The sequence below is a fragment of the Diospyros lotus genome, chromosome 2 (assembly GCF_014633365.1).
Source record: "Diospyros lotus cultivar Yz01 chromosome 2, ASM1463336v1, whole genome shotgun sequence".
NCBI lineage: Eukaryota > Viridiplantae > Streptophyta > Magnoliopsida > Ericales > Ebenaceae > Diospyros > Diospyros lotus.
This window is the reverse complement of record NC_068339.1, coordinates 38323701-38395789: the sequence shown is the minus strand read 5'-3', so window position 1 is coordinate 38395789 and position 72089 is coordinate 38323701. Positions and strand designations below refer to the sequence as shown.

At 36.3% G+C, this 72089-nt stretch overlaps 5 protein-coding genes across 8 annotated transcripts; 2 read left to right on the top strand and 3 right to left on the bottom strand.

Moving 5' to 3' along the window:
- Positions 1-26210: 26210 nt before the first annotated feature.
- On the bottom strand, positions 26211-26567 carry LOC127794805 (uncharacterized mitochondrial protein AtMg00860-like). Its single transcript, XM_052326059.1, has one exon. The coding sequence runs from the start codon at positions 26565-26567 to the stop codon at positions 26211-26213; it is 357 nt and encodes a 118-aa protein (XP_052182019.1).
- Positions 26568-30422: 3855 nt separating this feature from the next.
- LOC127795192 (uncharacterized) lies at positions 30423-55761 on the bottom strand. 3 transcript variants are annotated; one of them, XM_052326717.1, is made up of 12 exons: positions 55403-55761; positions 55076-55151; positions 54925-55010; positions 54504-54597; positions 54321-54397; positions 51718-51845; positions 49524-49595; positions 40129-40199; positions 38671-38746; positions 31418-31561; positions 31253-31343; positions 30423-30752 (listed from the first exon to the last, which is right to left on the bottom strand). In XM_052326717.1, exons 1-11 carry the CDS (start codon positions 55715-55717, stop codon positions 31304-31306), a joined length of 1179 nt encoding a protein of 392 aa, XP_052182677.1. In that variant the 5' UTR covers positions 55718-55761; the 3' UTR covers positions 30423-30752; positions 31253-31303. The 3 variants fall into 3 exon arrangements, with proteins under 3 accessions (XP_052182677.1, XP_052182678.1, XP_052182680.1); XM_052326718.1 differs by having other exon boundaries at positions 30423-30732; XM_052326720.1 differs by having other exon boundaries at positions 30423-30725.
- On the top strand, positions 33808-35344 carry LOC127795193 (uncharacterized). The gene is made up of 2 exons (XM_052326721.1): positions 33808-34899; positions 35223-35344. The coding sequence occupies exons 1-2, from the start codon at positions 34308-34310 to the stop codon at positions 35255-35257; spliced, it is 627 nt and encodes a 208-aa protein (XP_052182681.1). The 5' UTR covers positions 33808-34307; the 3' UTR covers positions 35258-35344.
- A 1654-nt stretch (positions 55762-57415) lies between the features above and the next one.
- On the bottom strand, positions 57416-65558 carry LOC127795864 (protein FAR1-RELATED SEQUENCE 6-like). 2 transcript variants are annotated; one of them, XM_052327816.1, is made up of 3 exons: positions 65209-65558; positions 61493-61586; positions 57416-59608 (listed from the first exon to the last, which is right to left on the bottom strand). In XM_052327816.1, exon 3 carries the CDS (start codon positions 59606-59608, stop codon positions 57590-57592), a length of 2019 nt encoding a protein of 672 aa, XP_052183776.1. In that variant the 5' UTR covers positions 61493-61586; positions 65209-65558; the 3' UTR covers positions 57416-57589. The 2 variants fall into 2 exon arrangements, with proteins under 2 accessions (XP_052183776.1, XP_052183775.1); XM_052327815.1 differs by lacking the exon at positions 61493-61586.
- A 2726-nt stretch (positions 65559-68284) lies between these two features.
- LOC127795178 (checkpoint protein hus1) lies at positions 68285-69515 on the top strand. Its single transcript, XM_052326689.1, has one exon. It carries the CDS (start codon positions 68444-68446, stop codon positions 69416-69418), a length of 975 nt encoding a protein of 324 aa, XP_052182649.1. The 5' UTR covers positions 68285-68443; the 3' UTR covers positions 69419-69515.
- The last annotated feature ends 2574 nt before the right edge of the window (positions 69516-72089 follow it).

Genomic DNA, 72089 nt, shown 5'->3' with positions numbered 1-72089 from the left:
TTTACTTAAGATATATACATTTGTTAAGAAATTTGCATTTTGATTTATGAAAAAAATAATATTGAAAAATATATTTTCAGTAAATTTGGTTTATTGATGATTTTCAAAATATTTATAAAATATTGTTCATTGAAAAACTTCATGCTCATATATCCTTATACTCTTCAATAGTGTCAAAATATGGTTTTATATTGATCAAGCTTGATGTAAAACGCTTGAGAAAATATTTTTTGAAGTTTGGCTAAGTATAGAAGCCTTTTGTTCATGTATTTATAAAGCTTTTGAAGTTAAAGTATTGAAACAATCTTTTAAAACTTCCACACTTGCCTTCAATCTAAAAATAGTTTTCGATTTAATTGAGTATTGATCAGTCTATTTTTCAAAATAATCGAGTATTAAAGTTTTTCAATTGAATGTCATAAAAACCTACTCGAGTATGTTCTTATAAAGCTATGTTTCTTCAAGCTATAATCGAGTATAGTACTTTGAATAATCGAATATTGTTTCTTTCCCACTCAAGTAAACTCTTTGAAAAAATGAGTATCTTTTATCTATTGAAAACTGAGTATATTTAGTCGAGTATTGCCTTGTGTGTTTTTCAAATCAATCGATTATATGTTTTAGCAAAACTTTCTTTCAATCAAGTATTAAAGTTTCCTACTTGAGTATTTTATACAAACTCTCTGCTTTTTAAAAAATCAATCAAGTAAGGACTGTTTTTAATCGAGTATCTTCTTTATATTAAAACTCCAAATATCTCTTTAGTCAAGCATATCTTTCTCTCAATCGACTAATGTATTTTTCTTAATTGAGTATCTAAATATTTTAATCGAGTAAAGATTGGATTAAATCTTACTAAGTCTTTGTGCTTAAAATTAATTGAGTATTAGTTAGCTATACTTGAGTATATGCTTGTGTTAGTCGAGTGAGCTTAGCTTGGTAATCGAGTGCTTAATGCAAAGTCTATGTGGCTTATGAGTCAATCGAGTAATGACTTGGTCATACTCGAGTGAGACTTATATATAGTCGATTACATGATATGTCCAATAAAGTGTGCTCATATATTAGTTGAGTATTTCTAGGAGTTAGTCAAGTAATTGACATCTGATATTGACAAATATAGTCATTACTCATAAAGACAAAAGATGACAGTTTGACTGTTAGAGCTTTATTTCTTTATTCTGTAAAGTCCAACAATGTTCTCTTATAAAAGAATGATAAATATAGTTATGGATAGGGTGCTTAATACTTATTCTTATATTATATGCTATAGTTTCTAACAAATTTGTCCATTGTTGGTTAAATCAAAAGTTGTGAGTGTGTGCAAGTTTCTATGTCAATCCTCAAGTCTCAAGCGCTTATAAAAGGCCAAGTGCTACAAAGATGTCACTGCTATTGAGATAGTCGATCAATGAAAAAGCCTAAAGCTGTTGTGGGAGCATTGCAAACTAAATCTCATCCTTAGCACAACGAGCAAAATCTAGTTCAGCCGAAGCTCACTACTTGAGTGATAGTTCTTCATGCCCACTCGTGCTTCACTCTAAGCCAATTATCTAGTAACATTTTCATGTAAACATTCTTATACTATATACTAGTTTGAAAGAGTTGAGTGTTTTATTCATTCATATTTTCAAACTCTCTTTTGTTCAAGAGAATGTTTGGTATCATGTATCATCATATATTTTGTGAAACTTGTAAAGGTTACGCCTAATCCTTTAAAAGATAGTGGTTGTGGCTTAACCTAGAATGAAAAAACCTTATGTGATATATTATTGTTTAACCTGTAAAAGTAGGGGTTACTACTTAGCTTGTAAAAGCGAGGGTTCCTACTTAGCACATGAAAAGTGAAGGTGTAATACGCCAGATTTTTAAACTCAAATATGATGTAATACGTGGGATTATTAGGTTCTAATACTTGAGAAAATAGGTCCTTTCAAGGGATTGTGGAAGCCTTGAGTCAAAAATTCAGTTTCTAAGCTAGTGGCAAAATTATAAATATTGAAGTTCGGATAAAAATGTAATTTACCTAAAACCTTGGGGTATTAACGTAATTTATCCATTTTCTGAGAACCAAAAAGTGCAATTAAAAATGGCCCGGGGACCAAGTTGCAAGGGGTCTATGTGCAGTTACCTGAAAAGTTCGGGCCAAAGTGTCATTTCTTGAAACCTTAAAATATCTCATCAAAATATCTCAAACTAAGTAGTTAAGGTAACCAAACAAAGCTAACTAATTAAAGGTGTAATGATGGGAAATGTAGAAAATTCAATTAACCATGTGGGATGTAATGATGGGAATGTTGAAAATCTAATTAAACATATGGAGGCACAAATCTCAAGGACACATGGCAAGCTTTTATTGGTCATTTGGAAGATAAGATAAGATCACATGATGGCTCATAATGACCCCTTGAGGTGGCATCGTGTGATTGGTCAAGAAAAGATTACTTAGCTTCTAAGTTTGCAAAAGTCTCCAAATCTTATCCTTAAAGACATCTAGCAAGCATTCATTGGCCACTTGGAGGTAGGATTTGAAGTCCCATGATGACCTCGCTAGGTGGCGACATGTGGTTGGTTAGAAAAGTTTATAAATAGGGGCCTAAGTTAATCACAAACCATTCCAAACATTTTGAGGAGAATCTCTATCAAATTGAGGGCAACTAATGGGGAAGGTCATGTTCTTGAGAAAGAGGGGAGAATTCTACAAAAAGAAAGAAGAAAATCGGTACAAAATCGAGAGAGAATGGGCCTCACTAGAGTTTACGAGTCTTTCTTGAAGTTTGTGGCAATCAATCAGAAAACCACGAGAAAATCGTTCCCGCTTGTTGTAAATAGTGCTTTCTTGGGTAAATAGTCAAGGTGAGTGGTTCTTGTGCATGCTTCCTCTTAATCATTCTTGGTTTCATTTGTGAGTGGTTCTTGTGCATGCTTCCTCTTAATCATTCTTGGTTTCATTTGTGACTAGTTCTTGTGCATGCTTCCTTTTGAATAATCTTGGTTTCATTTGTGGATGGGTTCTGGCTTACGTCTTATGTTTCCTTTGTTTCAAGCATATCTTTCCTATCTTTGAACACATCATGGAGTTTGTGGTTGTGGTTTGTTGATGGGTCATCATGGGAAATCGTGTCCGTGCAATAGGATTGGGTCGTGGCATGCATATCATTTTTCCCTTGGTTTATGCATATTCCTTCTGCTTTGTCTTACATCATGTTGTTTTTAACTGTGGCTTGTTGGTGGTTTGTTATATGTGAACTACCACAGGGACTCGTGTAAGAGAGCTAACCACGTGGGCCCGTGTAATAGGGTTATCTCATGCTTTTGTAAGAGGGCCGAGAGGTTCAGACATGGCAATGCCCCAGCATCTGCTATCACATGAGACTATCTTGTGCTTGTGTAAAAGGGCCGAGTGGGTCGATCATGGCTAGGTTCTGGCATGTCTATCTCGTGCCCGTGTAAAGGGGCCAAGAGGTTCATGGCAGCACCCTAACATGGCTATCGTTGGGAAGATTTCGTGGCATATCTATATATTACACCTGCATGCACTGTTTCCTTTCTTGTATTACTCAATTAGATGTCATTATCTAACTCGAGTGTTTTATACCCCTGGAACATTTACCGTTCCAGGTATATGAGATGTACCAGGTGATATAGGTTCCAGTGCGAGTAAGAGCAAGAAGGTGGTGCTTGGCTAGTTCTGGGTTTTTATTTCATTATGTACCCATGTAATCCAAGTGATGTATTGTAATAGCAACTAGGATGCTCAATCTTGTAATAAGTGTGTGAGTGTCCTATAGTTGTTCTAAGGGTTGTGGTTTCGATGTGCGTGCGTGGGTAATATCTCAATTAATGCACTTTAAATGTCATATGGGGAAGGTGCCATGATAAGGGTTTGTTCGCTAGCTTGGGCATGTGTTGCAGTTGTAACTAGAAGTAGTGAGTTGCGTCTTTTGGGTTTATTGAAAGTTGTATCCATTTCCTGTACATATAAAGGAAATATAGTGGAAACCCTTTTTATTTAGTTTCGGTTAAGTTTTCATATTCGATCCAAGTGCTTCCATTGGCGAGGGTTTCCATAACACCTATAGGTGATATTAGCTTATATTTGATATTATTGTGTATTTGGAAAAACAGGGCGTTACAGAAGGTTAGTACTGCTTAGCTTGTAAAAGTCGGGGTTCCTACTTTGCTCGTGAAAAGTGGAGGTTTCAGTTGAACCTATAAAAACTGCATATAGGTTATAGTTGAGCCCTAAAAATTAAAATTCTCAATAAGGAGCTAAGGTAGTGGACTAAGCAGTTGATCAAACCACTCTAAATTTTGTTGTGTATATGTTGCTTATTTTTTATATTTTTATTTTAATTGAGTTTCTCTCATCTGCTATCAGAATGATTTTCATGCACAAATTCATCTCATAACATCTTTTTTGAACTGTCATTAAAATGTTTTCCGAGTTGGAATCTTTTTAAAAAATTATACCCTTTTGCATCTTCAAAATTACGCTTCTTTCGTTACTGCCCTTTGCTATTACATAAAAATTATACGTCCAAATCTATCTCACATTCAATTTTCATATGATACATCTTTTATCCTACTCTATGAACTTAGATATTATTTTTCATCATCAAACATTTATGTTTTAGCTTTCATGGCATACATAATATCTTTCAAACATTAGTTTTTATTAGGGGTGAGCAAAGAAACCAATAAACCGTGAAAATCGTCCGCACCAAATCGCACCGCACCACGCTATTTTTTGAAGGGAGCGGTTCGGTATGGTTTGAGAAATCTCCAAACCGTGCGGTTTGCGGTTTGCGGATTTTTCGGTACAGTTAAAACCGAATCGAACCGATCAAGTAGAGTGTTAATAAAAAATTAAAAAAAAATAAAAATATATAAAAACCTAAAAGGGTAGAACACTAAAATGTTAAACAATGCAACTTGTGATGAAAAATGAAAACAAGAACAACAAACTAGAAACAAAAAGCATTGTTAAACGTGATGCAGCCTGTGATGGGGACTAAATTGTAATCTTCCCAGACAAGATAATCACTGATTGGTGGTCTTTCCTTGTATGTCTAAAATTTGTTTTTATTTGTAGATATAGTTTTAGATTCTGCTATGTATTTTGTATTTGTTTCAATGTTAGAGCTAACTCAACATTCTAATCAAATATAAAAATTTATAAGGTAGTAGATGAAGCAATAGAGTAAACATCGAACCGCGAAAATCGTACCTTGCAGTGCAGTCTGGTGCGGTTTCCATGCACCAAACCAGACCATGCAGTCTGGTTTAACACCAAACCGTATGTACAGTTTGGTGAATTAAATGTTCCCTAAACCACTCAAATCGCACCGTGTCCACCCCTAATTTTTATTATGCAATGATAAGTTTTTAAAGTCTATGTAATTTTATACTCATTTTTCAGTGCATGCATTTCATATGTTTTAAACTACACCTTCTTGAAGCAAAAAGGTTTCTTTAATCTGTTTCTCAAAATTACATGCATCCACATATCAATATTTTCATATATATCAAACCTCTTTCGTTACGGTGCATAAAAACTTGTATTTATATTATCCGTTGCAAATGTTTTTAAGTTTAAGAAAAAATAATATCTTCAAATAATTTTACTGCATCATAATTAAAATTATATTAAAAGTAATAAAAACACTCAATTCATCCCCTCTTAAGTGATCTTTCAATATCAAGCACACACACATCCATATCTTTGACATTCACCTTGGTCTAATACACCACTACCCAAATTTAATTGAACTCCACTCTTAATCCAATTTGTTAACTTTGCGAGATCCACCAAGTCACCACTCGACCCCTAAAATAAAACCTAATGGATCACTTTTACCCTTTATAAACCTATTTTCACATGTTTTCTAGTCTAAATCTATTTCTCAAATTTATTCAATTATTTTCAAAATAAGAGGTAAAGTTACTAGTCATTACATGACAAGTTCCTCTCACAGGCAATAGAGAAAACCCTAAATATCGGTTTGTGATTTGGCCTTCTTTTTTACATTACTATTTTTTAAATTAAAATTTCATTCAACTTTCACAGAAAGAAAGAAAGAGAAAGAAAGAAGCGACAACTACTACTATGAAACCATTAAATTAATTCACCAAACGTTATTATTTTTTGAAATTCTTTTAGATTTGAAGCTAATTATTTATTGTACAATTGTTTCGGCATTAAGAATTAAGAATGATCATAACCAAATTCAACTTCGTGTTTTATGTGATTATTATACGACGTAACTATTTTTCTAACAAAAGAATAATATAAACTTGGCTCAAAATTAATTACCTTATCAAGAAAATAAAGGAATTCAAAAACACCATATTATTTGCCACTTCATTATATTATATACATGACTTTAAACTATCTAAATATTAAGGAAATTAAATGCCAAACTCATAACTTAGGCTTATAAAGTGAAACTTGCAAACTTTACTACCACTAAATTACCACTCTATTTCTTTTCTAAAATTCAAATATTGTATGAAAAATCTGAAAATGTCATTTTATGAGTTTTTTCAAATTTAATTCAATTTTTTTAAAAAATAATCTGCTCTCAAATATCTATTTTTTATTTATTTTTTTATATTTAAATAATTTCCTAACTTTTTAATTTTTATAAAAAATATCATTTCAGAAAATTAAAAGTATTTTTCACAATTAAAACAGTTGATAAGCTTCATTAATGGCCGCCAGCCAACATCATCTCTCTTTCTCTGGCTTTCCTTTCAATTGTCCCTTTTAAGTTGCTTTCACAGCTAGCTAAGAGACACGCCTCTAGCCCTACCTTCGTGCTAGGCATGTTAGATGGCTGGTTTACCTACCCAATTCAAAGTTAGATTTCTTGCAAGACTACGCTGCATGTACGTAGAGGGTTAGGGTCATTGAAACACCATAAAATGACAAAAAATGTGTTCACACTAATTGCAAAATTATTTCCCCTTCTCTTGGTCACCTCATTTCTCCCCTTCCCATGACTACCTCCAATGATTGCTTGTCATCGCATTCCTCTCGTCGCATCAACTGTCATTGCATCCTCCCTCGCCATGAGAGAGAATGCAACAGAGGTCGATGCACGAGAGGCGAGGCTACGCGAAGCAGCTAGCCAAAGGCAATGAGAAGAAGGTGACGATAGGGCGATCGCTGGAGGCGGCCATGAGAATGGGAGAAAGAGAAAAGAGGAGGTGGCCAATGGGAGAGAGAGTAAATTTATAATTATATGAGGGGTATTTTGGTTATTTGTGTATGTGTGTATAATAGCATTTTTCTTGTTAAATATATACCTTAGAATCAAAGGCATGTATCTCTTGATAGACTATAATGTCATGTGTACATTTAATTTTAATGTTTAAGGTGATATTTTAAATTTCAATGTACAATATATTAATACACGACTATCTTCATGACTGTTAAAATTCATTGCCCACGTAACATTCTAATTTCTTAGATAGATATGGCAATTGATTACTAGAAATATTACGTTTTATCCACTTATAATTTAACTAAAAAATAGATAATGCTTATGGTCTAAGCTCCAGCATACAACTTACAAAATACAGTCTCATCTATTAGACAATTACCATTTGATAACTAAGTGGCCTGAAATTAAAGAGTTGAGAGTAACAAGTAATTTCTCATCGTGAGAAGTTATTAATAAAATAAATCTTTTCCATTCATTAATAAAATAATTGATGCTTGATGGACGCATCAGATTAAAAGAAAAGTTACACATATATTAGTCTTTTTTTCTGCTCACAAAAACAACGTAACAAAATCCATTAGAAAATTGAGTGTGTTTTATCAAGAAAGTGAGAGAAACCAATATAGAAAAGCGACAACAGCACTGCAGTGGCTTCATCATCATTAAACCCAAGTACGTAAAAATTATAAATTTTCAAAGATCCTTTTAAGAATTAGAAGATAATAATCTTCTACTAACATGTCATGTTTAGAGATTTATGATTTTCCATGAGCATTACTTGAATGTTTGATCCATGAATATCTCCCACTTATGAACCCAATTATGCAATTGGGTATTTAGGTTCTTTTTCCTCTGCTTGTCATATATGTAAGACAATTGAATCGGTTTCTTGTGATATTTATCAATTGTTTTTGAAATAGCCAAATTGTCTGTAGATCGCATCAATTATTTTAACAATTGAGTGAATTAAAGAGCATAAAGGACAAAATCATGTGGACAAATTAATTTTAATTGACGTATAACAATTGTTATATATATGGATAACGTTCTTTGTGAATGAAAGAAAGCGTGGAAATGCAATCGCGTAAAGGACGAAACGTCCTCTGTGATTGAAAGAATTGGCTTAATTCAAGAAAGCTCTGAATTGAGAATTGACAAAACGATTGCAATGGTTTTATTACATATATAAAACATTGAAAAGGGACAAATTGCTTTAAACTATGTTAAAGCATGAAAAGTGAGGTGGGTCACCACCGAATTGAAAGCATTATGTGATTGTTTTATGCTTTTACTTGTTTTATTCATCATAGATATGTGTACGAAATAGAGATGACAAATGGGCAGGTCAGACCGAATTTGGTCTACAAAGGAGGTGGGTCGAGTTGGACAATAGAAAATGGGGCACGGCCATATGACTCTTAATAAACGAGCCAAGACAGGTCGAGTCGGGCTAGAGTGCATAATTAAATATAAAAATTTATTATTGGAAGGTTTTTGGTGGGCTAGGTTGGGCCATGGGCCACAAAGCACTAGCCCGTTTGTTACAGTATTGGGCCAGCCCAACTTGTTTGCTACATTACTAAGCCAAGCTAGGCTGGGTTGGGAGGTGGGCCAGCCCATTTGCCAACTCTAGTATGAAAGCTTAACAATTTAAGCCAATTTTATGACTAGAAATTGATGGCATTTAAATTATTAATTCAATTATTATTACATGTTGCCTTATATGCATGATTTTATGTTAATTAAGAAGGTTTGTGATCACCAAAGAGACTAAACTAGAATGGTTGAATGTCATGCATAAAATAGCCATTTATTCATGACACTTATGAAATGCCCATTAAAAAAAATGGTGAATAAATATGTTCATTGATCATTAGAACTTTTAGATTTTCTCAAAGGAAAATCATTTATTTTTATGATTAGTGAACAAACTCGAAGAAAGATAAAGTTCTTAAATCAAATATATTTTGTTTATCCAAAGATGACATATGTATTTGGTTAAAGATTTTAATTTCTTGATAATGAAATGACATTTATTGATAATAGTATGTTGTAGCAATATACTCTAATGTTTTTATCTGAATCTATATATATCTTATTTGCAACAATTTCTCTTCATTCGCAAGCTTCTTTTATTACCGTATTTAATGGTTTGAACTTCTCTGAATGGAGTGAGCATGTCAATTTCCATTTAGGTGTGTTGGATCTTGACTTGGCACTTTTAAAAGTAAAGCCCGCTGCTATTACTAATTTGAACAGTGAGAAAGAGAAATCCAAATATAAAGCATGGGAAAGATAAGTCCAAATATTGAGCCCTATGTTTATGCAGATGAGTATTGCAAACAACATTAAAACTACCATTCCACAAACAGAAAATACAAAGAAATATCTGAAGTTTGTGAAAGAACATTTTCGTTCTGCTGATAAATCACTCGCTGATACATTAAAGGCACAACTCATGACCATGAAGTTTGATGGGTCGCGGAGTATGCAAGAACATACCATTGAGATGACTAATATTGCAACAAGTTTGAAGGCCTTCGGAATGGTTGCGGATGACTCCCTAGTTCATTTTATTCTGAACTCACTGCCTCCTGAATATGATGCTTTTCAAATTAACTATAACACTATTAAGGACAAGTGAGATGTTAATGAATTGACCACTAAGCTTATTTAGGAGGAAAACAAACTTAAAAATTCAGTAAGTCATTCCATCAACCTCACCATTCAGGGAGCTAGTAAAGTGTTAGAAGCAAAACTTAAAAGTTTTAAGGGAAGAAAAAAAAAAAAAAAAAAAGCTTGCTAAAACTCCTCAGGCTAATAAGAAGGAACAAAATAATGATAAGTGTCGATTCTGTAAGAAAGAAGGACATTATCAGAAAGATTGTCCTAAATGCAAGGCTTGGTTTGAAAAGAAAGGTATGTTAAATACTTTTGTATGTTTTGAATCAAACTTAATTGATATTCCTCATAATACTTGGTGGCTTGATTCTAGTGCCACTACTCATATATCCAATATGATGTAGGGATTCGTTACAAGCCAAACCACAAGCCAAATTGAAAATTTCCCATATATGGGAAATTGTATAAAGGCTCCAATTCAAGGCATAGGGACTTATCATTTAGTCTTAGATATTGGTTATCATTTACACCTATTATAGACTCTTTATGTTCCTTCAATTTTTAGGTGATGTTTTAGTCTTGTGATTGGTTTTAATGATGAAAAACAACAATAAGTTTTGAATCCTAAGTCAAACAAAAATCAATTTAACATACAATGAAAAAACGATTTCACATACTTTGTTAACATGATCAACCAAACTATATTCTTATACATGGAGATTTACACAAACAAATATTATGATGAAATCCCCTAAATGATTAAAAAATAAAATTAGTTTTGAATTATTGGTCAAAATTAAGCTAAAATTTTTCAAAAGCAAAAGACCATCAATTGATGATGAAAATCAATTTTATTTTGATGATGAAATTATTGTGTAAATGGCTATTAACTTGGTACTCTAAATTACTTTTATAATCTATTAAACACTAAAATTAAAACTAATTTCATCATGTAATCCAATGTCAAAAATCTTCTAATAAATTTCTTGATGACATTTGGAATATTATGTTTTTATTTGATTAAAAATATTATATCAATGAAAATAATTTTGAAGTGTAGAAAAAGTTTCAAATTGATTTTTTTGTTGTTGTTACAGTAATTTTCGGTAGCTATAGTATTTTCTGGTTCTACAATGATTTTGCTATAATGCTGCAATACCAGTCGATCGTTTCTTACAAACAGTCAACCATTTGCTACAATAGCAGTTGATCATTTCTTATAACCAGTCGACCGTTTCTTACAAGTAGTCAATTGTTTGCTACAGTAGCAGTCGACCGCAGTTGACCGTTTTTATGTGAGCTCTCGATTCTTTAATGTCAACTGCCTCTGCATCATGAGTTAGCGATTGTTCTTCAAAATAATCGACCGCCTTGCTTCACCAGTTGACCGTTATTTGAATCTTTGAGCTAATCGGTCGACCAATTACTTGAATCAGTTAACCGTTTCTATTGTAGAAAGCTCCAACGGCTAGTTTGACATCTTGCTCGAGACGCTCCATCCACTACTAACAGTTATATTTTTTAATGGGCTCGAGATGCATTATAAATAGAGAATAGATGGATGATTCAATATACAGAAGGGAGTTCACTATAAGCTTACAAATGTTTATTCTTCAAGTGCTTCATTATTTTATTCATTTCTCTCTCGAAGGCGTTACATTCATTTTGCATCATATGTTTACAAGCCTTTGATTATTTTAAAGAGATCTTGTAATCTAAGAGTTTCATTTCTTAGAATCTATTTATAGTTTTATCTCTTGTAATTCCTAGTAAAATTAGCTAGAGGGCCTACATTGCTTGAAGGAGGATTATTTTTCCTAACTTTTTGCTGAAAGGTTTGTTTCTTTAAGTAAAAGATTGTATATTCCTAACTTGTTGGTAGAAAACTTGCTTTTTCAAGCAAAATGCTGTATATTCCTAACTTGTTGCTAGAGGGCTTATCCGAAATGATAAGAGGATTATGGTAAATTGCTTGAAAAATCTTTAATGAGGAGCTAAAATAGTGGAATAAGCTTGGTTTTTAAGTCAAACTACTATATTCGTTGCGTCCCTTCTTTGCTTGTACTTTTTGTTTCATTTATTGTTTCAAGCATTTCAATAATCCTCACTTGCACTAAAATCTCATTTTTCATAAAAAAATATTTTCAAGTTCAATCAATTTTTTAAACAACCCAATTCACCCACATCTAGGGTATTGGTGCCATTGTTATACAAACCTATCACTAGGAACCTTATTTCTCTTTCAAAATCGGATGTTTGTGATTTTGGTTTTAATTTTGGACATGGTTGTTTCAGTTTGTATAAGAATTCTAGACTTATTGGTTATGGTGTTCTTAGTAATGGTTTATATAAATTGAAACTTAATGATAAATTTGTTGAATATATGCTTATTGTGCATCAAAATATTGGAATTAAACATAATATGCTTAATGAAAGTTCAGCTTACTTGTGGCATAAGCGTTTGTGCCACATAGCCAAAGAAAAACTAGAAAGATTTATAAAGAATGAGATTCTACAGAATCTAGATTTTATTAATCTTGGTTTATGTGTGGATTGCATTAAGGGAAAATAAACTAAACATAATAAGAAAAGAGCCACAAGAAGCACTCAGCGTCTTGAAATTATGCACACTGATGTATGTGGACCTTTTGAAACTCCATCTTTTGGTGGAGAAAAGTATTTTATCCCCTTTATCGACGACTTTTCACTATATGGATACGTTTATTTGCTTAAAGAAAAATATCAAGCAGTGAATGCTTTTGAAGTATACATTAATGAGGTTGAAAGGGAATTAGCCAAGAAAGTAAAAATTGTAGGATCTGATAGAAGGGGTGAATACTATGAGAAATATGATGAAACAGAACAATGTCTAGGTTTATTTGCAAAACTTCTTGAAAGACATGGCATATGTGCACAATATACTATGACATACACATCTTGGCAAAATAGTGTGGCAAAAAGGCGTAATCGCACATTGATGGATATGGATAGGAGTATGATGAGTAATTCATCATTACCCAAGTCATCGTTGATGTATGCATTAAAAATAGCAATGTACTTACTAAATAGGGTTCCCAGAAAGGTAGTTACAAAAACTCATTTTGAGTTGTGGATAAATAGGAAACCCAATTTAAGGCACCTGCATGTTTGGGGTTATCCAGCAGAAGCAAGAGTTTATAATTCACATGAAAGAAAGTTAGATTCTCGAATGGTTAGTGGTTACTTTATTAGTTACCCAGAGAAATCTAAAGGGTACATCTTTTATTGTCCTAACTATAGTCCAAGAATAGTAGAAATTGGTAATGTGAAATTCCTTAAAAATTGTGAAGTTAATGGGAGTGAGGAACAACGAAATGTGGACATAAAGGAAGTTAAGATAAATGTTCCTTTATCTGTGAATGTTTCTTCCTCCATTGTTGTTCCAAAAGTTGTTCCAATTGTTGAAGAACGTCATAACAACATTTGAATGATGAAACACCCCTTGAAGAAACTAACTCACAAAGAGCTGATGCAAATGAGTTATAAGAAATACCTTTGAGAAGATCTCAAAGAATAAGGAAATCAACTATTCCAATCGATTATGAAACTTATTTGCAAAAATCAGATCTTGACGTTGGAATTAATAAAGATCCAGTTTCAATTTCACAAGCCATAGAGCATTTCTGAATGAAAATCTTGAAGAGAAAGGTTATATGGACCAACCTAAATGTTTCCTAATTGAAAGAAAAGGTCGTATGGTGTGTAAACTTATGAAATCAATATGGACTTAAACAAGCTTCCAAGCAATGGTACATCAAGTTTAATGATACCATCATCTCTTTCGGTTTTGAAAAAAATATTGTTAATCGTTGCATATACCGAAAGATGAGTGGGAGAAAAATTCTATTTTTAGTTCTATATATTGATGATATCTTGCTTGCTACTAATGATTTGGGCATGCTGCGTGAGACAAAAGAATATCTCTCAAAGAATTTTGAAATGAAAGATCTGGGTAAGGCATCTTATGTGATAGGAATTGAAATATTCCGTGATAGATCACAAGGTTTGTTGGGATTGTCTAAAAAAGCCTATATTGAAAGAATTCTAAAGAGATTTAATATGAAAAAGTGTTATGCTGTAATTGTTCCAATTTAGAAAGGAGGCAAATTTAGTCTTATGCAATGTCTAAAGAATGATATAGAACGAAAACAAATGGAATCAATTCCATATGCTTCTGTTGTGGGAAGTCTAATGTATGTGCAAACTTGTACAAGATCAGATATCAGTTTTGTGGTGGGCATGCTAGGCAAATATCAAAGTAATCCTAGAATTGATCATTGGAAAGCTATAAAGAAAGTTTTAAGATATCTTCAAGGCTCTAAGAATTACATGCTCATGTATAAAAAAACTAATCACTTGGAAGTGACTGATTACTTAGATTTAGATTTTGCTAAGTGCATTGATAGTAGGAAGTCCACTTTTGATTATTTGTTTCTTCTTAGAGAATGAGCAATATCATGAAAAAGTGTTAAGCAATATGTTATTGCCTCATCCACTATGAAAGTAGAATTTGTGACATGTTTTGAAGCAATAATGCATGCATTATGACTGTAGAACTTTATTTCAAGACTTGGGGTTATCGACATCATTACCAAGCCGTTAAAAATTTACTGTGATAATTCTGCAGTAATGTTTTTCTCCAAAAACAACAAATACTCAAGAGGTGCCAAGCATATGGAATTAAAGTATTTTGACGTTAAAGAGGAAGTTTAGAAACAAAAAAGTGTTTATTGAGCATATTAGAATAGATCTCATGATTGCACATTCATTAACTAAAGGTTTACAACTAAAGACATTTAAGGAACACGTACATAGAATAGGTCTTGGTTGTCCTTGTGATGTACTAAAGTTAACACTCTGAGCTAACTTATGCATTTCTGATATACACTATTTCTAGTTTCTAGTTATGATGTGCACATTATTGTTGTAACGACCCGTTAGGGGGTCTGGACGTTTTTGGGTATTTTATTTTGGGTTCAAAAATTTTTGCTTTAATTAATTGAGGGTTGAAAATATTCTCTTTGTTTATTGGAATGAAGAGTAAGTGGAAATGAGAATTTGATAGCCCAACTAAATGGAATCCAAAAATGTGGGGAAAGTCCAAGTAGATTGGGCCATTGAGATATGTTTTGAATTTTAATTATATTATGAATGGGATTGGATTATGATAATTTATTTGGGTTAGTAAGTTGGGCCATGGAATGGCCCACGGCATGGGCTGAGCCCAATTGAGAAATGAAATTTGAAATTTTAAAAGGAAATCATAATAAATTAAATTGGCCAGTAAATGTCAATAATGCCCTTGGTCTTCCATTTGACCATTGTAAAGGTGAAGGGTAATCAGGTCATTTCGACCAAGTTGTAGGTGCAGACTATGCATTTCCTTCTTCATGCTTCAGCTGCATCGGTGACCTTTAATTGCTGTGTGCCTGCCTTTCCTTTTTTTTGCAACTCTTTCATCCTTCTTCTTCTTCTTATCTCTCTTTTTCCCTCCTGGTTGCTGGTATTTCGTTTGGGTTGATAGTAACTTCAAGAATTGAGGATTTTTCTGCATAGTGAAGTTATCAGGCAAGTTCTTATTGCACTCTCTCTTAATTTTCAGTGTGAGCTCCCTTGTTATTTATTCTCTCGTGCAAGTTCCCCTGTTAGTCTCTTCATTTTAGTCACTGTGAGGGGTTATATATATAGACATGTAAAATATATATTTATACGCTTGTTGCTGCGTATGGTTCACTTTCTGCTAGACTTCATTGAGTCTTCATATCTGGGTATCTGTTGGAGTCTTCTTGTGGTCTCAAAATGGGGTTTGTTTTCACCCCAAGCTTTCTTCGTGAATGGCATTTTATATAGCTAGGTGAGGATGAGAACCTCTGTTCATTCTATATCCAAAGAAGCAGTGTTCAATGTATATATATATATATCTATGTGTATATCACCTCTGAATGAGCTCGCTGATCCAAATGCTTCTTATATGTATATGTGTTGTGTTTGAATGTAAAATGTCCAGTCCATTCGAATGATTTTTTGAGGTATTTGGAGGTCTCGCATCAAACAGCAAAAGCTGAACTGGAAATAAATATATACTGTTCACCCATATATGAGACCCACTTGTAAATACATATATACAATATGCGTAACGAGCTGATACCCCTCAGAGATTTGTAAAGCTTATTAGAGCATGCCCTGCCTAGCTAATCCACCATATATTCATGCTTAAACAGTCATTCGAATGCCCCTGTTATGTTCTGTTTGGCAAACCCAGTTATATATATATACACGTTCAATTTCATTGATATTCCAGTGAGCTCGTTCCAGTTCTTTCCGCGAACTCGTTCCAGCTCTTTGCCGCAAGCTCACACCTATATGCTCTCTGACCGTAAGCTAAATCGCGAGCTCGTTCCCGCGAGCTCATTCCTCAAGCTCTTGGCCACGAGCTCTTGTCGCGCGCCTAACCTCAAGCTCGTCCAGCGAGCTTTTGCCCAACCCCTTGACCGCAAGCTCGTTCAACGAACTAATGCTCACCTCATAACCTCGAGCTTGTTCGCTTGTCCTTCCTGTGAGCTCTCCCGAGCTCTCTCCGTAAGCCTCGAACTCATGACCTCGAGCTGGTCCCGAGCTCATCCCGCATGCCTTTGAATGGGAGCTATCAGCTCTTACCCTATTTATTTACCTTTCCTTAACTGAAGTAAATGTTTGCATTTTCTTTAATTTATATTTTACTTTCATTTACTTTAATACATAAATGTAAATAAGAAAGTACCCCCATTTGGATTCAATAAAAATATCAAAAAAATCAAAATTAATAAAAATAAAAAGTTAGAATTTTGGTTTTAGTACAAATTTACGAATTTACAATTTTACCACCATTGAAATACATAGTTTCCGTTTCTTGAAAAATTTATTAAAAATTATTTTTTCAACAATGAATGCTAGTTATCAAATTATCGGGAATTAGTTTTTCAAAATGAAGATATTTTCAAAATATGTTTTATTTGGTCCATTGCTTTAGAAAAATTTCAAGTTTATGTTGGTTAGCAATTTCGCGTGGTGTGGTCATTTGATTGCATGAGGACTAATCATAAAATTTGAGCTATGAGCACGAATGCAAGTAAATGCATACTATCACTAGTTAAATGAAATCACAACAATCATATGATGGGAAAAATAGTTATTAAATTTATAATACTCCTCAGCTGGTGAATCGATATTTAATATTAAATAGCATCTCTCAAAGAAGTATTCTTGTGTTCTAAATTACATCAAGCATTTCTGTGTCATAAATTACATCTTGAATGTGGTCAACGTTATGAAGTAAGATATGTTGAATTTATCTGATGATGGAAAAATACCCGGTATAGGTAAGTAATGTTGAAAGTATGAATATCGCAGAAACAAGAATTTAAATACATGTGGTTGGCAAATGCATACATGATGCATACATGTACATGTTACATATATATATGTTTTGCGCACCTATTATTTTGCACGGAGGGAGAAAGGGTACCCTGGAGCACTTGGCACGGGACGAGGTGGCCATAGCCCGGCAGGTTGGCTCCATATTTATTTGTGAGGTTTTATAAAACTTATGCACTTTTGCATGCATTGATTTATGGCTTGAGAGCCGGGGAAATTGATATTGGTATTGAAATGATGCACTCTTGCATGTATTGATTGATGGCTTGCGAGCCTGTGAGAATTAATAATGGCATTGAAATTTTATGCACATTTGCATAGTGATACATAGTGATATGATATATTGAGTTAAATTGATGAATTCATGAATTTGGAATCTTGTATATAACTGTGGAGTCCTTGATTACTCTTCTTGATGTCATCATGTTCTTGGATCCTATATATTGTTCCTTGTTTCTCAAACTTGCTGAGCCTTGTGGCTCACTTGATCTTTTTTGCCATTCCAGGTAAAGGAAATACGGTTATTGGGGGCGAGTCTAATAGGACTGCTGCCAAGGGATAGTGGTGTACGAAGATGCGTCCTAACTTTAAAGATTCTAGTTAGTGATTTGGTGAGGTTTGTAATAATGAGAATTTATTATGTTATTGGCATTTGAGCATCTTATCATTTTATTTGTCCATCGAGCCTAGAGTTATGAGATATTGGGAATGTAATTGAACCTTGATTTAATTTCCGCTGCTAGAAATGAAATGAGTTGTTATTTGAGTTCAGTTTGTTCTATATCATCTATGTAAGGACTTTCTTTCGAATATTCAGAAACGGGCCTTACAATTGTGTTTTGATATGTTATGACATAAATTGTCTAGAAACATTATTGTGGACTATCATGAAATTATATGTGTCATTTATAGGCCTAGTATGATAGGACGTTGGTGTTTGTGGTATATGAAAAGAAGTATGTTATGTGATCAATGTACAACCACTATAACCCGCATCTAGTGTTTTATCATATTGAGATAATTATGATGTTTTAGGAGGATGAGTTTTTGATGCTTAAGGTTATAATGTATCATACTTACATTTTAAGTCTTAGTTTCATCCAATTTTCAAGTCAAGTGGGAGAATGTTAGATAGTTACCGTTTGGTAACTAAGTGGAATGAAATTAAGGAGTTGAGGCTAACAAGTAATTTTCTATGGTGGGAAGTTATTAATAAAATAAATCTCATCCATCCATTAATAATATAATTGATGCTTGATGGATGCATCAAATTAAAAGAGAAATTACACATATATTAGTCCTCTCTCTACCCACAAAAATAACACAACAAAATCCATTAGAAAATTAAGTGTGTTTTACCAAGAAAATGAGATAAACCAATTTACAAAAGCGACAACTGCATTGTAATAGCTTCGTCATCATTAAACCCAAGTACGTGAAAATCATAAGCTTTCGAAGATTCTTTTAAGAATTAGAAGATAATAATCTTCTACTAACATCATCTAGATTGCCTTTTAAGGATGGCTCAAGTAATAACCAACATTTCATAACAAGTATAACATTGTGAGTCTGAACATTTTCTTTCTTGTCTCTTAATGTGAATATTTATAATTCTTTCCTATGTACCCAAAAAAAAATGCAAAGTGGATAGAATGCAATAAAAATAACAGTCATTGAATAGTTTAAAATTTGGAAATGTGGTTCTCAATTAAGAAAAAGGAAGACTGGATGTAAAAATAACTTACTTTCCCTCAACCCCTGGGAAACATTCAAAAACAATTCTTCTTCAACTCTTAGAAAGTAAGAAGTCTGGTAAATTGAGAATATTAAGTTTATAAAAACAACTTTTTTAAAGACCCTAATTTATTATACAACTTTAAATTTCTCACCAATAAACAAATACTCTTCTTTTCTGTCCTTTTTCCCCTCATTGTTTATTCAAATATCTAATTTTTGCCTACTTCATAATATGATTCGAAGTCAGATCCATCAATATCAGAAGGCGTTTTGGTCTTCAAAGTCAAATCCATCAATATCAGAAGGCATTTTGGTGTTTTAAATGCAAAACACAAAGTCCATCCACTTTCCAGCTTGGCCCTATTTAAATTTAACCGTAAGGGGTTATATGGTAATGTTTCCCAAATTATGGGGCTTCTAAGGACACTCAATTTTTTCCAAGTATTTTCAAGGTAGCTTTTTTTGAAACACAACTGGGATGGGGCAGTGGGTATTTGATCCATAGGAAATCTCATGATCTCCAAATGGGAGCCCAATCACTCAGCCTATCCTTAAGACAAGTCTGGGTGCCTTGGTGGGACGATGCCATGTTGGTTGATCTTGTTCATCTTATACTCTTTTGGTGGGCGGGTCCTTGTTTGATCTAAGACTAGGTTCGTTGACCTAAGTTGTTCGAAAGCCCTCTACTGAGCTTCGGTCTTCTGAAGCTATCGCTTGCTTCAAACGTCTAAAGTTGACATTGTCTGCCTTTATTCATCTGAAGCTAGCCAGTATAATTTTGATCAATTGAAGCTGAGGTTCAGTCAAATGAACCACTCTGATGCTCATTCTACTCTCTTTTCCAAACAACTGACGTTCTTAGGGCAATTTATGGTTTAAATAGGGTCGGATTTCCTCAAGGCTTAAACATGTTGAGTCAATTTCCAACATGTTTAAGTCCGACTTCATTTAGCCTGTTATTTTTCTTAATTCACCAGAATGAGTAAATTTTACCAAAAATTCGATTTGTCTTCAAAACCTTTTTATTTTTGTAAAACACTTTTTTCCCAAAACCCTCGAGGGTCATTTTAAATCTCAAGGTAGGTCACGACATTAATTTTTTTGGTGATTGTTTATTGTTGAACTCAAACCCAAACACAATATATTCATATGCTTCACGAAACCTCCATTTCCCATTCTCACATTTTTAGATTCTCTATGGCCAAGACAACGTCCCTTTTGAAAAGGAGTGGCCTCTATGGTCAAACACACAACCTCATGCCATGCATGTGATATGCTCTACACACAGGGGCTTTAATGAAAGACTTAGTGGTTAAGCTTCCAAGCACTAAGAGTTCTCCAATTGATACTCACCTCTCTCCTTAATTGGTATCTTGTCTAGGAAAAGGTTCTCTCTCCTAAGCTCACAAAGATTCTCCTTATTTTCCATCTTTTTCTCTCAAATTTCTATGTAATGATGTGTATGAAGAAAATGAGCAAAAAACCCTATTTTCCAGCTCTTTTATGTTGCCCTTACAAGTGCCCAATCGCCCTACTTGATGCCTTATTAGTCTCTTTTATAAGGGAATTTTGGTCCACCAAGATTTGAAGATCAAACTACAAACTTTCCCTACAAATTTTGGTTTATCTCCCCTTCTCTTCCAGCTTGTTTGTCTTTGTTAAGATATGATTTGTATATACTATCTTTACAATATAGTAACCATATATTTTGTTAAGATATGATTTGTACATAGTATCTCTACAATATAACAACTATATATCTTGAGATATATAGAATATATGTAAAATATAATATTTCCTTTTTTAGTAGTTTAAGTTCATGTTTTAACGGTTGTACATACCATTCAATTGTGAAATGAAAAGATACGTTGTTCTATCACATGGTATCAGAGCCATAATGCTAACCTAACCTTAGTTAGGTTAGAAGCAGCAACAACCGCCCTCCATCATAGTGGCCATCCATCATCGGCCCTGTCTCAATTGTTAGCCCTTACAATCGCAACTAACACTATCCATCCTCGCACGCCTTGCCAAGATTGGGCGATCAATCACCTTAGCTATTACCCATCCTCGTTAATTCCCAATTGCCCTTGTCAGTTGTCATCACCCAATCAAATAGTTGATTGCCAATCATCCTTGCTGGATCTGAGTCGTCATTGTTGTCACTAGCCATCTTTCATCAGGCAACCAGTTTAATGGCGCCTATCATCCTACAGACCCAAAGCAAGCTAAATCCACTTACCCAAATCCTAGTCTTACGCAATAACCTTGTTACCGGTCGTCTTTTATGCATCTCAGATTTGATCTCCATCCATGGCAGCCAAGGCTAATACTATCCCAGTCATTGTCATTATCCCACAATTTTTCCACACACCTATTATACCATGCAAAAATTGAATGGCTAGAATTACTCCACTTAGTCTTCCATTGTAGATATCTGGTTTCTTAGTCAAGGACTCAAGGATCACTTAACCAAGCCAGTTGCCAATATTCCTATGAACCATCAACTAACATGGATGAAAGTGGATGCCCAGTTCTTATGCTTGTTGTGGCAGACAAGTGAATCCATCTTAATACCTATTTTTTGCCCTCTTTTTGCATGTAGTGCCCTATAGAATTGTGCTCGTGAGTTATATATGAGTGACATAGCTCATATCTACGATGTTATTGGTGAATTATTTGGTCTACAACAAAATGAGTTAAACATGACGACATATTTGGGTTAGTTTCAAGCCACAATTATTGAATTCAATGAGCTTATGCCATTTGATACAGATATCAAAAACCAACAAAAACAGCAGGATCAAATGTTTATTGTTCTTTGCCTTAAGGGATTCAATCAAAGCTTGAGCTTATCAAAATGCAAATTTTGGGCAATACATCTCTTCCACCTTTGATGGAGATCTTTGTCAAATTACTTCACACTACATCCTCTACTGTAGATTATGGTGGTTCAGTCCTTGAAAAATAGTTTACCCTTGCCACAATTCAAACTAGATTCCATTCTAATCTTTGAGGTAATGTAAAGGGTTGTGGTGGTGGTGGATGTGGTCAATCTCGATCCTAATGTACATGTTGTAATAGTATCGACCATACTAGGGAGACTTTGTTACGACCTTCATGGTTGCCCACCTCACACAATCAATACAGCTCAAGTTGTTACTAACAATTCAAAGATCTAGTATTCTACTTGTTAGAGAATTGTAGGAAGAATCCTGAATTAGTGGAATCCAAAATTAATGGGATTAATGTCACAGTATTTTAGGAAATTATCTTCTATTATTATCTTGCCTATTATATTCTCTTATAGCTAAGGAATTATTTCCATTTTTACAGCATCCTAGATTAGGAAATTAATCTTGTGTATCTTATAGCATCCTAGATTGGGAAATTAATCTTGTATATCTTACAACATCCTAGATTAGGAAATCACTCATGTGTATATATCTTAGAGAATAATGAGATTTGTGTGAGTTATTCACCCCAAAACCCTATCTTTTTTCATGGTATTAGAGCTCGATTCAACCTAGTTAGCACAACTAGAAGAACCAATCACTATGGCTGGCAGAAACCTTGACAATGCAATCTAAACAACTGTAGATTCCTCTACCTCCTCCAATCCACCATCTATGAGTATCTTATCAACCCCTTTATCCTTCAACAATCATTCCTTACAGAATACTCAACACAAATTGAGCGGAAAAAAAATTGAGAATGGTTTCAATTTGTTATTCTTGTAATTAAAGGCAAATGAAAGTTTGGCTATCTCTCTAGAGCAATTTTAACTTGACTCGTGGATAAAATGGATTATCAAACATGGGAGATTGAAAATTCAATTGTCATAGCATGACTTATTAACTTGATGGAGCCAAAGATTAGACGAACCTACCTATCTTACAAGACTGCTAAGGAAGTATGGGAGGCAGCATAGGAGATATATTCTGATTTTGAAAGCACAACCCAATGTTTTGAGATACGGTCTACTATTCAAACCACTTGACAAGGCAATCTTAGTGTTACTAAGTACTACAATACTTTGATAGAGTTATGGTAGGAGATGGATCTTTTTTATGATCATAGTTGGGAGTGTCCTACTAATAGTTTAAAATACAGTAAAATGCTGGAGAAGGAAATGATAATTTAGATGAAGTATGCGGTTGACTACTAGGCACCAAACCACTTCCATCCTTCCGGGAAATGTTTGCAAAAGTCAGAAGAGAGCAAAAAACATGTAATGCTCAACTTCTTTGTGGACTCACGTTCAAGCTCTGTGCTTGCTATGTTTAAGCGTGAAGAAAATTCTTCCCTTTCTCGGGACAAATTGTAGTGTGTGGCCACTGTAATAAACTCTATCACACAAAGGAAACTTGCTGAAAAACACATGGTAAGCCAGCAAATTGAAAGCTAAAAAATAAAAGGAAGACAACGCTCAACATATACTACTGCAGTTGCTCCTGAAACTAAGAAAGGCTATTGAACCTAACCACCAAACAGTTAGAGCTCCCTCACAAGCTGTTGAGCCACACACAACTAAGGGACCAAACACCTTAGCCACTAATCCAATAGTCTCCATGACAAAAAGGTAATATGACATATTCCTTATTATCTAGAAAAATGAATGAGAATTGTTGGATAGTAGATACTAGAGCCTCCGATCATGCGACAAGTTCTATGGCTGCAATAAATAAGTTCCAACCTAGTGATAAGAACTTGAAAGTCTTGATGGCAGATGGTGTTGTCTTCAGTTATGGGACAAGGGATAGTTTTAAGTGTTTGGTTTGCAATTGAAATCTGTGTATTACATGTCTCTTAAGTTAAAATGCAATCTTCTCTCTATTAGCAAGATAACTCAAGACATGAACTGTATTGTGACTTTCTTCCCTTCTCATTGCATATTTTAGGACTGATCTTCGGAGAGGATAATTGGTAGTGCAGACGAAAAGATGGGTTTTATTATGTTTTATCACGACCCAAGTGTGACAATGGCTTTCTTTCCAATCCGGTTAGGATCGGAGTATGTGCTGCTTAGAATAGAGCAGGCGCAGAAACGATATTAAAAAGAAAAGAGAGAGAGGAGAAGAGCGGCAGAGAGAAGTAGAATTCAATAATTTCTCATTTGATGCTTTCCATAGTCATGTAACGAACTATATATAGGCTGCCCAAGGGCAGATTCCCTAGCCCGGCCGTTGCAACAGACAGCCAATTGTCCACATGCATAGGAATATTCTAATTGTCCAGTCAAGTAATAAGGAAATACTGAAATAAAAATTACAGCAATATTAGTAATGCAAAAGTAATTAAATTGGCAATAAATTGTAGTCATAGGGGTCGGGCACGCGTGACAATTCCCCCCTTGTTAGCTCTCTCTTGTCTTCAAGAAAGACTGAGGAGGCTAGCTGATCTAGGAAATTGTTGTAGTAACTGTGGCAGATATTCCCATGTGCACTCTTCCTCACCAGCACCCTACCACTCAACCAACACTTGTATAATATGTGACCCTAGCTTGTAGATGACCCTGCGGTCCAATATCACCTCTAGTTCCACCACTCTCTTGATTTCTTTAGGCATTTGTGGCAACGTAGGACTCACTAATTGTGCTCCGGCTAACTTCTTCAATAGCGAAACATGGAATACAGGGTGGATGCGAGACTTCTCAGGGAGTTTCAGCCGATAAGCCACTCGGCCAATCTTGGCAATTATCGGTAAAGGCCCGAAGTACTTTGGGCTAAGTTTGGATACAAGCCCTAAAAAAATGAACTTAAGATGGGGGGTATCGCAGCCTTAAATATACTTCCTCACCCACATTGAACTCTCGATCACTTCTTCTGCGATCAGAGATTTGCTTCATCCTATTTTGAGCCAATGCCAACTCTCTTTTTAACTGTTGTAGCACTATTTTTCTTTATTGCAAATAGTCTTCCACTTTAGCCACTATTAAGTAATTCCCTACAATCAGTATCAAGGGGGGTTGGTAACCAAAAATAGCCTCAAACGGTGACATTTTGAGTGATGAGTGGTGGTTAGAGTTGTACCACCACTATGCCATAGGCATCCATTTATGCCACTCTTTAGGGTGCAGAAAACTCATGCACCTCAGATAACTTTCTAAGCTTTGGTTCACCCTCTCGGTTTGGCTATCCGTTTGAGGGTGATATGCCGTGGACATGTTCAACCTCGTCCCCAAGGCCTTCATGAGCTCCTACCATAACAGATTGGTAAAAACCTTATCCCGGTCTAAAATAATAGTCTTTGGAATACCGTACACCTTAACCACCTGGTCCAAAAATATTAGGGCCTCATCTTAGGTTGTAAAATGGGCCTTATGAAGTATGTGAATTTAGTGACCCTATCAACAACTACCAAGATGTTAAACCTTCCCTCAAATTTCGGCAGCCCTTTAATGAAATCCATAGAGATGTTTTCCCAAACTTGGTCTGGAATCGATAAGGGTTGTAGAAGCCCAAGGTAGGCTACTGTCTCACTCTTGCACCGTTTGCACACCTCACAAGCCATGACAAATTTCTTCACCTCTGTTTTAAGACCCTGCCAATGAAACAATTGTTTTACCCTTAGGTAAGTGTTTTGTACTCCCGAATGCCCTCCTAAGGCTGACTCGTGGAGAGATCACAGTATTCTCTTCTTGAGATCATCATTATCTCCCACCATTATCCTTCCATGGTATCTCAACACTCCTCCACTTAAACTATATCCATCCTCACCTTTGTTGCCCGTAGCAACTTTTTCCAATACTTGTTTGATCTTTGCATTCCCTTCATAGTTGTCTATAATTTCCTTGCACCAATCAGGAATTACCGTAGTTATAAGGGCCACTTCCCTAACTTCATAACACTTGGACAAGGCATCGGCAACCACATTTTCTTTCCCTTTTCCATACTGGATCACATAGTCCAACCCCATAAGCTTAGATATCCCCTTCTTTTGCAGCGGGGTGTGCAATTTCTGTTGCAACAAAAATTTCAAGCTTTCATGGTCGGTTTTAATTATAAACCTCCTTCCCTCAAAGTAATGTCGCCACTTATCAACAGCCATTAACACAACCAAGAACTCATTCTCGTAAATGCTTAATCCCACATGTTTTGGTCCTAATGCACGGCTGAGAAAGGCTAGGGCTCTACCTTCTTACATCAACACTGCCCCAATACAGGTTGCTCAAGCATTGCTCTCCAATACAAATGGTTTACCAAAATCAAGTAGCCCGAAAGTGGGAACTCTACTCATTGCTTCCTTTACCCTTTCAAAGGCTATGTCAGCTTCATCACCCCAATTAAACCCTTCTTTCTTCCAGAGCCCTATTAAGGACTTACTAATAACAACATATCCCTTGACAAATCTGCGATAGTAACTAGTGAGGCCCAAGAACCCCCTTAAAGCTCTGACTGATTTGGGTTTTGGCCAATTCAACATAGCCTCTATCTTGCCAGGGTCGGTGCTGACCCCATTTTCTGAGATCACATGCCCTAGATACTCCACTAAAAGCACATTTGGACCTCTTGATATAGAGATCATTGGATTTAAGGATCTCAAAAGTGGTTTTAAGGTGTTTTAGGTGAGTTTCAAAGGATGGACTATAAATAAGTATGCCATCGAAGAAAACCAATATAAACTTTCTTAGGTGAGGCTCAAAGATTCGATTCATTAGTGATTGAAAAGTGGTTGGGGCATTGGTGAGCCCAAATGGCATCACCAGAAACTCAAAATGCTCATGATGGAATCTAAAAGCCGTTTTAGAAGTGTCTTTGGGTTTCATCCTAATTTGATGATAACCCGAGCGAATGTCAAGTTTAGAAAAGAATTTGGCTTAGTTTGGTTCATCCAAAAGATCTTCCACTAAAGGTATAGGGAACTTGTCATTGATAGTCATAGCGTTAAGTTGGCGATAGTCCACACAAATACACCATGAACCATCCCCTTTTTTTACCAATAAAACGGGAGAAACAAAGGGGCTATGGCTGGGTTTAATGATTAACTGTTGCAACATTTCCCTATCTATGGTTTCAGTGATAGATTTCTGAATTGGTGGGTATCTATAAGATCTCACGTTAACAAGCTCTGAATTGGGCTTAAGATGAATGGCATGGTCAAATTCTTGGTTAGGGGGTAGGGCTTTGGTTCTTGGAATATATCATTAAATTCAATCAGCAATTTATCAAGTTAAGCAGAGTTTTGTACCTGCCCAGTAGTGGAATTCAGGGTCTAGATGCTGAAATAAGCCTCTCCTGACTTGGCACTGCCTGGTGCCTCATCTACCGACACAATTGAAAACAATTGTGTTAGCCGCCTTCACTTGTTGTTGATCACCTTTTAGAGCCTTTTTCCAGTTATCATCTTGCATACTCCTGTTTCCCTTCCTCCAGATAGAGTCAATCTTCTTCCCTCCTTCTCAAAGGAAACTTCCATCCTATTAAAATCAAAGCTAATAGGACTAATTTCTTTCATCCAATCTATACCCAAAACGACATCACAACACCCTAGGCCCAAGAGTCTCAAATTAGCCTCGAATGGCTCTTCCTGCATCTCCCAACAGAATCCCCTGCAAGTTAACTTTCTTATTACCCTGTTTCTGTTGGCAACGGTTACACTCAGTGGTTGTGTACTGACCAACTTGCACTTGAGCTTTCCCTCCATTCCTTCATCAAGGAAGCTGTGAGTGCTTCCACTATCAATCAAAATCATTAGGCTACAGTCCTTTACCTTACCTTCGACCTTAATTATTTTGTTGTTAGGGACTTCTTTGAGTGCATGTATGGAAATCTCTCCATCGTGTCCCCCTTCACACTCTTCTTCTTCACTTTCTTCTTCAATTTCGTGTACCCCTTCCTCATCGCCTTCTAACAACAAAATTTGCCTCTTACATTGATGTCTAGGGAAATACTTGTCCCCACACCTATAGCACAACCCAGCAAGTCTCATTTGATCTCCTAATCTACCACCATAGGATGAAAAACCTCCTCCAGCCACATTTTTTATCCCATAACTCTCCCTGACCACCTCCCTATTAGGGTTTCTGCCTCCTGAAGGAAACGACCCAGATCCCATGTTCTTCTGTTACTGCTTTTGTTTCTTCACTAGAGCTTCAACCACCATCTCCTGTAGTCGTGCGCTTTCTAAAGCTTGCTCGACAGTTTTGGGCCTCAACACCTTTACCATTAGTCTCAATTCATCATTCAGCACGCTTAAATAACTAGACACAAAATAAGCTTCAGAAATGTGAGGATTATGGTGGATCATAAGTGACTTAAGCTCCTCAAACCCTTTCTGGTAAGATTCCACACTCCCGACCTACTTTAGCTTATTAAACTCCTCGACAATGTCCACCATGCTTTTTTCCCCGAAGCGTCCATTCAATTTTTCTGCAAATTCTTCCCAAATGTGAATCCTTCCCATTCTCACACATCCTTGGTACCAAGCCACCACCTCGTTAAAGTACACTGACACCAACGTTATCCTCTGTCTTTCGGGTATATTATACCATTCAAACACCCTCTCACATCTCTTTATCCACCATCTGGGATTAACTCCTTCAAAGGTTGGTATCTCCATTCGAGGCATAGAAAACCTCGGTGGTTGATGATTAATTTGGTCATCTCTTCTTCTTCTCATGAATCCTTCTATTTCCTCATCTGGTTCAATCTCATTTTCACGGTGGTCATTTCCTTGGTTCATTATATTCTCTCCTAGAATGGGTTCAATTCTACCCCTCGGAGGAAAGTCAGGTGAGACTCTTACTGCATGTTGTCGGGTAAACATCAACATAAATTGTTGCATCTGAACTCCTAACTCCTCCCACACCCTCGCAATGGAGCTATCCAGCCTACACTCCAATCCTTCCATGGAGCTCTCGACCTTGCGATCCAATGCTACGATTGCTTCATGCTCCCACGTAGCCCCCAACTCCAACTGATCGACCCGATCATGAAAATAGACCAGAAACAAGCTGACTTGTTGCAGCTGCATCTCTAATCCTTTCATCCTAGTTACGTCTACCATTAACTCAATGCTTTCGGCCAAGAGCCGGAGCTTTGATACCAAGTTGTCACGACCCAAGCGTGACAATGGCTTTCTTTCCAATCCGATTAGGATCGAAGTATGTGCTGCTCAGAATAGAGTAGGAGCGAAACGATATTGAAGAGAAAAGAGAGAGAGAAGAAGAGCGGTAGAAAGAAGTAGAATTCAATAATTTCTCATTTGATGCTTTCCATAGTCATGTAACGGACTATATATAGGCTACCCAAGGGCAGATTCCCCAGCCCGGCCGTTGCAACAGACAGCCAGCTATCCACATGCATAGGAAAATTCTAATTGTCCAGTCAAGTAATAAAGAAATACTGAAATAAAAATTATAGCAATATTAGTAATGCAAAAGTAATTAAATTGACAGTAAATTGTAGTCATAGGGGTCGGCCACGCGTGACATGTTTCAAGAGATGATGCTTTTCCAAGACATCAGTCACCAAATAAGCTCTCTCTCTCCCTCTCTCTTTATCACACACACACAGTTATTTCCAATTCTAATGTTAATTTGTGGCACAAATGCCTTGGACATCCAAGTTTTTCTTACCCAGAAACATTGTACCCTCATTTGTTCTTCAATAAAGAGAGAATTATATTTCAATGTGAGAGTTGTCTTCTTGCCAAACAATCCCAACAACAGTCATTCAATCCATCCCTATACGCATTCCCAATTGTTTTACCTAATTCATAGAGACATTTGCAGACCCGCACGAACCCCAAACCTGTCTAACACAAGATGGTTTGTCACTTTCATCAATGACCATATTAAGGTATGTTGAATATACCTCACGAAAGAGAAATCTGAAGTTAGTGCTATCTTCCAAAGCTTTCATAAACACATTCTCAATTTTTTTTAGTCCCATATTCTTATTTTTTAGTCCCCTTCAAGGTTCAATCAATAGAACCCTTGGTTCAATTGTTTGAACTTGCCTAATGAGCGAAACAAGTTCCAGTCTTCTAACTTCAGTCAACCGAGGCTTCCATGCCTCAATCTTCAATTAACTAAGAACATTCTCCAGTGTATTTTCACCTCCTTTTTCCCTACTCACTTCTCCCTACCTTTGATCATCCTTATGCCCGTCTCGATTCATGAATTATCTTTAATTTTCCCACCCAAACCCTCTGTAGTCCACTTGATCCGTCAAACCCCCGCCTGATGATCTAAATATGCCTCAAATTATCTGAAATAGTCAATTTCTCCTAGAAATTTCAATTAATGAATTTAATTAATAGGAACAAAATTACATGTCATTGCAAAGGGGGGGGGGGGGGTTTGGACACATACAAGTTGATCTAATTATTTCTATTCAATTAAAAAAGAAAATATGTCAGAAATATGGCATGTGAAACTAGAACTAAATATTTGCTGTGACTTGTACATTACCAAAGCAAGACACCATCTTTTACAATCATATACATGTATATTTACATATAATATGATAAAGGTGTAGGAAACGTATAAAATAACAAACAGATTTTTTATATGAAAATGGTTAGGGCGCTTTAATAATGGTTCACTAATCAAATTGTTGATCTATACGTCCTTACCTTCATCAGCTTGGTCCCAATTGAATACCAATACAAGCCTTTTGGTAACAACACAAGAGCGCTGAGTTGTTGTCCATTCTATTTACCTTCAATCTCCGAATAGACCTGCTAACTGATCAGATCAAACTCAGACTGTCCATCAAGAAAAAGAAATAGTTATGAAAAAGAAATCCATTTTGTGGTCAGTTGATTAAGAAGCACCCAATGATGAAATATTGTTAGCACCCTGACTTTCAATAAAGAACAAATGCACTTTAGCGGAAACTTTACATTAGAAAATGAAAGGATTATACCTAATAGCATCAGAGTGGTGTTTATTGAAGATAAGATGTAGAACACAATTAAGATGGTTTAGACATGTGAAAATACACTTGTAAGGCAAGTAGATGAAATGGAGAAAGTTTGCAGCAAAAGAAAGAAAGAGGAAGACCAAAAAAAAAACCTTGGCGGTGTACCCTAAACATAACATAGGATTTTATGGCATTAAACATAACATAGGATATTATTGCATTAATAAGGATATGGCGATGGATAGAAATGGCTAGAAGTCTAGAATTCATGGAGTTGACCCCCTAGTGGGCTTAGGGCTTGTGACTATTGTTGTTATTGAAGGAAATGAAAAGATTCCATACCTTGGCGCAAACTGTTCTTCAACTAAAGAAATGATGATTAATGTGTCAAAACTAGAAAAATGCCCTCAAAGCATCCACAACTTTCTCAGGCCTGTTAATACAGAATACTGATCAGAAATTAAAAAAACAAAGTCTAACCATAAATGATGCAATGGAGTGATTTACCAGTCCTCCTGTGGCATATGGCCAGCTCCTTCTATCAGCTTCAGCCTGACAAAGGAAGGATTTTTTTTCTGAAATTCTTCTGCCACCGACGGAGGCAGATACTTATCAGATATTCCCCAGGTAATTAGTACTGGTTTCTCCCAGCTGATGCAAAGAAGCCAATGTTCCAGGATCCAAAAGCAGGAAGAGAAATGCAGTGTTAGCATCAAGAAGAAATAGTTTCAATATGAAGTTACACAAAATACAAAGGGAAACACTATTCAAAACGGAAAACTATAATCACCAAGATAAAAAGAGATAATTGAATTATCAACGTCGATGTTGCAAAAAAGGATTAAAATGGACATACCAGATTTTCTTTTATTACCAGATTGAAGATTTCCTAGCTACTAGATATACTTCTCAAGCCCATTAGATCATCAAATAAGAATTAAGTGCGACCTCAACCAAAAACAAGGATCATGTCATGCGATAGATGTACAAAAACTTTTCTCCTTTTTATCAATTTTAACATGACAAATAACTTGTCTTGAAATTACCATCAACCTTAGTGTCAGCACAATATTGACCTCCATTTTCTCCTAGTTAGCAAGCCTGAGTTTAACTTCCATCACAACTGTTATACCTTGAGTGCCGTTATGCTTGGTTTTATAATTTGATTCTGCTCATAAGAAACATTTATGAGCTCTAATGTAGCATTTTCAAAATTTCTCTATTTATTTTCAGATGAAGAGATTATGTCATGAAAATATTAACATATTCCTTCAGGTTCTACAGATTCAAGATCCTCCAATCTATGTACCAACAATAACATTAATAAAGATCCTCAAAATTAAATCATTTAAGGGATCTCTTTTTGTCATTTTTCTAATCTGATTTTTATTCTGTAATATGGAAAAGTTAATTTATATTTGTACTCTAATATTTTTGTATTTAAAAAGGAAATGGAAGTTAACTGAGCAAAATAAATGTTGTCTAAGAAGGTGGGGTCAAAACCACCATTAGAAATTTAAAAACCTCAAAGAGAGAGAGCTAGTTCAATGTCCATACATCCCCAAAGTTATGCGTAGTAGTTCATCTTTGTTGTTCACTTGGAGCTTCATTATCAAACTCAAAGTTTGAAAGCATTGACAACTCTAAATAATTTTAAAAAGTTATAAGCCCTTATTGGAGGGTCAGCCTTGGGAGCTAAGGGTAAGGTGGATTCATTGTCATTGGAAGTCACATGTTTGAGTTGTGAAAATAGCCTCATTGTGAAGAGAGGTAAGGTTGCATACAAAAACAATCCTCTCCTGACCCTCGCAACATGAGGGGACTCATGCAAGAGAAATGCCTTTATAAGCTCTCATTGATTGATTATAAGTGATTTGTGAGAATCTCTTGGGCAAAATCTATAGCTCCCATAGTCAAAAATATCAATCTTCTAGGGGGAGATTATTCATAGGCTTTTCGGACAAATCTTTTGTAGTAAAATATTGGCTATGACATGGAAGTTAACTGTCATAAGGTTGTTTTCAAGAATAGAGGAAAATCTCAAAGAGGGGGATTAGGGAGTACATGCACTTCAGTATAGTCAAAACAATGAAAATCATTTCACGGATTTTTCTCCTTTACATTTTGTTATATATTTGTAGTGATGTCACACTTATATCATCCAAGCATAAACACATTTTATATACTCGCATTGATCAGTCTTAATCTCATGATGAATAGCTTGTGAATCTTGTTCATATTCTTGTCCATATGATGCAGAAATAAATGCAGTAAGGGCCTAAATAATTTATTTAAGAGACGGAACAAATAACAAAAACCTTATTTTATCCCTCCAAGTCAAACTCAATGACATCTCCAAGAAGAGATATGGATGGATATTGAATTGCAATCCTGTAGCAGTTCTGCTCCCTCGTTAATTAGTTTCATCCAACTTGAAAACCATTGAATTGCCACAACTACTAAATTTTATCTTAAAAACCTATCATTTAATGGAAAATTTCACAAAAGATTTTCTATAAGACAAATTTCCAAGTCATCGCCTATCCTGCTTCCACCAAATGGAGAACACACAAGCAAACCATTGACTATTGTAGAATTCCAACTGTGCATCAATATCCTTTGTGCCTCCTATCTGCTAGTGCTGTGAATGAAGAAAGGGATGCTAAAGCTTATCATCTGATGCGGAAGAAGAGTTTATCACCTTTAGAGATATCTTATTTATCTATTCATGTATTATGTTTATCTTATGAAATAATCAAATCCTAAAAATTAGGAGTCCTCATCCTAATATCTAGAAGCTAAAGTTTAGGAGAACTTTTAGGATATCTTAGCCAAAGTTCATGTATATATTGTAATCTATTCTCTCGGATTTGAGTATGAAAAAGAAGGAACGAGAAGTTCAGTTTCTTCATGGTATCAGAGCAGTAAATCTGATCCATTGCGGGCTTGTTTCTTGTAAGCCGTCATGGCTAACACAGGCAAGATTTCAGCATCTGAAGTTTCGTCTGGATCCGGAGGAATGGCCGTTCCAATGTCCAGCATTCCTGAAGGTCCTATTCTTCAGATTACTGGACACAAATTGAATGGCCAGAACTTCATCCAATAGTCACAATCAGTTATGCTGTTCGTTTGTGGAAGAGGCAAGGAAGATTACCTCACCGGAACTGCAGTGCAACCTCAAGAAACCGATCTTACCTACAAGATTTGGAAGGTAGAAAACAGCATGGTCATGTCATGATTAATCAACTCCATGACGAATGCAACAGGAGAGAACTTCTTGTATTATAAAACCGCAAAGGAGATATGGGATGCAGTTAAGGAGACTTACTCCAATGCTGAGAATACATCAGAAGTGTTCGGAATAAAGAGTATACTTCATGAATTAAGGCAATAAGATATGTCTGTAACAGACTATTTCAATGCTTTAACTCACCAATGGCAGCAACTGGATATTCTTGAAGAAAAATCATGGAAGTGCTTAGAAGATTCTCAACAATACAAGAAGATTGTTGAAAAAGATCGAGTCTACCAATTCCTCCTCGGACTCAACAAAGATCTGGATGATGTAAGGGGAAGAATACTAAGTATTAAGCCTCTTCCTAGTGTCAAGGAAGTCTTCTCAGAAGTCCGTAGGGAGGAAAGCTGGAAGAAACTAATGCTGGGATCACATCACCCTTTTCTCCCAGCTGAAAACTCTGCCATGATAGCCCAAGGAAATTCCTTTAACCGAGACAAACAGCAGAAGAACAGACCAGTGTGCGAACACTGCAAGAAAGTTGGGCATACTAAGGATATATGCTGGAAGCTTCACGGCAAACCAGCAAACTGGAAACCAGCCCGAGAGAAAGAAGGACGTGGAAATACTGCTGAAGCACAAACAAATGCTGAGGTCAATCCCTTTAGTAAAGAACAACTGGAAGCCCTTCAAAAGATCCTGCAACAGACTCTTCAAAATAATACTACTGGATCTGGTACGCTAGCCTCAAAAGGTAACTTCCTTCATGCACTAAGTGTCCAACAAGAAAACCCAAAGGCCTGGATAGTTGACTCAGGTGCAACAGATCATATGACAAGAGATATATCTTTATTTAACAAGTATACTTCTTGTCCTGATAGTAAGTATACTGTTCGCATAGCAGATGGAACTCTATCCCAAGTAAAAGGCATAGGATCTGTTATGATTTCAGGAAGCATCAACCTTCAATCAGTTCTTTATGTCCCTAATCTCAATTGTAACTTACTTTTAGTGAGTAAGCTGACAAAAGAAAAGAACTGCATCACTAAATTCTCTTCCAACTTGTGTGAATTTCAGGAATCGGACTTGGAGAAGAGGATTGGCAGTGCTAAGATGTGTTCAGGACTCTACTTACTTCGAGATGAAGATGTTCAACTATCACAATCAAGTCCAAAACCATGTAGTGCACTAAACTCTAGCTTAAATACCCTTAGTCCAGCCATGTTATGGCATTATCAATTAGGACATCCAAATTTCATGTATCTCAAGAAATTATTTCCCTCATTATTCAATAAGAAGGTTGTTCTTTATCAATGTGAGATTTGTCAACTTTCTAAGCATACTCGTGCTACATATCCTACTCGTTCGTACAAATCCTCTCATCCTTTTTCTATGATACATAGTGATATTTGGGGGCCATCTCGGGTCCACAATATCACCGGTGCTAAGTGGTTTGTCACATTCATCGATGACCACACTAGACTCACTTGGGTGTTCCTAATGAAAGAGAAATCAGAACTTGGAAATATTTTTGAACACTTTCACAGCATGATCATGAATCAGTTTCAAACCAAGATTCAAGTGTTCAAAACTGATAATGGGTGGGAGTATTTCCATTCCAATCTTAATGCCTACCTATCCAAACATGGTATTGTTCACCAAACTTCATGTGTTGACACTCCACAACAAAATGGAGTTGCAGAAAGGAAAAATAGACACCTTTTGGAAGTCACCAGATCTCTTATGTTGGCATCCAACACTCCTAAACATCTTTGGGGTGAAGCAGTCCTCACTGCTACCTACCTTATAAACTGGATGCCTTCCCATGTGTTGAACTTCAAAATCCCATCTCAAACTCTTCTTAAAACCTACCCTCACACCAAATTACTTTCATCCATTCCCTTGAAAGTATTTGGGTGCACTGCCTTTATTCATAACACTCAGCCACAACGCAGCAAACTCGATCCAAAATCCATTAAATGTGTCTTTCTTGGCTATTCATCTCATCAAAGGGGTTACAAATGCTATTCTCCAGCCACCAGAAAATTTTATAACACTATGGATATTACCTTCTTCGAAAATCAGCCTTTCTACACCAGAACTAATATTCAGGGGGAGAATCACCTTCATGAAGAATATCAGTTTCTGGATCTTCAAACTACCTCTATAACCCCTCTGCTTCAGCCTTCCAGTGATTCTAAGGAGCTGATTGTGTATTCACGGCGTCAGAAAACTCAAGGGAAAGTAGAGCACTGCAACATACCTACCACTGACCAAGAATCAACTCCAAATTCTGAACCTCCGGAAGTTGATACAGGTAATATACTTTCAGTTCCTACTCCTGAAGCTAACATTGAGACCCAAGTACAGGAGAGATCAGCTGATTTAAACATGCCCATAGCCCTGCGAAAAGGAGTCAGATCCTATACCCAACATCCAATAGCAAAATTTGTCTCATATGACAAATTATCGCCTAGTTTTCGTGCATTTTCTACCCAATTGGACAATGTACGGATTCCAAAAGATATTTATGAAGCTCTCCGAGAACCTAAGTGGAAGATGGCAGTAATGGATGAAATTACAGCACTTGAAAAGAATGGCACTTGGGTAATAACTGATCTTCCCAAAGGGAAACAACCAGTTGGTTGCAAGTGGATTTTTACAGTTAAATATAATGCTGATGGAAGTTTAAACCGATTCAAGGCCCGACTAGTTGCCAAAAGATTCACCCAATCTTATGGAATAGACTATGAGGAGACATTTGCTTCAGTGGCCAAATTAAATTCAGTTCGAGTCCTACTTACCTTAACAGCAAACTTGGATTGGCCTCTTCACCAACTTGACATCAAGAATGCCTTTTTAAATGGTGACTTGGAAGAAGAAGTGTTTATGGAAATACCTCTAGGATTTGATAACCAAGGTAAGAATGGGAAAGTATGCAAACTTAGAAAATCACTATACGGGCTTAAGCAATCTCCAAGAGCATGGTTTGACCGACTCACTAGAGTTCTAAAAAGGTATGAATTCCTCCAATGCCAATCTGATCATACATTATTTGTGAAATTTTCAAAGGAAGGAAAGAGAGCTATTATTATTGTGCATGTGGATGATATAATTATCACAGGAGATTTCAATGAAGAAATTAGCAATGCAAAGAGACTGTTAGCAAAGGAATTTGAAGTAAAAGACTTGGGATTCCTAAAGTACTTTCTAGGGATGGAAATAGCTCGATCAAAATAGGGAATTTCTGTGACCCAAAGGAAATATGTATTAAACTTATTAAAGGAGACAAGTATGATCAGGTGCAAACCAGTTGAAACTCCAATGGATGCAACCTACAAGTTTGATGAAATTCAAGGAGACAGCTTAACAGACAAAGAAAGGTACCAACGGCTTGTGGGGAAACTAATCTACCTCTCCCATACCCGACCTGAAATCGGATTTGCAGTGGGCATGGTAAGTCGAAGCATGAATAACCCAACAAAAGTGCATCTTAAGGCTGTTTATCGAATTCTTTAGTATCTAAAAAGAAATCCAGGTGAGGGACTATACTTCAAGAAAACAGGAAATAGAGGAATAGATGTGTTCACTGATGCAGACTGGGCTGGTTCCATAAGTGACCGACGATCCACAACAGGCTATTGTTCCTATGTTTGGGGAAATCTTGTTACATGGAGGAGCTAAAAACAGTCAGTGGTTGCAAGGAGTAGTGCTGAAGAAGAATATCGGGCCATGTCTCATGGAATTTGTGAAGGAATATGGATTATGAGACTGCTAAGGGAGCTAAATATGCAACTCAGTATGTCTATGAGAGTATTATGTGATAACAAGGCCTCAATAAGTATTGCAAAAAATCCAGTCCATCATGATCGAACCAAGCACATAGAATTGGATCGACACTTCATTAAAGAAAAATTGGAAGCAGGTATAGTGAACTTAACTTATATTCCAACAGTGTCTCAAACTGCTGATATTCTAACAAAGGCATTGCCGAGACAAACCTTTGAGAAACTGAAGTCCAAGTTAGGCATGCTTGATATACACAGCCCAGTTTGAGGGGGAGTGTAGAATTCCAACTGTGCATCAATATCCTTTGTGCCTCCTATCTGCTAGTGCTGTGAATGAAGAAAGGGATGCTAAGGCTTATCATCTGATGCGGAAGAAGAATTTATCACCTTTAGAGATATCTTATTTATCTATTCATGTATTATGTTTATCTTATGAAATAATCTAATCCTAAAAATTAGGAGTCCTCATCCTAATATCTAGAAGCTAAAGTTTAGGAGATTTTTTAGGATATCTTAGCCAAAGTTTATGTATATATTGTAATCTATTCTCTCGGATTTGAGTATGAAAAAGAAGGAACGAGAAGTTCCAGTTTCTTCAACTATAATAATGTATATCCATGTGTGTACAAGCTTGTAGATACCTGTGCATATCTAAACCATTGACTGTAATAATGTATATCCAAGATATTCTTAATCATCCTACTCATATCTGAAATACTTGTAATTTAATTTTATACCTTCCTGATGCAAAACCAGTTTCTATTTGGCTTGAGATACCTTTGAAGTTGGCTTTTCTTGCAGCTTCAAGAAGAGCTGAAACACCAAACAGTTAAAAAGTAAGATTGTAATTGCCTTGCTTTTGCTTTTGTTGTTCTCCATACATCAGCAACTTGAATGTTAACCCATAGAATAGCATATCTGGAAACAAGTTTCTGATAATAACTTGTAACATGCAATATTGTTATGGAATCCTTTACCAATTAAAGAAGAAAAGAACCTAGGAATTTCATGATTTTGTGCCTCTTTCACTCTCTCCACTCACCATTTGGATCACAAAGTTTAGAAAATTTGGTTTGTGTCCTTTCAAGTGGAGGATGTTCTAAAACTAAAAGAATAGAAAAAAGGCAATCCTTTTATGTGCATCTGAATGGTCAGGTATATTCGATGACATTCATCACCATATGGCAAGTTCATTACACCTGGCTTACAAGATAGGGCAATTTTTCCTACTTTCCAATGTTTAATATTATTAATAAACGAATCAATTATCTCCTATCAACAGAAATTGTACATATCAACACAACAATTCTTCCCCTCCTCTGTTGTCAATAGATAAACCAATCAATTGCTCCTACCAATGGAATTTACATATGCAACAGCCATGGTCTTCCACTCTACTAACACCCTCTAGCCCCAAGGGCATAAAGTGTGGTGGTACCAGTAGTAGTAGTAGCAGCAGCCATAATAAAATGTATACATAACGGCCTGATTTTCTCAGTTGACTAGGAAACCTATCCTGCTCAGTAAACAGAATCCGCATCAAACCACCAAGTGTATGAACCACAACTAAACTCATGAACCATGAGGTGTGATAAGAGACAAATCTTACATATAAATAAAATAGTCACATTCAATACACACATCATTGGGAGAATGTGGACCTCTCATTGGTTTGTAAGTTCCAAGACACGACAAGTAACCATTAATTTCTCTGTTTGTTCCTTGCACATAATTGGAATCTACTTAGAGAACATTTTAAGATACAACATAATAAACAAAAGCTAGTCGAAAAGAATTGTCACTTCCACCAAGGGCACTAAATAACAGCACCAAATAGTTACCAAACCCAGAAGAATATGCATCTGGAAAAGGTTCTCACAGATAACATGCCAGCATTTCATGTTTGCACTATATTGTTGTTGATTAGTATTGACATGAAGCTATCATACCTGAAAAATCATAATTAGAAATTTTCTGGGCATAAAATTAAACTCCGAATTGCTATATGATACAATTGTCTCCTCTACAAAGACATAAAACTAAGTGGCTATAGTTTGAAGATAAGCTGATCAAAACCAAAAGTGATTCAATTTCTTTTTCCTCTTGTATGCATAAAATGGCAAACATTCAGATGCTATGGAGAACATTGTATGTCATGCATCATGGAAATGTTAAAAGCAGATAGAAGTACAAACCAAATCCTGGTCCACTGCTTGACAAATACGGTAACCGATAAACATCAGCCTTTTCTAGCTTCAGGACATAACTGTCAGGAGAGCAATCGTATCATTAGATAAATACATAAATTCAAAGTAACTGTTCTCTATAACTTATGAACTAAACTGTCAGAATGTCAAGTAAGCTTGAGAGCATTTTCAATTATCAATATTTGTGAAGTAATTTTAACTTAGTTTGCAAATTTTTACCAGATTCTTTTTTTGCCGAAATGATGAAAATGTGTATAGCATATGTTTAAAAATAACTTGAACTTTCCTAAATAATTTCTCCTGAACGCTTCTACAATGATTTCTCTTCATACGATGCAGAACCTAAGAAACAGTACTCAACAATAGAACCAGAAGAAGCAACTGCAGCTTGAGCACAGCGATAAACTGAGCCCAGCAACAAGGAATGCACTTCAACAAAAATACTCTTGTTTTATTTTTTTATTTTTTTTTGCTTGGTTAAAATACTCACTTTTACAAACACTTGAAATCTATCTTGATACTTTAACAATTATGATGATGCCAATGTGCTCATTATAAGACGCTGCAGCAATGTTCCTAATACATAATAGTGTGGAAAAAACTGCATACCTCATTCATTTACTTGATAGCCATATATACAAACTAGCTTCCTAAATATGGAAGTGAATTTCTCCTAATTGAGTATTCTTCTATTTAACTCCACCTAGGGACGTTATCCACTGCCGGTCCCAAGCTCGGATAAAGGAGGAGGGTTGTGTTAGGTAGCCAATAGCCAACGTAAAACTTAATTGGATTCAAAACATGAACTCTAGACAAATTATGAAAAATTGTTGGGGCGTGGGCGTAACCCTTCATAGCGACGCGCTACACTGCCCACATGTAGTGTCAAGTGAGCTAGGGCCGCTGCATCGGCGTCCGGATGTAGCGACAAATGAGCAAGGGTCCCCGCATTTGCTTGGACGGATGTGGGTAAAGAAGCTAGTCCAAAATCAAACTCAAAATCAAAATCAAAACCAAAATAAACAAAATCAAATTCAAAGTCAAGGCCAAAAACAAAATCATAGATTAAGGATTTGGTCATGGAACATAGGATCATTAACAGGCAAAGCTATGGAAGTGGCAGATGTGATGATTAGGAGAAAGATTAATATTATGTGCCTTCAAGAGACGAGATGGGTAGGGAAAAAAGCAAAAATTTTATCAGAAACTGGATATAAAATATGGTACACAGGAAATGATCAAGCAAAAAATGGAGTGGGGATTATTATGGATAAAAGCTTAGTAGATGAGGTAGTGGATGTAAAGAGAATAGGGGATAGGATTATTATGGTAAAGGTTAGTGTAGGAAGAATGACTATGAATATCTTTAGTACATATGCACCACAAGTAGGGTTAGGTGAGAAGATAAAAACAAAATTCTGGGAGGACCTAGAGGGACTCATACAAATGATACCAAGAGGAGAGAAAGTGATTATAGGAGGTGACTTAAATGGTCACGTGGGTAGAGACGGAAACAGCTATAGAGAGGTACATGGAGGGTATGGATTCGAGGAAATTAATAATGAGGGTAAGTCTATTCTAGATTTTGCCATGGCATATGGGCTCATCATAACCAATACTAGGTTCAAAAAACAGAACGACTACTTAAATCACATATAAAAATGTCACATCAAGCACCCAAATAGATTACTTCCTCAAGAGACAAGAGGATCGGTTATGTTGTAGGGATTGTAAGGTGATACCAGGAGAGTGTTTGACTACTCAACATAGACTTTTAGTACTTGACGTCTAAGTAAGAAATTGGAAGAGAAAAAATCACATAAAACAAAATCCAAGAATCAGGTGGTGGGATTTAAAAGAGGAGAAACAACTAATCTTCAAAGAAAAATTAAGGGGTAGAAGGGAATGGAATGGAGAAGGACAAACAAACCAAATGTGGAGAGAAATGGCTAATGCCCTGAGAAGCACGGCAAAGGTAGTCCTTGGAGAGACAAATGGTAGAGCCCTTAACCTTTAGGAGTCTTGGTGGTGGAATGAAGAGGTACAATTGAAAATTAAAAATAAGAAAACTTGCTATAAGGCTGTATATCAGTGCAACAATGAAGAAAATCAAAAAAAAAGTATAAAGAAGCAAAAAAGACAGCAAAAGGAGCTGTTAGTGAAGCAAGATCAAAAGCATATGAGAATCTATATAAACGACTTGATACAAAAGATGGAGGAAGGGATATATATAAATTAGCTAAAGCAAGAGAAAGAAAAATGAGGGATTTAAATCAAGTGAAATGCATAAAAGATGAAAATCAAAATGTATTAGTGAATGAGGAAGCGATTAAGGAGAGATGGAAGGAGTATTTCACAAAATTATTCAATGATGGTGGCGACATAAGAGTTAGGTTGGGACATCTTAGTAACTCCGAAGGGAACGTGAGCTATACATTTTATCGACGCATAAGTTCAAATGAAATAAGGCAAGCATTAAAAAAGATGAAAAATCATAAGGCAGTGGGACCGGATAATATACCAATAGAAGCATGGAAATGCATGGGAGAAAAGGGCATCTCCTGGCTAATGAAATTATTTAACGCAATCCTTAAATCAAAAAAGATGCCAGATGAGTGGAGGAAGAGTACTTTGGTTCCTATATACAAAAATAAAGGAGATGTTCAAAACAGTGAAAATTACAGAGGAATTAAGTTAATGAGCCATACCATGAAAGTCTGGAAGAGAGGAATAGAGCAGAGGCTCAGAAAAGAAACAGAGGTCTCGGAAAATTAGTTTGGTTTCATGCCTGGTAGGTCAACAATGGAAGCTATATACCTACTGAGGCGCCTAATGGAAAGGTATCGGGATCATCAGAAGGACCTACATATGGTGTTTATAGATCTAGAAAAGGCCTATGATAGAGTCCCTAGAGAAGTATTATGGAGGGTTTTAAAGAAGAAAGGAGTCCGAATAACCTATATACAAGCCCTTAAGAACATGTATCACGGTGTAAAGACAAGGGTTAGAACATACGGAGGGGATACTGAACCGTTTAAAATTACAATAGGACTGCATCAAGGTTCTGTACTAAGTCCATACTTATTTGCTTTAGTAATGGATGAACTCACTAAAGATATTCAGACAAAGGTGCCATGGTGTATGCTATTTACAGACGACATAGTGTTGGTGGATGAAACAAAAGGAGTGAACACTAAGCTTGAGTTGTGGAGAAACAATTTAGAATCTAAGGAATTTAAATTAAGTAAAAAGAAAACAGAATATATGGAATGTAAATTTAGTAAGAGTGCAAGAGTGGAGGATGTTATTATAAAATTGGAAGACCAAATCTTACAAAGAAAATACCATTTTCGATATTTGGGATCAGTGATTCAAAAAGATGGAGAAGTTCACGAGGATGTCACACATAGAATTAAGGCAGATTGGCTAAAATGGAGAAATGCATCGGGGGTGTTATGTGATGGTAAAATCCCATTGAAACTGAAAGGAAAATTCTATAGGACAGCTATAAGACCAGTCTTGTTGTATGGCTCAGAATGTTGGACAGTCAAATACTAGCATGAGCAAAAGACGAGCGTAACGGAGATAAGGATGTTAAGATGGATATGCGGCCATACAAGAAAAGATAAAATTAGAAATGAAGTTATTCGTAATAAGGTAGGAGTAATGCCAATCAAGAAGAAGATGAGAGAGACTAGACTAAGATGGTTTGGTCATGTGAGAAGGAGACCAAGAGACGCTCCTATGAGGAGAGTTGATGAAATGGAATAATTAGTCAAAAAAAGAGGTAGAGGCAGACCCAAGAAGACTTTGGGAGAGACATTAAAGTTTGATATGAAGTGTATAGACCTAAATGAAGATATGACAAAAGACAGAAATACATGGAAGTCTAGAATTCATGTAGCCGACCCCACATAGTGGGATAAAGGCTGGATATGTTGTTGTTGTTGTTGAGTATTCTTCTATTTACAAAAAAATAAACCTAATTTATAGCCTTGACTTTATAGAATATTACTATCAATCTTCTTGATGTATCCTGCCTTGATTTATAGCAAATTTTCTTGATTTTTTTGCTTTGATTCACGACACTCCCTCTCAAGCTAGTGAATAAACATTGTCCATTCCTAGCTTGACTATAATCTTGTGGAAGATAAGACTAGGGAGTCTCTTGGTTAGAACATCAGCTAGTTGGGATTCACTTGGTATATAGGGAGTATAGCTAAGCCCACTGTCTAATTTCTCTTTAATAAAATGTCGATCAACCTCAATGTGTTTTGTTCGGTCATGCTGTACAAGATTGTGTGCAATGCTGATAGCAAACTTATTATCACAATAGAGTCTCATAAGGCTGCCCCACTTGAGTCTCAAGTCTTCAACAATAATTTTCAACCATAGCAACTAGAATATACCTTGTGCCATTGCCCAAAATTCCGATTTTGCACTTGACCTAGTCACAACAGTCTTCTTTTTACTCCTCGAAGTGCCTAGATTTTCTCCCAAGAAAGTGCAATACCCTGTGGTAGACCTCTTATCAACCACCGAACTTGCATAATTTGCATCAGTATAGGCCCCTAGAGTAAGATTAGCCCCATTTTTGAACAAAATTCCCTTTCCTAGGGTACCTTTGAGTAGTGCAGAATTCTATAGACTGCTTGTAGGTGAAGCTCCTTGGGTTTATGCATAAATTGACTTACTATGCTCACTACATAGGCTATGTCCGGTCTTGTGAGAGATAGATAAATCAGCCTACCAACTAATCTTTGATAGGCTTCTTTGTCGGTATCCTTATCTCCCTCTAACTCACCCAATTTGTGATTAGAATCAATCGGGATGCTAGCTAGTTTGCAAGCCATTTTCCCTGTGTCCCTCAAAAGGTTAAGAACATACTTGTGTTGAGATATGAATATCCCATGCCTGAATCATGCCACTTCAATACCTAAAATATATTTTAAATTCCCTAGTTCCTTGATTTCAAATTCCATATCCAAACATCTCTCTAAGTTTTGTCTCTCCTTTTCATCATTTTCTGTCACTATAATGTCACCGACATAGACAATATGGGTTGTAGCTAAACCTGAACTTGAGTGTTTTATGATCAAGGTGTGGTCCCCTTGGCTTGGTTTATACCCCATAGTTTGCATCACCTTGGAAAATCTCTCGAACCAAGCACTAAGTGACTGTTTCAAGCCATATAATGACTTCTTAAGCTTCCAGACTTTAGTTCCAAGTCTGTTTTCACTTAATCTTAGAGGTATATCCATGTAGATCTCCTCCTCAAGGTCTCCGTGTAAGAAAACATTCTTCACATCGAATTGTAAAGGGCAATCAAAATTAATTGCTAGGGACGAAAGAATTCTTACTATGTTTATTTTGGCTACCAGAGCAAAAGTTTCCTGGTAGTCAATTCTATATGTTTAGGTGTATCCCTTAGATACCAACTGAGATTTGTACCTTTCAAGTGACCCATCTACTTTATATTTGACTGCGAAAACCCATTTGCAGCCCACCGATTTCTTTCCTTTTGGAAAATCCACAATTTCCCAAGTATTGTTCTTCTCTAGCGCCTACATTTCAACACTCAGAGCATTCTTCCACTTTTTACATCTTAAAACCTCTAATAATGGGGTAGGAATGGATACTTTATGAATGTTTGAAAGAAAGCTTTCATGAGCTGGAGAGCACCTTTGAAAGGATAAAAAATGAGATAATGGATATGAGGGATACTTTGTACACTCTCGAGTTCCTTTCCTTGGGGCTATGGGAAGTTCTATTTATATCTCGAAATCAGTCTTAGAAGGTGAGCTGAGAGACCTTACCTCATTTCCAAAATCTGGTTCTGATGATAGGTGCAACCTTGGCTCAAGTTTTGGATTAGTCCTCCTTGTGTAAATCTATGAGAAACGATTGTTGGTAATGGTTTGTCCCTTTCCAAGGTCATGGGGTTCGGGGAGGTTCGATGTAGGAGATTCTAGTTCAGGATAGGTAGGTTGAGGCTGGGTTTCTGGTGCAGGGGTAAGGGTAAGTTTTGTAATTGTATGTTTAGGAGCAGGACTTGCAAACTTAGGTAAAGGTTCTGGCATGGGATTAAGTTCAGCTTTAGGTTTCTACACTTCAAGTGGAAAAGAGGTAAGGAGAGGCTCATCCGTATCTTCCATACATGAAATCTCCCACTGAAGATAAGGTTGAGAAAAATAGAATTCAGTCTCAACAAAGGTAACATCGGCAGTGATTAGAAACCTTTTAGTGGGAGGGTGATAGCATTTGTATCCTTTTTGGTTAGAAGAATAGCCCACAAAGACACATTTAGCTGCATGAAAATCCAATTTCCCTCTATTATGGTTGTGAACATGAACAAAAGAAACACACCGAAAGACTCTAGGGCTAAGGGGAGATGTGGAAGAAAGACCCGGATAGAAGTGAGATAACATGGCCATGGGAGTTTGAAAATTTAACACGTGAGATGGGCGTCAATTGATGGTGTAAGTTGTTGTAAGGACTGCTTCCCCCTAAAAGTGTTTAGGCACATTATGCTGAAACAACAAGGCCCTAGCAGTATCTAGAAGGTGATCGTTCTTTTTTTCTGCAAGGCCATTTTGTTGTGGGGTAGAAACACAAGAGGACTCATGAATAATACCCCTTTGGTGGAAATAGGTGAAAAGAGTCTGGTTAAAATAATCTCAGGCATTATCAAACCCAAACCGTTTGATTTGAGCCCCAAATTAAGTTTGGATCATAGAGAAAAAATTGGGAAGAATGTCACTCACATCAAATTTAGATTTAAGGAGAGAGACCCATGTAACCCATGTACAATCATCAATGAATGTGACAAACCAACATGCACCAGAAATATTTGGAATAGTTGATGGACCCCAAATATCGGTATGAATTAAATCAAAAAGAAAAGGGCTTCTGTTATTACTAGGAGAAAAAATAGCACGCTTGTGCTTAGCAAGTTCACAAATGTCACAACGAAATTTGCTAATAACTAGATTTGTAAACAAAGAAGGGAACATAATCTTGAGTGTGGAGAAAGCAGGATGTCCTAGCCTATAATGATGCAGCTAGATAGTGTCATTGTGGGGCTAATATTGTTCAAAGAGGTAGGTTAGCGTCTGGTTCCATTTGGGGGCAATTAGTTTCTCAAATCTGTCAAGGTAATATAATTCATCTCGTTCCTTAGCACGCCCAATCATCAATCCTGAGACCTGGTCTTGAAATAAGCAACAAGAAGGTAGAAAAGCCCCCAGGGGCTAGCCCGAGTGGCTCTGGTGATCTTGAACGGAGGTACCACAAGGTGGATGCTCCCGGATCGAAACCTAGGGGAGCTCGGGTCCTGATTTACATCCCCCCTCTGTGGTGTGGGGCAGCCGGGGGGGGGGGCGCCTGTTGTGGGCGTTACCACAACAAGAAGGTAGAAAAATAACTTTGCAGTTGACGTCAAAGGACAATTTAGATACTGAAAGAAGATTGGTGGACAGTTTAGGCACATTAAGGACATTTTTAAGAGTGAGAGTAGGGCTGATTGTAATCTCTCCTATGCCAGCTACTATGATTAATGAACCATCAGTAGTAGCTATTTTCCTATGGCTAGAACAAGGAGCATATGAGTGAAAGAACTGAGAGAAAGGTGTCATATGATCAGTGATGCCAGAATCTATGATCCAGGAATTTGGAGAATAAGTATCAAAGGCATTTAAAGCGTAAGAAATAGGAGGTTTACCTGAATGTATCAAAGACCTGAGATAGATGGTTTGTCCAGGGTACTTAGGAATTGCCTCAATCTTTCAATCTCCTCCTGGTTGAACTCTTTCTGTTCTTTTGGTTCATGAATCTGTTCTTCCCCATGTGAAGTGGCCATATTGGCTTACCCTTGACTCTAATGCAGTTGTCCACCCTTTTTTCCCCATTCTTTACTTGGTGGCTTTCCATTTAACTTCCAACACATCTCCTGGTATGCTTGGGTTTCTTGCAGAAAATACACCATAGATTGTCATGGTTGCCACTCCCTGTGTGTTTAGGAACTGTCTTACCATTGTCTCCATTTAGTTGGTCTTTCTTGAATCCATGGCCTCCTCCATTCCCCACCAATGCTAAAGCCTCGATTGGTTTAGGGTGCAGCATTACACCCCTTCTGCTCTCTTCGGCCAATATAATTGAAATAACTTCATTAAGTGAAGGTAAATCAGCTTTACCAAGGATTTGAATTCTTACCTGATCATACTCCCCATTAAGAATTGCTAGAAAATCATAAGTTATGTCTTTCTCTATGAAGGTTTTCAGTGTGGTTGCATCATCACTGTGTTTCATCTCAATAACCCGATAGTGATCTATTTCTTGCCAAAGTCCTTTTAGAAGATTGTCATATTCTATGACAGACTTGTTCACTTGTTTTGTAGCAGTGATTTTGGTCTTCAATTACTAAATCCTAGTTGCATCGTTAACTTTTGAATAGGTTTGTTGAATAGACTCTTGAACTTCCTTGGTTGTGGGTAAAAGCATACAAGTGTCACTTATTTCAGGTGCCATGGAACTCCATAGCCATGCAATGATCATGGAATCCTCTTCATCTCATGCTGCATAGGCTGGATCTTCCTTCGTTGGTCCAGTCCCCATGATGTGACTTATCTTTCCCTTCCTTTCCCTTTAAAAATGGTTTAGATCAGTTGGGACTATTTGAGGTAATTTCTCCCATCCAATCTGTAGGCTGCAATTCTCCAGAAGGTAGGATCCCTGGAAGTGTTGTTGTTTCTCTTCTATCACAAGAGCTAATCTCGCCAGTATGAGTAAACATCTTGATTGAAAGGAGAAACAACTAAGGAAAGAATAAGAAAGAGCTACAGATCAGTAGGTGCGGTTGCAACAATGAAGGCAGCCAGAAATCAGTCAACAATGAAGACCAGAAAAAAGGTTTCCTAAAGCTCAAATACCAAGTGCAAAAAACTACATACCTCATTCATTTACTTGATAGCCATATATACAAATTAGCTTCCTAAATATGGAAGTGAATTTCTCCTAATTGAGAGATTTTTCCTAATTGAGTATTCTTCTATTTATAGAAATATAGACCTAATTTACAGCCTTAACTTTACAGAATATTACTATCAATCTTCTTGATGATGTATCCTGCCTTGATTTATGGCAAATCTTCTTGATTTTTCTGCCTTGATTCACAACAAATACCTCCTATAGTTAGTTATATTTGGTTCAGCAACACAAGAGTTAATAGAGGGTATTTTTCTTTTTGTATTGTTAGTTGGACTAGTGTAAACAAAAGATTAGTAGACAGGAAAGACAGAGAGAGGTCAGATGTTGTCCAATACTGCTATATAGGAAAATTAGAACATCTAATTTCTCAATTACAAAATACATTTTTAGATACGTACGGGCTACCTGCTTCAATAAACCGCTCAGCCATTACGGCATTCTGGCAAGTAAATTCACCATAGAGAGGAATTCTGAGAAAAGAAAAAGGAAAGGTAATATAAGGAAAAAATATATAATTTTGTTATATAATTTTCTTGACCTGCCAGATTAAACTGCAATCCCAAACATGCCATTCAACTTAACTCTCATCACTAAAGAGCAGCCAATAAAAATTAAAAACATTTCCTAATCAATTAACAGAAAATGGAGGGAAATTATGTGGTAGTTAAGGGGAGTTCCATCAATCAAGAAGTATCAAACATGACATCAATATATTACATCAACTGAACCAGCTTGTCTTCAGTTGATGAAGTAATGCTCTTGTAGAAAGAATAAATTAGAAGTAACCTGTGAAATCAAATGCTATTGAGAAAATTTGCAAACTAGAAATGGGAGAAAAACATAGCAAACAATACTCTTGACCCTTGAGAAGGCAAGCATTCATATGGTATCATGAAACATATTTTCAACATTTTGACAGGCACATCAAATGGATGTGCCAATAAGTTTAATCAGATCATTTAACATATGACATTGAGATAAAGCAACAAAGGGCTTCAAGTGTCTGGGGTAATAATAAAATGGAGAAAAATAAAGACAACTGAAGTGAGATGGAAAATTTTCAGTTCAGGAAACAGTTTGGGCATATGTATCCAGGGTAAGAGCTCATAAATTCTTGGTTTTACGTATAGACACAAACACTAGACTCAGTCATGACTTAACTGGGACAAAATAAATATTGTAATTCTTAAAAAAATTACCAGATTGATTTCTCCTGTTTATTGTAAGAATTACCATATTAATTCTGATTATGTCATAACTAGGTCTAGTGTTAAAGTCTATACTTAAAATCAAGAGTGTAAGAGCTCTTACCCTGGTGCAACAGATAAACTTTTCTGCATATGTACACCATTTCTTTATTCTTTAGATTACAAACATATTTATGTTCTATCCTATCTGTATAATATATTTATATTTTGTTATATCAGCATAGTAAGAGATCACTTGTAACTTCCTATATATTCAAAAAGATGTTGAATGAAGAAAAGTTCAATAATTTCTTTTAGGGAACTCTAATTAGAACAAATTTTCACAAATTTTCAAAGCTTTAGACTTCCAAGTTTCTAAAATTGACAAGTCTAAAGCTATCATTTTTACTTAATTATCAGATCTCAACTTATTTTTTCTACACTTGCAATATGTTTCATGTGTGTAATCACAAAACCAGAGCATGCAAAAGAAAATAATAGGATAAATGAACAAGTACCAATATGAGTCGCACAAATAGCAGTTCTCTAGTGTTATCTACACTTTACCTAAGATGTGTTTTATATAATTTGAAAGGAAAATGTTGCACTTCCATTTTATTATTATAAGGTGTTAAGTAACCACTTCTTCTAAAAGCTCAAGTTGTTAGGGAAGGAGCCCACCAATGTATATCAAGGTCTCTGATGCTCAAGTTATTAGCAGTTCTCTTGTGTTTGTTTTCAAAAGCTCAAGTAATTATATGATTGCACATGGAAGAACTAAAGGTGCATTAACAAAAGGACACTAATGCATAACAAGCATCAACAATACAGAACAAACACAAGCATATTGCCAACACAAGTAGCCTCTTGTCCTAAAATCTTAAACTATTAGGAAGGGGAGTCCAACAATGTACATCAAGCTTTCTACCAGAAGGACACAAAATTGACATCAAAGCAGATAAAAGAACAAAAGATATATTGCCAAAACAAGTTGAGAAAAAGCAGTATAACGAGTTGTTTTCATCTGCAAGATTATTAAAGGCGCTAACCACCACATGATTCAAGACAGTAGCACCAAATCATACTTCAACTACTCAACAAAAAGGAAGCATAAGACGTGTAACACATTCAACTCACCCCATACAATTCATTAACCTTATTTTTGCAGGGTGTCCCAGTGCACAAAGCTCCCCAGTTTGTGAGGATCATTTTTGTACATGGCCTTACCTTTGCTTTGCAAAGAGGCTCTTTTCACAACTAGGAACTGTGACCTTTCTGTCCCAAAGGAGTAACATTATTATCACTACCAAGGTTTGCCCTCTCATTAACTTTACTTGTATAACAAAAGAAATATCAGGGACAAACTGAAGTGATCAGCCTACTGCTATATGTCACAAAAATGAACCTGAGCTGTTGAAAAAGTCCAGGAATTGGAGATGAAACTGTCAGTGGAGTGTTCAAGATGGCCAGCTTCATTATTCTGCTGGGATTTTTCAAGGCCCAAGTTAATCCATATGAACCTACAAGAAACCCCTACAGCAAGAATATGGCAAGCACAAGTTAATTTTGTGGATATGGTGCAATAGGTGTCCAAAAGGAATGATTCAACTACAAATATGACAAGCAAAAATGATTTACTTTCAACTCCAGAAAACTGACTTTGTTTGATCAAATTCAAACTTAGAATCTTCTCTTCTTACAATAACTAAAATGGAAGTGCAACATTTTCGTTTCAACTTATTATAATAAGTTTATGCTCTTACTCATTACTCATACTTCCCTTGTATCCCTATAGTTAATCTTTCCCCCCTTCCTATTGAATATCTTTCCAGGAATTTATCTTCTTTTCCCAATAAGTCCCTTGATTGTATCTATTATTTGGCAGGGGTGACATCAAGCTTGTTTTATCAAATGTCAACATATTATATTATTTTATTTTGTTGAGTAAGATTGTAGTCATATCCACTGAAATTTTATCCAGAAAATAGTTCGCGGAAAGTAAACTTTTTTCATTTAACTCTTTATATTCCACCACCTTGACTCGTCATTTTTATTTCCCTTTATATCCCAATTGATTTTTTTCTCTGCCTACTGCATATATTTTTCCCAGTTGAACATCTATTATTTACTGCAGGTTACATCAACCATGACATTGTATGTCAATAGTGTGTGCATGTGTGTTATTTAGTCAGTCTAGACTTGGAAAAATCCTATGAAAAAGTCCCCAAGGAATTGTTGGAGAAGAAAGGAGCATGGATTCCTTATGTCAAGCAGAAACATTTGTTAGGACCTAGAGAGGAGATGATAAAAGGCTTTTCCAGTTAAAATTGAATTACATCAGGGATCAACATTAAATCCTTACCTCTTTTCCCTTGTGATGGATAAACTCACAAAGCACATTCAAGAAATGCCTTGGTGTATACTACTTGCAGATGATATTGTTTTGGTGAATGAGACCAAAAAAAAAAAAAGGTTAGAGGTATGAAAAATAGAATGGAATTATCCAAATGTTTTAAATTAAGTAGGGCAAAAATTGAGTATGTGGAATGTGATTTCAGTAAAAATAGAGGTGTGGATGATGTTATTGTGAAACTTGGTGATCAAGTTGTCTCAAAAAGATTCAATTATGATATCTTAGATCAATGGTCCGAAAAGGGGAGGTTATAAAAGATGTTATTCATAGAATCAACACAAGATGGTTAAAGTGGAGAAATGTGTCCAGAATTTTATGCAATCACAACATCCCTTTAAAACTAAAAGGAAAGTTTCAACAAATGTCTATAAAGCTATCTTAGTTAAATGGCTAAGATGTTAGGCAATTAATCTCCAACATGCATAAAATATGTGTAGCTAAGATGAGAGTGTTACAATGGATGTGTGGCCATACCAAAAGAAAAAAATAAGAAAGGAGTCTTCGCAAACCCAAAGAAATCTCCTTTCTTCTTATAAATAAGCACTAGATTGCTCCTTCTCCATTCGCCAAGCATCCTCATTAATTTTAGGGTTGCATTGGATAATCTCATCAACCACAAAGTACCTTCTTCTAATATGCATTTGCATGCTTCTACCAATATATTATCTGGTCCAAATGTTTTACCTTCATCTTTTTAATTGCTTATTTTACTTCTTTTAAACATATGTCTATAGAATATATAATTTTTTTCCCTTTTAAAAATTACTAAGATGTCCTAAATATAATATTTGGTTCTCTATGTTCATTGAATAGCTTTGAGAAATATTCCTTCAATCTCTCATTGATCACCCTCTCATTTACCAGTACATTTTGGTCTTTATCTTTTATAAACTTGGCACAAATCCTTGTTGTTCCTTCTCTTGTTGTGCCCAACTTATACATATCTCTTTCTCCATATTTTGCGTCAAGTCAATTGTACAATTTTCATAAGCACTTGATCTCACTGACGTCCTTATTTGCCTCTTTTTTGCTAAAATATAAGTCTTCCAATTTTGTTGTAGCAAGTTTTCTTGGCTTTGATTTTTTTCTCTCACCTCCTTACTCCACCACCATGAAATCTTTTTGTTTGGAGTTCATCCTCTGATTCTCCTAAAACAACTTTTGCTATATTTCGAATTATGGCCTCTATCTTCTTCCATGTTAGATTTGTCCCACCTTTCACAATCTACTCTCTTCTATCACACACTTTTTTCTTTAACATAACTCAGTTTTCGCCTTTTAAATCCAGCCACTTGATTATCTGGCTTCATTTCTAATCCTCCTTCTTTCTCCACTTTTTGATTTAGAAGTCAAGGACAATAAGTCTATGTTGAGTGGTCAGGCAATTTTCAGTTATAAGACAAACAATCCTTTTGTTGAGTTCTTATAAGACAAACAATCCTTTTGCCTCATAAGAATAAGTCTATGTTGAGTTCTTTTTTTTTAATGTTTTTAATGTTAGGAAATATATTTCTTTAATAATCAGCAAGGAGCCATGCATGCATAAACGTGATAAAATATGTGATAAATGTCAGTTCAATCAAACGTCTCCAAACCTGAACCACCAGGGAGAAAGGAGAGTTGATCCCCAGGATATCTAGTAATTTGTCAAATTCTGCATGGAACTCCTCTTCTGTCACCAAAAAAAATGCTAAAATTGGTCAGGCCTTATAGAACCCAAAAATAAAAAAAAGAGAGTTAATATACTATATTGAAATTGACGATGTGAAATCACAAACCAGTGTAGTCAAAACCATATCCTGGCTGTGGCTTATCACTGAAACCAAAACCTATCCAATCAGGTGCAAAGCAGTGGAATCCAACATCTGCCATCTAGATAACAAATAGAAAAGAATTTAATATGCAATGACAACACAATCACTAAAGACATGACAAACTTGGTCAAATCACCGTAGGCAAATGTAAACAATGCCAATGGATCTTCATTGAATATTTAGTAAGCACTCCTGGCCCATTCACACACGATAGGATATGTAGCCACAAACTTAAGGGATGCCAAAAATATTTCCCTCCTGAATTGAGTTGCTTTATAATCTTCACAATTTTGAAATCACCTTATAATAGTTGCAAAGCTAATAAAGTGTAAGTCCGAATTTCTGGTAAGCAAATGAAAAAGGATAACAAAGTCAGCACAAAAACCTGAGACATAACAACTCGATAGCTGTAAGATTGTGCTGGAGCACCGTGAAGGAAAACAACAGTTCCGCGTCGGCCCTCGGGCGATCCTGTGGGGCCAAAATCTGATTGTTAGAGAAAACTCAGAATATACAAGATAATGTTCAAAGTTTACCTGTTTCTCTCACGAACCATATGAGATCCCCAGACTTGATGTAAGATCCAAAATCCTTTCCCTTGTCTTCTATTCTCTGTATTTAAAAGCATCTATGTCACTTTAAAACCAAACAAGGGGAAATGAATGAAATATAAAACCACTAAACTTTTTAAGAAAAATTATACCCATTACGAATTTTGTGAAGAAATTCCATATACAATGAGACACTTGGTTGAGCATTTCTGCAATTCATTATCTCTCTATTTCTCTCTCTCGCTCTCTCTCTCTCTCTCTCCCCGTGAAAAATTTGTAGAAAAGGTATGGAGATAGAATGAAATGGCATACATAGAGCATTTGGCCGACGTTGCCGGCCTCGGCGGGACTCTCGGGAAGCTGAATGGCGCTCCGACTGGAGGGATTGTCGGTGACAAAGCCGAAGGGATTGAATCCCATTGCGTCGTCGTCGCCGCCGCCATCGTCTTTCTCGGAAGCTTTAGCAGCAATGACGCTGCTGCTACTTGACCTTCTTTGCCTCCAGCTCTTCCAGTACTTAATGTTACTGTGGTTGTTGTCGGTGATCTTGAACTTCACGGAAGAGGAGATGGGAAGGCTGTTGAGAAGATGAGGAGGAGGAGGAGATAAGAGAAGAGCCCACGCCATTCGTGATTCCTGAATCAAGCGCTCCACTCACTCCCCCACCACCCAACCCCTTTCAAATGTATTTATTGTATTCCTGATTTCTTCCTTTTATTTTTATTGGTCAAAGAGTACGTACAAAGTAAGCCACCATCCACATCCACGTAGTAACGGTAACCAACGTAAACCGTTGTTCGTCCAATTTTAAAGGTGGTCACTCTTATTAGGAGAATTGATAACTCTTTATGTAAGTTTTTGTTTATAATGCTTTCCCATCGAAACTTAATAGGGATTTGATTGATCTTTTTAACACTTTTTACGTAATAAACCAAGTTAAAGAGGCATTATAAACGCATATTTCTTTTTCTTTTAAAATTGTTTTAAATTATTTAAAATTCAAAATATGAATTTTATCCAAAATTTATATTGTTGTTACTCAATTACAACAATGAATTTATAGATGAAAAATCATTTTACAATGACTCATGTATGGATTATCCGAACGATGGGTGACTATCAAGAGCGATGGATAACTCTCTTGGAGTGGAGAGACAGCGATAGATGAATCTCTCGGGGTAACTCTCGTGAGGGTAACGATAGCTATGAATAGGTCTCTTGGTGGATTAAAAGTTATGGATAACCCCTCCAAGCGATGAATGACTGTCTAAAAAGAAGATCGATTAGGGGTACGAGTGAGGATCCCCGTACAAACCTTCTGATACTTAAGTTAGCTTCTCGAAAGTATAGAGAACTCAAATGCAATAAGGAAAAACGAATGTAAGAGATAGCATACTGAATAGGGGGGGCGGGGGAGAACCCCTCTATTTATAGTAATGAAAGAGGCTACTAGGTGTCGGGTGACTCGATTTTCTTGGCAAGTAACTCAGAGGTAGTGTTGACCAGGTCTCGTGGGGGTGATAGTGTGAGGATCGTAGGCGTGGACACAAGGGCGCACCTATGACACCATCGAGTATGGGTTATTAGGAGGTGTGGCACACGGTACACCCCCGAGTAAGGTTACTCGGGGGTGCGAGCATGGGGAACCCCCGAGTAAGGGTCACCCGAGAGAACAACCATGGGCGCGAGCACGCGCATGGCTACCTAGGGCCGTGTGGGGCCATGTAAGGCCTAAGGGGCACCCCCAAGTGAGGTCACTCAGGGGTGCCCCACGCCCTCGAGTAAGGGTCACCTAAGGGTGTGCACGAGCTAGGCCGTAGCGAGGCTACACGATTGTGTGTGCTTGGGCACGCACAGAGGTGTTGTAGCAACTACGTGGCAAGTCATGGCCATATGCGCGAGAGCTATAGCTTGGCCTTGTGGGTTATCTCTTTCGATTCTTTTGTTTATTTTTGTTAATTCACTTTGTCCATTTATTTTTGTAGGACATATCATATACTTTTTTAATATAGATAATTTGTAAGTTATTCACGTCTTAGACAAATTGAAGCATGGCGACGAACGACATGAAATGCACATCATAGTGAAAAACTATGAGTAAGCGGCTCATGTTCGGTAAATTTACTTAATATACACTAAAAGAAAAATAATTACAAAAAAAGTAAAAGAAAACACCTGCTACTATAGAATGGGACAACTCAGAGAAGCAACCAAGAAGTATAAAAAGGAGGCCAAAGTCCAAAATATTTTCCAATCACAGGCAGTGACAAGCAACATTACCTGTTCTAATATGGCTGGGCAGGAGCAACTAATCAAGAAGCTGAGTTGCAGACATGGCAAAGAACATTTCAACACATCAGTTTTACGAACACTCACATTATTCCCAAGATATTTTCTGTACAAAAATTTACAGAGATGTCATTTTAACCTTTCCAAATGGTCGAAATGATCGATCTTTCAGAAAAAAGAGATCGCGTTATGCTTTTAATATAGTTGTAACTACAAAGACTTGGGGTCTGCAAGTTCCTCGGCCAGTCGAACATTGCTCAATATCTCATCCAATGCTTGCATTGCAAACTTGTAACAATCTTCCGACCTCCTACCTTCCTCCACAACCTGCAAACCCCATTTATACAAGTTATCGTACCTGTGAACCGCGTTGTCGATATTGATACCACTGCACCCGTGTTCAAAAACATAGTTGCGAGGGATGTCCTTTCTCCACCGCGAAAGAATGTATTGAGCCGGAATCTCTTCAATGCCATTCTGTTTTAATACGCTCAGGGAATGCCTGCACAAGTATCCTTGGGAGTTGAACAAACCACATGCACAAAGAACCTCTGCTTCGGATGTGTTGTAGATAACCTCGTGGTCTCTCGTTTCCCTGCTACTTTCTGTGCCGTCAGGATGCACTTTGACCACGTACGTAATTATTGAACCGTCACCACTTACCTGTCTTGCGCTAAAACAAGAGTATACTCTCTCCACTTCACTCTGGAACTTCTTGAATATGTTATTTGTGTACAGCTTTGAGAGCTGCAACTCAAAATAAAATCTCGATTTCAGTGCTGGACTAGAAGTTCTTGACTCCAAATCTGCCAAGGCTTCTTCTTGACGATTTTTCTGTAGAGCTTGATCATACTTCATTAGAAACTCATGCAGCGGAGTGTATTTATGCAAAAATCCCTCAAAAACTGAAGTCACTCTCTGACTAGGTCCAACTGGAAACATTCCTGCTAAAAATGCCTCCTTCAGATATACCGGTACCCACCTTTTACGGTCCTCATACAATGTTTTTAGCCATTTATGATCCCTGATTCCATACCGCTGAAGCATATCTTCCCAAGCTGCTTCAAACTCGTCTGCCTTCAAAGACTGGGCAACTGCTCTAGTCAAAGCCACCTTAATGGCTTCATACTGATCCAAGCTTCCCAGTTCTTCAGGAACTTTATTAATGATATGCGACAAACAAATACATCGATAAGCTCTGGGAAAAACATCAGAAAGAGCAGCCTGCAATGATTCGCCTTGACCAGTAATTATAGCTTGTGGTGGACGTCCTAACATATACGTAAGCCAAGCCCTAAACAGCCATGTAAATGACTCTACTGTCTCACCTGCAAGAAGTCCACAGCCGAACAGTACACATTGTCCATGGTGATTCACCCCAGTAAAAACTACTAGTGGCACTTCATATTTTTCCGTCAAGCATGTAGCATCAATTGCAACTATATCACCAAAATAACCATAAGCAGCCCTGCACCTTGCATCAGCCCAGAACACATTCCGCAGATATCCTTTCTCATTGAGATCCATTACATAGAAGAAGTTTGAACTCATCAATTGAAAATGGCAAAAGAATCTGTAAATAGCTTGTGCATCTCCCTGTTTAAACTTCAATTGATTGGAATAATCAACATTATTCCCGAATGCTCGATCATCATCATACACCATCTTGTTATCCTCTGTATCAATGATGACAGTACGAAACAATCTAAATTTTTGAGCATCTTCAGGACTATCTAAAGGCAGTGGTCGTTTTGCTCCAATACCCATGTTTTTATGGGATTTATAGAACTTTCCACTTGCAGGACTAATCAGGTGGTTGTGCTCGAGCTCCACTTCAATTATCCTCCACCTATTGTTGTCCATCAACCTGAACTTTATCATTGCTGGACAACCAGTTCTTGTCTCTGGTCTAGGGCGATTTGCCTCACTTTTTTTCTTGAAACCTGCACTGCTGCAGCTTAGTTTTCCTCTATATCTTTCTTTACTCTTCCTATACCATGTGTTGCTTACCCTTACTCCAAATCCTTGTTCCTTAGCATAACAATTGTAGAAGTAATAAACATCCTCATAGGATTCAAACTCCATCCCTACACAAGGAGGAAGGGGATTTTCTCCTTGAATTAGCCCGCTTTGGCCAATATATTCTGTCATTTCACAATCCCCTTCAATCTCAAATTCATCAGCTTCGTCATCATATACAGGTTCACTATTCAGAGAAACTTCATCCATCTGAACAGTAAAAGAAAAGGAGAGTGAGAGAGAGCATCAAACAAAGGTTTTAAATGGAGAAAAACATTACAATTACAGAATCAATCATATATGCATATGGCTGTTTGGGTCTCCAATCTATTATTACTAGGATATTTAATTCTTATTAATGTTAGAACCTTATATACTCAACTTTCATAAACAAAACTGTTAAAAAATGGGCGAGAGACAGAAAGAGCAGCAGACTAAGATAACTATACTAATACATGAATAATTATTCACTTTCAGAAAACTATGTGCTTGTATTTCCCTATAAACTTTGGTGATTCATGCATAATGCAGTAGGGTGAAGTCTGTTGCCTGCATAATTAATTGGCATAGACCTATCTGAACCTAAATCACACATAACATCAGCAGAATTCATGAATATCCCAAGATAATAGTGTCAAAAGAACACTGACCCATAAAGTCCTGACCTGGAAATTTTGGTCTAGTTAATGTGTAATAGTCAATTCAAGTAATAGAACATAGCTAGGCCAGAATTCTTCACAAGCTAAATATAGTTAACACAATTTATTCATTCTGATGATGAAATTAAATTTACCAAAAGAAAACTGGAAGCAAATTATCACATTCCTATTCTGCGCTTCAATCCCCAAAATGCAAGAAAAGAACAGCAAGATAAACCACAAATTTGATGCATGTAGGGAAAAGAGTGCAGAGGATTTAAACAATGTGATTAGGGAAGACAAGTGGGGAGAGAGAAATATAGAAGAGATAACAAAGAGAAAGTACCAAAAAAAAGTCAAGGAGACACAGAGTACTCAAATCACACTAGCAAATAATTGAACCTAGGACTTGGGAAATTTTTACCCTAAAACTAGTAAATGCTAAAAGTACTAAAATCACCAAATCTAGGTATATTGAATGAGTGGTAACATCATATACTGCCCATTTTAGACTGTGGCCCTACAAGAATAAACTTGGGTAAAGTACTGCATTTTCTACAATATTTTATAGTAATTTCATTTAACAATTTTGCATCCAACAAAAACAAACATCACAGTATATTTTTGTTTTGAATTAATCAGGGAAAACCACAACATCATGGAAATAAGAGCCCCCTTTTTGGGAAGCAAATAAATATCAAAAACAATGTAATGGCCTTGGATTGCTACATTCAGAATTTTGGAATGAAAGTTCATCATTTTCATTACCTCCAAATAAATTCATAAATTGCTAGATTATTAGTGTTTTTATGGTAACATGAGTTAAACAACACAACTAGCCCACCCTGATCCCACAATGGAACATCTATCCTTGTTGTTCTGTTCGTAATCAAACCCTCCAGTTCTCTTGGTTCTGGTGGTTCTAACTGCTGTCCATTAGAAATGCAGGCATAAATGGTTTTTATTACACAAAGTGGTTTCTCCAGAAGGCCGAGTTTCACGTTGTGGATAATTCAACTGGTTTGTGGTGGCAACCAAGCTCTGATTCTAAAACATTTTGAAACAACAATAGTTAAACAAACAGATGACACATGCAATGAGTACAAAAAAGAGTCAAACCTGCCATGCGTAATAGGCCATTGCATGTGTAAGACAAAAATAAAGTCAATTATAAACTCAATAAACCTGATGCAAATGAGTATCTTGATTCCTGATCTGTCTTATAAGAAAAGCATAGCAATAAATTAAATCACTTTTGCAAACAGATGCAACTACGAGTTTCCTTCACTATTTTTGTTCATTTCTAATTATACCTCATCCTCAGGGCAGTTACCATTCTAACATGTAACTGGTATGTGATTCTTAAAAACAATACATAAATATATAAATAGTAAATGATATCTCCAACCACTCATTAAGTTATTTCTTTCTATGTCTTCCTTGTAATGCAATGTACCTGACTGGCCTTCCCAACAGCTAGAGTCAAAAGTGGACGCAAGAAGACTCAAACAGAGTCTAAAGTTGGCAAAGATCACATTTTGATCCTATTTCTGCAAAGTCAAATAAGTGGCACCTAAATTATATAAGCTATGGGGATCAAACAAAGGTTCAAAAAGTTGCAAAACAATACTAGAAAACAGAAGTATTAAATATGAATTACAATTCTTCCAAAATCCCCCATCCCAAGAGAGTTACGACCTTACATATAAGAAGTTATGATGGTTACTTTATGTGGAGGTATCAAGAAAGAAACAAGTACAAAAAACAGTATGATTGCAAGTCAAAGAAATAAAGCCAGTAGTTAGTTTGCTTATGTACACATGACATGCAGAAACCATCTATCTAAAATTAAGAAACATGTTTCTTCACGTGCACCAACCCATTTACTTGTCTTGCATATCACGACCTATTTGACACTTGTCTTGCAGCCATATTGGATATGCTGGTCACAAGCTGCTTACAAGCAACCATATTACTAAAACTAAGGGGAATGGGCAGAGGAAACTTGTAAACAAACACCATATCACACCCCAGGTCATGGTGCTACTTAATCAAACAACTAGATGACAGATAATCCAACTATGTTAGTTTATGTGGACCAAACTATTATTGTGAGAATAAGGGAATGGAACCAACCATTGTTATGGACCTCATCTATGGACCAAAAACAAGCACAGGGTCAAATAGTGCAAAGAGAAAGTTTACTAAACAAAAAGGAGCTTTGGTAAAAAATGAAACATGCTTTATGAACACCCCCTCCCCCCAAAAAAAACACACACACATAACAAAAAAACCCTACTCCCAATTATAAAAAAATCAGTGTATTTAAACTTGATTTCAAGCTTGTTTTTTATAGAACATATAAAATCAGTGTATTTTAATATATATTAATATCTTAACATAAAAAATATAGCAAAAATATTCTCAATTATAAAAAAACACAAATTATTTTCAAAATATGCTCCCAACAAACTTATAAACTATTTACAAACAAGCTAATAAACAAGGATACAAACAAGACATGAATGAGTTTGTTCATGAGCCAAATGAGTTGAACACCTTAAAGCTCATATTCAACTTGTTTACTAAATGCACTTAAAAATGGAGCTTAATTTTGTTTTTGTTGAACTTGAACAAGCAATAATTGAGACAAGCTTTGAGTTATTTGCGAGCAATTCTATTCACTTGTAACCTTTCCAACCTTATATTATATATGTTCATCAAAAACATAATCTAATCATCTAATTTCTCCCAAAATTTCATAAAAATAACCAAAAAATGTAAAAAATTCTCCATTAATATTTCTCAAAACACAATGGAATACAAGGTATTATAAAAAGGGTGACAAAAATAGGTAGAGGAATTTTTTTTCATCTATAGATATGTGAGAGTTATGTGTTTGAGGATGTGCTCATGTCTTGTGTGTGTGCAAGCCTGTTAAGGCTAAAGGGTCATTGGTTGGATGAAATAGGCCTCGAGGGAATGGGAATGGAAATGGAAATGATATTCATTCAAAAGCTTGTTTTGTTGCATTGAGGAAATGGAATGGGATTCCCTAGGGAATGCCCATTTCCTCATGTGAAGGAAAGTGCATTCCCTCATAAAATGGAAGAAATGATATCCATCTCACGAAATGGTTGTGACCCTCATCTTGTTTAAATTTACAATGTGTCGTGCTTATATACTTACCATGATTTGATATGTAACCTCTCCATCTACTCAACTCCCACAAGTCTTACCTCGAAAGTTGTTGTCGCTGTCTACTACTGAAAAATTAACCTCAGACACTTCCTTTTCCATCTTCTTCCTTTTTCCTTTTCCCTTTTCCTAGTTTAATTTCCTACCCTTTTCCTGCAAAGCTAGCTCAACCAACTTGGGGGCTTTAGGCGAAAATTTTTGTTAGGGCCTTCTCAAGAGTATTAATTTTGTTTATAAAAAATAAATAATACACATTTCTATGGGAAAATTCTATCATTTCATTAATTTAAAAAAGAAAAAAAAAGTTGAAGTTCAATCAACTACAAAATACAATAATCTCTTAATGATAGTGAATTTTCAACTAAAATATAATGTATGAGAGATCAAAAAAAGCTAAAAAACTTACTACAATAAACAAAGAAAAAAAACAAAACTAATTTTTCCTTGAAACTCTAAGAAGGTTGGTGCAAGTTGAGCAAAAAGCTATCCTGTTGGAATAAACACTCAGCTCTCTCTATGACATATGCACTTAGGATCTTAGACAACCAAACCACTCAAGATACAAGTCTCACAACCTCACACGATAAGAATAGAAATCGGAAACACACAATGCAAAAATTAAGAACCGAAAACAGTAAGCAACCATGTGCACAAGACACCAGATTTTATTCTGGTTCAGTCTTCTAATGAAGACCTACATCTAGACTGCCTTGAGGTGCCATTTTCACTATCTTGAAATGATGAACAAGAGGATTACATGCACTAAAACTCTCCCACAGCCTTATACCCAAAACTGTATAGAGTTTCCCTACCCAAGATTACAAAGATATCCCCTCTTTACTCTCAAGTATAACCTTGCGCATACCCCTCTCTCTTTCTCGACACAAGACAGAACAATAGAATCCCTCTAAATGCCTCTCTCCCGACCTCTATTTATAAACTATAGAGGCGGTAACCTGAAAACAGACTAAGCTAGTAGTTAAACCGGACTAAACCACTAACTAACCCTTCTAGAAGTAAACCTTCTAGAATAACACAAGTGATACTTAAATGCAACAAACTAGTTTACAACAGAAAACCCTCCCGAGATAATCTAAGAGCTAATCTAATACAAGTGATTACAACATATCCATTCCTGATTGTTGGGCAAAGCGTTGTAAATTGATTATTGATTTGGGTGTCCGTGTATCTATGTGAAAGCTGGATTTTATTTTAGGCTCAAATTTTTCTTAATAAAATATTTATTATTAAAAAGAAAAAAGAAAAAATATATATAAATTGCAAAATTTTGAGGCCTTCGTAAATGCGAGGCCTTAGGCAGCCACCTAGATGCCTTCTTAGCCGAGTTGGCTCTATTTTCCACTGATCTAACCTTTGGAAACCACCCAAACAATCACCATCTCCACGGTAAACCGCAGACCTCCAACATGAACAACCACCATCTCCACCAATTTGAACCTCCTTCAGCCTAAACCAATACATCTCCTGCATGGGAACCACTATCCTTTATCGATAACCACCACAAATAGCATGAACAACCACCATTTCCATTGTTCTGACCCTTATTCTATCAATACCACCACAAACAACCATGACCCATCCAGGCAGTACCTGAGATTTTGGGGACTTGAGTCGAAATGTAAAAATGGGGCCCTAAATTGTAATGTAAATTTAAATTTTATTTTTTTATAATAAAACATCAAAAAATAAATAAATATTCATATCATATCAAAAAATAAAATAAGAAATTTAACAATTTTAGCATGGACAATTCAAGTATTCAATCACAATTAACGCATCTCAGCCACAATTAACACATCTCAGCCACAGCAATTCCTAACTAAATGAAGTACTCAAATAACAATTAGCAAAAAACCTAAAGTCAAAATTCCTAAACTCATTATAGGTGTTAAATTAGCCAAAATAAAATAGAAATACACATTAAATAGAACATGATCAAATAAATTAACTTACCTCTAGTCTCTTGGTCTCTAGGGTATGAAGGGATGATGCCCACTGGCCAGTGTCCAATGCCTGTCTGCCAAGAACAAGAACACAACACCAAAGATTGAACCAAAAGATTTTTTTGTCACTGGTATTGAATTTGAACCCGAACAGAACACAACACCAAAGATTGAACCAAAGTGTCCCAATGGCAATGCAAAGAGGCGAGCGACCCAGTCACCCAGCGAGAGCAAGTGTTAGAGAGCCAGATCCAGTAGCCACAGATGCCACCTCCCCAGCTACCGACCGAGAGGCGACGGCGAGCCGCGAGCGAGCAAGCCAGAGGCGAGGGCGAGAGAGCCAGAGAGGGAGAAGGGTTTGCAGAAGGCATTGATTGAGAGTGGGCTTGGAAAAAACTTATGAGCCCCAAAAAATGACAAAATTTATGGGCCTGAGACAACCTCCTCTTGGGCCTCACTATAGGTCCGGCCCTCACCCATCATCCCTTATGTAGGAACCATTACGACCCCCCATCTCTTCCATCGTCAACCGCACATTTTCCCAGCCAGAATAGTTGATCGCATCCAATAAATTTTTGTTAAATTAAAAAAATAATTTTATTGTAATAAAAGATAAATTATTATAATAAAAATAAAATAATATTTAATTTTATTAAAAAATTGTTTTTATTAATTTTATTAAAAAAATATTGAAAAATTATTTTTGGCATGAATATTATTTTTCTTTTTATTAAAATAGAAAATTACCTTTTTTTTAAATTTTATTAATGCTTTTATCCGAAGAACAAAAATAATTTTTCTAATATATTCAATAACTACTTGAATTTATTGAATTATATAACATTAAAAAAAATCAATTTTTATACCATAAGGGCATTCTTGTTGATGGATTACCATCCACATTAAGGAATATCAATTATGACAATAGAATAGAATAACTATTTTATTCTTGAGACGACCCTTTCTTATGAGTGCTTCCAGCATTCAGTCTCTTAATTTTGTTGGAGGAAATAAATTATGGGATGTACTTTTGGGAATATTAGAGTTCGAATTTGCAACCCATTGAGATGACATCGATATATCAGGTCCCATCATTTGTTATTCAAACTATGCCTCGAAGAACAACTACTATTTCATTTTTTTTTTAGATTACGTACCATCACTCGTGCTTCTCGTCGAACTCGCCCTTAAGTCATCACGAGAGAGGTAAATCGCGGGATATGTCCAAGTGGGTAAGGTTGGAAACTGCGTCCACTAATACTTATCAAGGATCACCCCTAGAAATAATTATTTCCCCCAATAATTAATTTCACGCTAACAGTCTTCAACATGACTACCCTTTACAGTCCCCTTTTTACCACTTGGCTCTGTCAGGGACAACTACTATTTCATTTTTACCATACTAAACATGGTAATAGAATGGAAATCATTCCATCTCATTCCCAATCCTTTTAAAATCATATTGTCTAACCAAATGGGTCCTCTTAAAAGAGTGATAGTTAGACTAATTTAATTATTTAAGAAATTTTCAACCATATTTTATTGTATTCTATAAATATCATTTTTCCCACTTTATCTACATAGCATGTACATGGTAGTTTACATGACATTTGAGATGTGAATGCGCACAATTTTTTTTTTTCATTAAAAAAATATAGAGCATAATTTGCATGTCTGTAAAGTATCTCAAAGTCCTCTTAATCGCTTCCCCATGTGATCTTCCAAAATTTGATTAATATCGACCGATTAATCCCATGGCATAGCAAATATCAAGGTGTGTTGCTATGTCAAGGTGTGTGCACATCATAACATATGTTAAACTTTTACCATCACTAACTAGTGTATAAAGCTCGATAGATATCCATAATCTCTCTAAAAATATTTAGGTATATTTTAAAACTACGCTTCTTTGATTTGATACTATCGTGTCAATAGTATTATAATTTTTTATATTAGAAATGTCGACGTTTAGAGTTTGTCAATCGTGATTCGTAGGCCCACAATAAAAAAATGAACATAAATTTAAAGAGAAGAAACTAATGAAAATTAATAATAAATCACACGAAAGGAAATTTTTATGTGATTTGGTCAAAATGATGCATAGTTCACGATTGTTCTCTGCTTATTTCAGCAGAGTAACAATATATTATTGTTGCCCATCCCCTTACAATAATGTTTTGACCCCTATTTATAGTGTAGGGTGTTTAAAATATTCATAAAATCCATAAATGGAAAGATACTGCCATGGGGGACAAAGTGTCCTTAATTAATTCCATAAAAATTGGAGTGGATTTCGTATTATTAGGGATCTGCTTTGCTTTACATAAAGTAGGTAGGTCCCTACTTCCGGTTGTTCCGCGGTCTTTGTTATTATGTAAACTAAACAGTTAGGCTAGCGAGCTGGAAGCATCGTTGGGAGCTCGTCTGGTTCCGCGATTTGAGCTTAGGTCTCAACGACGTGTGACTTTGTTTTGATGAGCTCGGCTTTAAACTTATTGGGCTTTAGGAGATTGGGGCGACCTGCTGGGTCGAGTCCAACCCATAAGAAATGGTCCGAAAAATACTCATAATAAAAATATTAACAAAAATTGTTAATACAAGCTTCTTGAAATTATAGTCTTTCCATGGTCTTTCATCGCTCGTGTCCTTAATTTCGACATAAAAGATAAATTGCATGTGAAGGCTTTTCTTCAGTGCACAAAATAAGGAATCAAACCCACGATTTGGTGTGAATATCAACTTATCATGATCCAATCACTTGACCTGTACTTCGATGGCTAATATAAACTTCTTGCAATAAGGTAAGAAGCCTCTTTAAGCTATTGATTTTAATTTTAACTCTGTAATTAGGTTCTCCTATTTTTCATATCAAAATTAAAAAAACTATCCATCTTTATCAATAACAATAATTTTCATTAACATTTAAAAACAAAATCACAAATTTATCTTTAAATCATTTTATATGAACACAGTGATATTTGACCCATAATCAATGATGACTCATTCTTTTTAATAATAATTTATTTATTTTCTCCGATTTATCCTTTTCAATTCATTCATTAAATTAAATATCCAAACATCAACCAGCAAAACAATTCCCTCCATTTTCCTTCACTTTCCCTCCACCCAAACAAGATGATTCCCTCCATTTTCATCACGCCTTCCCCAGATTACGGGCCACCAATACGAACTGAACGACTCCTCTGTACTCCCCATCAGAATCTGAAACCGAAACCAAAGCAAAGATGAAGTTCAAGGCCTTCCTGACCGACAATGGCGTCAACCTGCTGGAGAAGAGGTTCCTCCCAGCCCTAGACAAAATCGGAAGAACCTGTCATCTCTATCTCACCCGAGATCACGTAATCTTCCTCCACAATCTCCTCAATGGCGAAGGCCTCCAATCCATCGCCCAATTCCGCAAAGAAGCCCTCTTCCACGACTACCGCATCTCTAGCCAGAACGACGATCGCATCGCCTTCGCCGTCGACCTCTCCCTCCTCCACCGCGCCCTCCGCAGCATTGTCACCATCTATGCCGAATTCAGCAATCCTCAAACCCTAGCTCACGCTTCGTCCAATCCTCTCCAGCTCAAGCTCGTGAAGAAGCTTCCGCCTCATTCGCAGCAGCCGATGCCGTTCCTCACTTTCGAGACGAAGGGTTACAAAACCGCCGTGATTCAGGACGTTCCGATCTCGAAACCCTTGTCCAGAGCCGATTTGCTGGAACTTCAAGCGGCTTTGGATGCGGCTCAGGATTTGCCGCAAACCCTAGTTCAGGTCCCGCACATGAATCAGCTGCAGAGCTTCGTCGATCGAATGAGGCACGTTGGGGACTTGATCGACCTTTCCATAACCAAGTATGGGGATTTGCACTTGCAAACTTCGACTACTTTGATCACGCTTGGCGCGGAGTTTGGTCGATTACCGGTCATTGGGGAGAAAGCCGAGGTTCCAGCGGAGGATCGGAATTTGAGCGCTCAATCTCGGACGCAGAGAGCGATTGAGAGGGGAGACGCGATGACGGTCCTAGTGCCCCTGAAGCATTTTGCCAAGTCTCTCCAATGTCATCTGGCAAAGCCCGATTCTGCCTTCTATGGGATTGCTCCACAAGGCGCTTGCTTGACTGAAATTTTCCAGTTCTTTGTGCCAGGTACGCTCCAAACAGATAAATCGATCAGTTTGCATTGCAGGCTTCCTGCGCTTGATCCTGGATCTAGTTGAATCCCCCAATCAGAAATCAATAGCAGCATAACATGTTACTGTGTTTCTATGTTCACAATTCTATGATAAAGATTGAAGTTCTGGTCTTCTGTGTTCATGATTTGCTCCTTCTATGCATAAGGCAAGCTAGCTACGGTTGTGCTTGTGAGGTAGAAACAGTCTGCACTGCATCTTTAGGAGATCCCCACCAGCACATCTCTTCGTTTCTTTGTATGGTGGGGCTCTGATGCACCCAGTATTTGTGTCATGAAATCCTCTATAATCATGGATCATACTGGATATGAAATTCATCGGTTCCAATTGTGAAATTAGTCTTTTTTGAAAAAAAATATATAAAATATTACTTACAAATTCAATCCTCAAAAAGTCAATGGGTTAATGATTAGAGGATTTTAGTTTGGTCGATCAAAGTTATATATGAAACAAATTAATTACCACCAAATAAATTTGAATGACTAAATAATCATAAAAAAAATTATCTCAATTATTAAAGGATTTTAGTTGACTATATATGTTAATGTGATTGATTAAATTAAAAGCGAACAAAACTTGAAAACTTACCATCCAATTTTGATTAAGTACACGATTATTTTTATTGACCAAACTAGTTTCTTTTGTTAAAAAAAAAAAAACAAAAAAACCTCAATGGCCACTTAGGTTAGATCAACCAAACAATAGTTTGTTTTCATAAATTGTAAGTTTGAAGATAACATTTCTAAGAAATAATTTTTAAAAGTATGATGATTAATTTAATCATATTGATTTGTCAAAAACTAACAAGGGTCATTTGTTTCTTTCAAAAAGTGAACTTAAGTTTGAATATATTTTTCAAGAGTAGTTTTTCTTTATCATCAAGAGTATATGATCGTAGCCTTGAGTTGAGATTAACATGACCTAATTTGCAAAAGAATGGTAGTGGGGGATTGATTGATTTGGTGCTGCTAGTGACTAGAAAGAGTCAATGGGTTGAGTGAGAGAGAACAAAAGATGCATAGAGAAAGGAAAAGAAAAGATGGTACCCATCGACGTGATGACAATGCCTTATCTTTTCTGATCTGATGGTGTGATGACAATGCCCCCATTTTCCCATTTCTGGCAGCTCTTATCTTTTTCCCTCAATTATTATAGGGGTTCTTTGCAAAGAACCAACCATCAACGATGATAGTTCTCTTGTGGATGGTTGGTTCTCTAGGAGAACCATATTGTTGGGATTCGGTGAGTTTCTCTGAAAATGGAACCCCCCACAACCCCATGTGGTTTTTTGTCGGTCCCTGGCAACTTGAGAGAAAGAGGATTGTGGCCAAAGAGAGAGAGAGTGAAGAAATAGTAGAGTTATATAAAATAGGAGTAAATTTGTGAATTTCACCTTAACATATTAACATTCAGGAGGTCTTTGATAGGGTGCCTCTCTAATTGATGACAAATTTAGGACAAGCTTATTGATACCATTCCTACTGCTAATCGACCATTTTTAAAGTCAAAGCGTAATATATTTATTTATGAAATCCACAGTTTAAAAAAAAAAAAAAAGCTTTAATAATCACTTACTAGAATAAGCCTCTAAGCAATTTCATAAATTCTAATTAATATGCATTTGTCTAATAGAACATTAAAATCCTCCTTGAGACACCAATTTCATAAAAATTAGCATCCATCTTTGAAGTTGAAGGCAGCGCAAAACAATAAAAATTTTGCATATTAATTTAAGTTTACTCCTATAAAGCTAGAATTTTAAACACAGTAACTGGAGAAAAATCATATATATATATATATATATGTTGGCTGTGAAGCTCCAAACGGCGTCATTACTCTTAGTTGATTGGAAGGTCACGTGCAGCAACCGCGTGCTACCATTTGACAGTCGCTGGATGGTTGCACGTGGCAACCATCAGCTCCTTTCAGCTGGCGCCTGATTATGCCCTCTCACATTTGCCCGATCATCTCCTGCTCTCCTGCTCCTCTGTCGTTTTTTGTTGGGATTATAATCGTGCTTGCACGATGTGATCTGATCCATCCATCTACACTTTATGAGGTGCAATCTTAGCCGCTCTTCATAGCTTTTATTCATGCCTCGAGATGTGAACCACAGAGAGAAAAAATGAAAGGGGCAAAAAAAATCAGAAAAGAGTTCGGGTTGCTCTTGGGGGTTGAAGGCTCTCGCCTTTTGGCTGGGGTTTTGTTTTAGTTTGTTCTCGATTTCTTTTCTGTAAATGCTCGTATAGTTTTATGGTTTGATAGGGTTGCCTTTAATCCATATTAAGTGATTGATTGGCAATTTTGCTTTCTCGAACCATTGTTTGTATTGAGAGTTTTGTTTGCAAGGGCTTATGAGGGTGTAATCTGATTATTCATCTCATAGTGCAGTGAGCTCTTCTCTCTCGAACTCATCGTGGACGTAACCTTGATTTGAAGTGAACCACGATAAAACTCTTTTGCCTCCTTTCATTTCGTTTTCTTGTTTCATTTTTATTTTCAGCTCTTAGTATGATTGCTTCCTATTTAGTCCATCGATAGTCTGTGATTGATAAAATAAAACTCGCAAGTTTTAGTGTCGAGTCACAACAATATATATAAAAGTAATCCCTAGCGCACAGCAGTCCCCATTTTGTAGTTAGTACTAAAGCTCCTCCTTGCCCTCTAAACCCATTTTAACCGATCAATCAATGAATAA

What these genes read in the sequence shown, in the direction of transcription:
- LOC127795864 (XM_052327816.1), bottom strand. Translation starts at nt 59,608, where the DNA reads ATGGATGAAGTTTCTCTGAATAGTGAACCTGTATATGATGACGAAGCT.
- LOC127794805 (XM_052326059.1), bottom strand. Translation starts at nt 26,567, where the DNA reads ATGATCTCTATATCAAGAGGTCCAAATGTGCTTTTAGTGGAGTATCTA.
- LOC127795178 (XM_052326689.1), top strand. Translation starts at nt 68,444, where the DNA reads ATGAAGTTCAAGGCCTTCCTGACCGACAATGGCGTCAACCTGCTGGAG.
- LOC127795192 (XM_052326717.1), bottom strand. Translation starts at nt 55,717, where the DNA reads ATGGCGTGGGCTCTTCTCTTATCTCCTCCTCCTCCTCATCTTCTCAAC. An exon ending in CTTTCTCCCTGGTGGTTCAG is followed by an intron (nt 51,846 to 54,320) that starts GTTTGGAGACGT and finishes TTCTTGCTGTAG; the next exon opens with GGGTTTCTTGTAGGTTCATA. An exon ending in GGACTTTTTCAACAGCTCAG is followed by an intron (nt 49,596 to 51,717) that starts GTTCATTTTTGT and finishes TTCTTTTCTCAG; the next exon opens with AATTCCTCTCTATGGTGAAT.
- LOC127795193 (XM_052326721.1), top strand. Translation starts at nt 34,308, where the DNA reads ATGTCTGTAACAGACTATTTCAATGCTTTAACTCACCAATGGCAGCAA. An exon ending in TGGTACGCTAGCCTCAAAAG is followed by an intron (nt 34,900 to 35,222) that starts GTAACTTCCTTC and finishes TGTGAATTTCAG; the next exon opens with GAATCGGACTTGGAGAAGAG.